Here is a 72089-nt window from a genome sequence, read left to right as displayed (position 1 = left end):
TTGGTGTAATAAGCTCGGTATCCAATAATCACTCAATCCTGTTGTTGATACCAAACCTCCGTCTTTGCCCGAAATTCTCTTACACACATTCTTGTACTCAAATATTAAGTCATTGACCACATAATGGATGCTTAAAATAACGAATGCAGATAATTGTCCGTTTTACATTTTAACTTAGGGTTTATAGTCAATTTTTCGTAATTTTAAAGCATGATGGTTTTCTTTTTAACCAGTTAGTGTAACATTTTGCTACTTGTGAGCTGTAGATTCACTGTATATGTGAGTGACTGACATATAATACCCATGTACATAGTATATACCTTTTGACTAAAGTTTACATGCTCGAACATTTATGTGTGTCCTTGGCGTGTCTATGTCATGTTTCAGGTAAAGGGATTTGTCACTAAAATGGAGGAATGTATGGGCGCTTGTGATTGTATTATCACTAAGGTTTGTCACTTGCTTTCTAGCTGTTTACTTCAATAAACCAAATAGAAAAGGGAGGATAAGATAACCCCTTCGCCTCAAAGTGAAAAAAGAAAAAAAGAATACTATAATTATTCTGGTTTTCTGCAGGCTGGGCCGGGGACTATTGCAGAAGCCGTGATTCGAGGACTGCCTATAATTCTTAATGATTACATTGCTGGACAGGTATATCGAGCATTCAGTATATTATTTGGTTCTTTCTTTAGGAGTTCCTTTTTCCTTTGTCTTCCGCGCATTCTGAATACCTTTTCTATGAGGTTCATCCGATTACTTGTGTCTTGCCAAGAGAGAAAACTGCTGATCTTTGTTTTCTTTATTAGATAATATTCCTTTCTTAAAACTTTCCAACAACAACAACCACCCAGTATAATCCCACTAGTGGGGTCTGGGGAGGGTAGTGTGTACGCAGATCTTACCTCTACCCTGGGGTAGAGAGGTTGTTTCCAAATAGACCCACGGCATCCTTCCCTCCAAGAACTCCCCAACCTTGCTCTTGGGGTGACTCGAACTCACAACCTCTTGGTTGGAAGTGGAGGTTTCTTAAAACTTTCCATTTCAAATATTAATTCTCATTGCTCCTAGCTACCTCTTTAAAAGCTGTACAAATACGGAGGCACTTTACATCATGATGTTTGCTAATTTCTCTTAGTATTCCACATCGCAGTTACCTTTTTTTTAAATCTTGGAAACATTACCCTACTACACGTCTGATTGTTGTTTGTCTTGAGTTATCCTCTTAATCGTAACCCTCAAACTAATGATTATAATTGGTTTGTTGGTTTTATTTGGCTGATGGCATCCTTCTTAACGTTGCATCTTCTTAATAATTTAGTTTGTAAATCTCTGTTAAACTTTTCACACACTGCTTTTGAATGCTTTGCATGGTGTTTATTAATGTTTTACTACAACCGCACACTAGCATAATTTGACTAAACGAACATCACCTCTTTTATCTCGGTTCATTTGTTTTGTCAATGCAGATGTTTCCTATTATGCTCAAGTCCGGAGTCTTTTCAACCTATTCTAATTTCTTATCCTCCATACGTTTGTTTTATCTACTGCAGGAAGCTGGAAACGTTCCATATGTTATCGAGAACGGATGTGGGAAATTCTCAAAGTCACCTAAAAAGATAGCCAATATAGTAGCTCAGTGGTTTGGTCCAAGACAAGATGAACTCAGAATAATGTCTCAAAATGCTCTAAGATTAGCAAGGCCAGATGCTGTATTTAAGATAGTCCATGACATGCATGAATTGGTCAGGCAAAGAAATTTTGAACCTCAGTGTTGTCCTGCTTAAATTAATTACATCAGCTGGTGAGAGGTAACAGCTATCCTGCGGTAGTCGAGGTGGGCGCAAGCTGGCTCAGATGCCACAGTTATAAAAAAATAATTGCACCAACTCAATTTTGGCTCGAACTCTTAGTAGATTGTACTATTGCCTTGATTTTCCTCTCTTTTTTTACTTTCTTGTTCTCTGTTTATTTATGTTCATTTGCCTAATAGTGTATTAAATCCAAGATAAACAAAATCTTGTGGTCAAATTCATTTTTAGATAATATATTTTCCTCTGACTCATGGGGGTGTATCAAACTTTTTCTCTTTTCTTTTCCTATTTACTGCAAACCTGAATGTTGACAATGAAAAGAAACCTCCCTGGAGTTTAAAGCAAAACTTGAATTTGACTACATGGTGTGACAAGGTGGACTCTAATTAGTGTGAACTTTTAGAACATATTGTGATAAGCAGGATTTTTAAGTGCTTGGCATTTAAATTAATAAATGAAACAAAATTTGGCAAAGTCTGATATACTCCTTGACCAAGTAAATTTTATGTTGAAGAAATGGGTTATTTTGGGGAAATTGTATTGAGTTATAAAAACTAAAAATCACAAGGAATATGATACTATATTGCTGCTCTCAAAATAATAGTTGAAAAAATATGTATGTATATATATATATATATATATATACGCACACAAATTTCTGTATGTTATATACAAAAAATATACAAATTTTATTATGTTTTTTTGCCAGCCAGATGGACTAAAAGTGATCAAAATCACATCGGGTATGTTGTTGTTTATTTGGCATATCACTTACTATTGTTAAAATACATATCTCTTTGTGTACTAAACCCAGTAACTAACTATGTAATACACCACTAAACTAAATATAAAGTTTCTTTGTTAGTATTAATTACATGTTACCAAACAAGTTTCCCTGCCATTCAAATGTCCCCTTAAATTTGATGGTAAGTTTATCCTCGTCCCTGTTGTACTATCTTGAGCATATATGATCCTTTAAGTTTGCATTAAATACTTTATTGTCCAACTGATGGACGTGGAACAAATAAACGGGTTATTAAAACTGACGGAAATATCATATGTTGATTAGAGTAAAAACGACCCCAATAGAGATCTTGTTCTCCAAATCTAGTGCTGATGCGGTGGCGTCTCTCCTTCCGCCTCTGGGTCGTACCCCTGTGTCGACTCGTGGGTTTTCGGTCACCTATCATACTCGCGATAGGCCGTGGTCGATCAAATTCGGACTCATACAGTTAGTCCCTCCGCTCGTCGAGGTCGCAACGGGATGCGTCCTTGGTGAGCGGACTTGATGCCTCCTTTTAGGAGGAATTTGATTCGTCGAGACATTACAGCGTGATCAGTGAGAGGTGGTAGTAATGCTGCACAGTGTGCTGGTCCCGAACCGGGCCCACGGTCTTAACGGGCCTCACGGGCCTGGTGGGCCGGTCCTGGTGGTCTCTTAAAGCCCGAGGCGGGCCGATCTTGTTTGGTAAACCCATGAGCCCGGGACCGGCTGGCGGGCCTGGTCCGGGCCCAGCGGGCCTAACGGCTATAATTTAAAAAAAAATTGTTTTTTTAAAAAACAGCCCAACTGCCATATTTAAAAAGTATCCGTTTGGGGCTTTTTTTGACCGTTTGGTAGTTTAGAAAATGGCCATTTGGCCCCCAAACTTTATTTTAACCCCAAACTTTATATAATTACACTTTTCCCCATTTCTCAACTATAAATACCCCCTCATTCTTTCATTTTTATTCACCAATTCATCAATATCTCTCAATCTCTCTACTACAATTACTTAATCTATTGTTGAAATTTCGTGAAAAATTGTGAAGTTGTTGAATTGAAGTTTTCAAGTGTTCAACGATTTTCAATTTTCAAGAAGTTGTTCGGCAATCCGGTAAACTCGTTTTAACTCTTACGTTTTAAGAATATATTTTTGTGTGGTTCAGATTGCATAATTATAATTAATATGGCATTTTCTTTGGAAAAAAATGTTTGGTAAAGGAAAAGATAAAATCGGTGAAAGTAGTGGTCAACCAACTACCCTTCCCCCGGCTCCCCGACCTAGAAAAGATAAGCAAGTTGAAAGTAGTCGCCAGCCTAGACGTCCTCCTCCTTCTTTAATTCTTGATAGTGATCACCCTTGTTTTCAATTTACCGATAGTGAATTTTACTATAATGTTGCACCAGGTGAAAGATTAGATGATGAAATTATGAATGCTCTTTATCCTAATGAAACCATCTTAGAAAATAATGAGGAAAATGAGGATGATGATGAAACCCAAGCATCGGATTTAGATGATACACCTACTAGTCCTCTTAATAACCCAACTGATGCACCGGTCGATCCACCTGTAGAAACTCCTACTTTTAATAGAGAACCTGCTAAACGCCTAGAAACATCATTAGTTTGGAATTTTTTTACTCAAGTAAGAGAACAAAATAAGGCTAAGTGTAAAACTTGTGGGAAATTAATGTCGCATAAATACACTGGAGACCGTAGCGGCACGGGTAGTTTGATTAGACACATAAAAACACACCCTAGAGATAAGGCTAGATTTTTTCAAATGAAAGCGCAACTAGAGGGGACAAGTGTAGATTATGCGGTTAACCCTAGTACATGTTCAAATCTAGTTCAACCAGGAATTAACATTGTCACCGGAGGTATTTTATATTACGATCCAAATAGAGATCGTGAAGAATTAGCAAAGATGATTACTGTTATGTGCTTACCTTATACTTTTGCATCTAATTCTAATTGGGTTCATTATATTAGAAGAGTTTTTAATCCTACTTATAAAGGTTGGTCTCGCGCAACAGTTAAGAGTGATATTTATAAATTCAAACATGAATATGAACAATATTTGCGGTATTTATTTACTCATATACCTAATCGGATTTCTATTACTACTGATATTGGTAGAAGTGGTAATGATTGTGATTATCTAACTGTTACAAGTCATTGGATAGATGAGGAATGGATAATGCAAAAATGCATAATTGCATATAGAATAATTAATTCACGTCACACAGGTAAGTTTATAGCTAACACTGTTGCAGATATTTGTAGATATTTTTGCTTTAGCGATAAAATAATGGCAATTTCTATGGATAATGCTTCTAGTAACACTAGTGCTATAGGCATGCTTACAACAACACTAAATCTTGCATTTACTAATATTTTCCATGTTAGATGTATTTGTCATATTTATCATTTAATTGTCGGTGATGGTATGCGAATTTTAAACATAGAAATTGAAAAGGTTAGAATGGCTCTTAATTGGCTTTTTTATTCAAACCGTAGAAGTAGACTTAGAGAGTATTTTAAAAAATGTGATGAATATGGCCTTAGAGAAAGAAAGGTTCCTAAACCTTGCCCGACTAGATGGAATTGTATGTACGAAAGTTTAGTAGTTGCATATGAATATAGAAACCCAATTAATGCAACGTTTAATTCTCGGGTAGGTGGTGAGGATGATGATGAAATGCTTACTACTAAAGATTGGACGAATATTAAAATTCTTTTAGATTTTTTAGAACATTTTCAAATTGCTACAAATGCATTTTCTGGGCAATATTATCCTACTATTTCAAACTGTTTAGTTTATATTGCAGCACTATCTGATTTGTTTGTTGAATTTGGTGAGGGTGGGGACATTTATGAACTTGCTATAAATGAAATGAAACAAAAGTTTAAAAAATATTTTTTTCCTATCCCTCCTATTTATGGTCTTGCTGCAATGCTAAATCCTACAATGAAATTGGGAGGTCCTCATTTTTGGTATTATATATACTACAAGAAAATATATAAGAGAATATATATACATAAGATACAATATATATACTACAAGACAATATATTATGCGAATATATATACATAAGATACAATATATATACTACAAGACAATATATTATGCGAATATATATACATAAGATACAATATATATACTACAAGAAAATATATAAGAGAATATATATACATAAGATACAATATATATACTACAAGAAAATATATTATGCGAATATATATACATAAGATACAATATATATACTACAAGAAAATATATTATGCGAATATATATACATAAGATACAATATATATACTACAAGACAATATATTATGCGAATATATATACATAAGATACAATATATATACTACAAGACAATATATTATGCGAATATATATACATAAGATACAATATATATACTACAAGAAAATATATAAGAGAATATATATACATAAGATACAATATATATACTACAAGACAATATATTATGCGAATATATATACATAAGATACAATATATATACTACAAGACAATATATTATGCGAATATATATACATAAGATACAATATATATACTACAAGAAAATATATTATGCGAATATATATACATAAGATACAATATATATACTACAAGACAATATATTATGCGAATATATATACATAAGATACAATATATATACTACAAGAAAATATATAAGAGAATATATATACATAAGATACAATATATATACTACAAGACAATATATTATGCGAATATATATACATAAGATACAATATATATACTACAAGAAAATATATAAGAGAATATATATACATAAGATACAATATATATACTACAAGACAATATATTATGCGAATATATATACATAAGATACAATATATATACTACAAGAAAATATATAAGAGAATATATATACATAAGATACAATATATATACCTTAAAAAAAACCCGCTAGGCCCGCGAAGCCCACGAGCCCGGCCCGTTAAGCCCAGGACCATGTGGGCTTAGGCCCGTCATGGGCCGGTTCCACCCGTTGAGCCCACGAAGCCCGGGACCGCCAGAGCCCAGGCCCATGAAGCCCGGGACCGCCAGAGCCCAAGCCCACGAAGCCCGACCCGTTTGGCCCACGAAGGCCCGGGCCCGGCCCAGAATACAGCACTAGGTGGTAGTCGTGTTTGGCGGGATATCTAAGAGTACACGCCATCCTGGTGATGTCAGCCTTCGCATACGTCATCATTATGCGGATTTTCGAGGTAAAAGACTGACGGTTTGGCGCTTGGTTTTCTACGCTGATTTGAACCCTGCCGCCTCGATTCTGGTGCCACCCAACCCTATAAATAGGTGAAGGGTTCGATTCCTTTGAAAAACTTTGGCCATTCTTGATAATTTTCCGGTCTTCTTCTTCCGCTTTCATATTTCTTCGTTTCCATTCTTGGCCGGAAGTTCTCCTCTCTTTCATTCCATTTGTGTAGCTTACTTCCTTTAAACAAAATCATGTCGAGATCTCATCGCACTAATGGAGAGGTTCCTGAGGCCGCTCCGTTGAATGCAGCACCTCTTTCCGACAGCGGAGAGGTGGAGGTAGAAGAGGGTGACAACCCTCTTACAGTGGAGGCATTACTACCGAGGCATCCCCTATCTCGGAGTGATTTCCTCAACGACCCGCCCCCTACTCTGAACCCTGTGCTTTCTGAGATGAATCAGACTCACCTCGATGCCCTCCGCATAAAATATGGTATTCCTGCCCACGTAGAGATGACTTTGGCGGAGGGAGATTACGTTGATGTTCACAGGCATGGGTACTGTGCCTTCTACGAATACCCTTTTGTGATCGGCTACACCCTTCCTCTCTTTCCTCTAGCGGATGAGTTCTGCAGATTTTATCATGTTTGCCCGGTTCAGCTTACGCCGTACACACTCAAGGTGCTTCTGCTGCTGGCTAAGTACGCGGGATTGGTAGAGTGCGACGTCTCCATTCATCATCTCTTGCATTTATTTTCACCTGGTTTCCTTAGGGGAACCATGGTGCACCTGAGATTTCGTGGTACGAAAGGGCTGGTGGTCGGGACAGATGATCAGGCGAGCCATAAGTTTTGGCATCAGTACTTTTTCATCAAGACCGAGCACGTCGTCTCTAACCCTGCCGGATTTCCAGAGCGGTGGAATAAAGCTCGTAAGTATCGTAGTTCATTGAGTCCTCCCGTCTTCCGTAATTATTGTAACTTTTGGTCACTTGTGTTGCAGCTATGGGTCGTCCGCCCCAGCCCATTACTGGTTTCAGGAACTGGGTCGCTGACCTGCTGCCCCATGCGGAGGAGACTCGAACTTGGTCTACCTTCGTACAACGTTATGGCTCTAAAGTTTCCTCAGGTAAATTTCTGCCTTACTACCTTGCTGGTCGTACGACTCCGCTTAACCGTATGATTCTCTATGACGACAGGTCGAGGAGATTCCAGGTGGAGGGCACCAGTCCCAGCTTTCAGGCGATCCCCTGCTACCACGAACACTCGCTACATTTTGTGCGAGTCTGTCTGGGAAGGTCGTCCTTTACTTCTTCAATAGGGGGACACATCTAGAACTGCGACCATGAGAGAAACGGCCTCGTTGGCACCAGCCCCACATCCTGTCAACAAATCTTGTAATGATGACGAGCTGTTAGAGAGAAACAGGAGAAGGTTGGAGCTGGAAAATGGCGTGGCCACTGAGGCTGATGGAAGTGGAGCATCTCAGACGGCTCTGGTGCCCGTGTTTATGGCTGATGCCATTTTGTTGGGGAGGTCGCCCCGAGTGGAGAGAGTTGGCCCAGGAGCCAGTTCAGTACGTTCCGCTAAAGGGGGCACGTTGTCCAATGTTGGAGGACCTCGTGTGGAGGAGGACGGATCGGGTTCTGATATCGCCCTAGAGGACGTTGATGAGTTTTTGGGTCGCCATACCCATGTGGAAGTGAGGATGGATGGGTCCGACCGTCACGTGGTAATTCCGGGGAGTTATAACTTGCTGCTGAATAGTGAGTAGGTTGCGTCAGCCCTTGCCCCTTTATTGCCGCTCATGAAAGCGAGACGCTTAGGACGATGAGTGACGCGGAGTTGTCTCGGAAGGTCGCCGGTATAGCCTTGCAGGTAGGTTCCTTTTTCCTTTCTTTGTGTCGTGGGGTTGGTGTGGTAATGGCGTATTTTTTCTAACTCTGTTTTTCTTTTGTTAGACCTTCGTCCTGGAGGTGGGGAGAGATCGCCGTGACCGGAGAAGGACGGGCCTCTACAAGAAGATGTCGTCGAAATACCATCAGTATCGTGCTAAGCACTGGGCAATGTCTGACATCTATCAACAGGATCCTGAGTTCCAGGTGTTCCGCGAGGGACTTAAGCAGCGGGAGGACCAATTGAAGCGTAGGATAGAGGAGCTGAAGGAGAGGGACGAGGAGCTTGTGAGGGCTATCGCCCGTAACAGTGAATTGGATGCCCTTCTTAAGGCGAGGGAAGATGAGCTTGAGCTGAGTCAGGGGGTAACACGGAGAATGCCGACCTACAGCTGAAGGTAGCCGGCTTGAACGCTGAGCTGAGTGCTAAGGTAGTGGAGGTCGACGGACTTAAGGGCGAGTTAAATGCCAATGCCGACAAGTTGACCGTTGCCATTTCTAAGACGGTTTCTTTGGAGGATGCCCTCCGCATATCCAGGTCGGAACTTGCGTGGGAAAGGGAAGCATCCGGTCGTCGAATCGCGGGGTTTGAAAGGCGTGTTAGGGAGTTAGAGGCGGAGTTGGCCGCATTGCAAGGGCAAATGGCTTTGCTGAGGGCAGAGGAAGCAAATTGTCGTTCTCGGCCCTCCACATCTCGTCCTTCGGCCGGCCAGAGCTCGCCTCGTTGCTTATACGAGTTGTGGGTCTATGCGGAGGCCCGGCTCGGCTTGATGTATATAGAGCTTTTCATGCCTAGGGCTGGGCGATGGAGGCGGAAGTTCAGGCAGTGCATGCTGAAACACGTGCAACTCGTGAGTCATGTGGGTACGACCCTAACACTCCTGATGGGGAGGGTGTCACTTCTGATGACGTAAATCGCCTTTACTCAGATTCGTGGTATGAAGATGCCTACCTTGCTAGGGACGACGTGTAGTTTTAGATTGTACATTCATTTTTTGCTTGGGAATTTTTGGACGTGGGTCGTACTAGGGCCTGTTCGTAGGGACAAAATGTAAATAATATTTTTGTTGTAATAAACTTTACTTTTGTCAATTTGTCTGTTCGTCATTTTTCCCTTTTTGTTTATTGCATGACACTTGGTCTCTGTTGGCATGTTGTTTCGATTATTATTGAAATGATATCTCATCGTGATTCGAACGAGGTCGAACCAATGTCGATGGCCTTGGCCATTAGGATGTCGCTTTGACTGTCGTCGAAGTAGTATCCGTCGTGGTTTGAAAGAGGTCGAACTGATGTCGGCCTTGGCCATTAGGATGTTGCTTCGACTGTCATCGAAGTAGTATCCTATCATGTTTCGAATGAGGTCGAACTAATGTTGATGGACTTGGCCATTAGGATGTTGCTTCGACTGTCGTCGAAGTAGTATCCCGTTGTAGTTCGAACGAGGTCGAACTAATGTTGATGGCCTTGGCCATTAGGATGTTGCTTTGACTGTCGTCGAAGTATCCCGTCGTAGTTCGAACGAGGTCAAACTAATATCGATGGCCTTGGCCATTAGGATGTTGCTTCGACTGTCATCGAAGTATCTCGTTGTGGTTTGAACGAGGTCGAACTAATATCGATGGCCTTGGCTATTAGGATGTTGCTTCGACTATCGTCGAAGTAGTATCACATCGTAGTTCGAACGAGGTCGAACTAATGTCGATGGCCTTGGCCATTAGGATGTTGCTTCGACTGTCGTAGAAGTAGTATCTCGTAGTAGTTCGAATGAGGTCGAACTAATATTGATGGCCTTGGCCATTAGGATGTTGTTTCGACTGTCGTTGAAGTATTCCGTCGTGGTTCGAACGAGGTCGAACTAATGTCGATGTCCTTGGCCATTAGGAAATTTGCATTTCATACAATGGGGATTAGATTCCGTGCGTACAATGGAGATTGAATTTTGTTCATACAATGGAGATTGAATTCCGTTCATACAATGGAGATTGAATTATGTTCATACAATGGAGATTGGATTCTGTGTAGTTTCTTCATTACTTCGACCCAGAGATCGTATCGGCGGGCTGAAGTGGTGAGCAACGTTCCGATCCATAGGGTATCCCCTTCGCCGCCTCGTTAAAAATCTCCCCAAGAAAACCCGATTGGGACAAAACTTGGGTGATGGAAAAAGAGTACGACTTAGGTGACGTCTTTTAGAAGTGGAAGTGCTTGAGATGGGCGACGTTCCACTTGTTTTGGAGTAGTTTTCCCTCCATTATTTCCAGTTGGAATGCTCCTTTGTTTGCTATTGCTATGATTTTATACGGTCCGTCCCAGTTTGTTCCTAACTTTCCCTCATTTGGGTCTTTTGATGCCAGTGTTTTGGCCTTGAGGACGTAGTCGCCAACTTTGAGTGATATTACCTTGGGTTTTTTGTTGTAGTATCTTTCTACTTACTGCTTCTGGGCTATCATTCTCCTGCGGGCCATGTCTCTCTGTTATTCAACTTCATCTAGGTCTTGTAACCTACTTTCGTCGTTATCTGCCCCGCTTATATTGGAGTATCTCAGGATGGGTTCCCCGACCTCGACTGGTATGACTACGTCGGTCCCGTAGACCAGTGAGTATGGCGTTTCTCCCGTGCTGGACTTTGGCGTAGTGCGGTATGCCCATACTACTTCAGGTAGTAGTTCAGGACATAGCCCTTTAGCTTCCTCGAGCTTCTTTTTCAATATGTTCAGTATCGCTTTGTTGGAGGACTCGGCTTGGCCGTTGGCGGCAGGATGATATGGCGTGGAGAGTATCCGCTTGATGTGCCATTTTTCGAAGAACTCAGTCGTTTTCTTTCCGATGAACTGGGGTTCGTTGTCGCAGCTGATTTCTTTGGGGATGCCGAAATGGCATATAATATTTTTCCATATAAAGGCGATGACCACCTGTTCGCGTACCTGAGCATACGCACCCGCTTCCCCCCATTTAGAGAAATAGTCAGTTAAAACCAAAAGAAAACGTACCTTTCCTTGTCCTGCTGGCAGAGGGCCGACTATGTCCATCCCCCACTTTATGAAAGGCCATGGCGAGGTGAAGGAATGGAGGAATTCTCCTGCTTGATGTATCATAAGGGTGTACTTTTGGCACTTCTCACATCTCTGGACATAGTCCGCTGCTTCTTTTTTCATAGTAGGGTAGTAATAGCTGGCGCGAATGAGGCATCGAACGAGGGCGCGATTCCCTGTAGGGGTGCCGCATGAACCTCGTGTACTTCCTCTAGTACTTGTCTTGTTTGGTGCGGTCCAAGATATTTGGCTAGGGGGCCGCCATATTCCTCTTGTAGAGGTCGTGATTTGCTAGGCTGTATCGAGCTGCCTGCACCCGGAGTTTCTTGGATTCTTTTTTGTCTTGTGGGAGTGTTCCATCCTATAAATAGGACACAAGGCAGTTACCCCAGTCCCAATTGAGGTTCATAGAAAGTACCTCGACGTGGTTTATGGCTGAGTGAAGGAGGGTGACCACGTTTTCCTTGTTAATATTATTGGTGGCCGCAACTAATTTGGCGAGGCTATCTGCTTTAATGTTTTGTGCCCTAGGGATCTGATCGAGGCGGCATTCGTCGAACTCCGACAATAGTTTGTGGATTTCCGACTGATACCTCTGTAGTCTCTGCTATTTGATTTGGAAAGTCTTGGTGACTTGATTTATAACGAGTTGAGAGTCGCAGTGGAGGATGAGTCATCGGGCGCTGTATTTGAGGGCTAACTTCAAACCTGCAATCACAGCCTCATACTCGACCTCGTTGTTAGTCATCTCGGGGCATCGTATAGACTGGAGAATTACTTCGCCCGTAGGGACTTCGAGGACGAGTCCCAGTCCCGATCCCGAGGCATTTAAAGCGCCGTCGGTGTAGAGGGTCCAAAGGTCGGTACATGCGAAAGTGCGAAGCGCTTCTTGTTCCGCCTCGGGCAATATTTCTGTGCTGAAGTCGGCGACGAAATCGGCAAGCACCTACGACTTAATGTCAGTTCGCGGTTGGTAAGTTATGTCATGCTCGCTTAGTTCTATTGCCCATTTGGCGAGTCTACCTGAGAGCTCGGGTTTACGGAGGATAAGGTTGTTATCACTTTTATGGGGTGACATTAAAAATATGGTCTAAGATTACGTGAAGCTACGACTAGTGCCAGAGCTAGATTTTCAAGGTGAGGGTACCTTGTCTCGGCATCTATTAAGGTTTTGCTGATATAGTAAATAAGAGACTGTGTACCTTTATTTTCGCGAACCAAGACTGCACTAACAGCAACCTCGGACACTGCCAAATATACGAGCAGACACTCACCTGGGTCTACTTTGACGAGTAGTGGCGGTGAGGATAGGTACGCTTTTAGTTTCCTCAGGACATCAATGTATTCTTCATTCCATTGTAGTCCGAGGTCTTTTCTCAGCACGTTGAAGAATTTGTGACATCTGTCTGAGGACCGTGAAATGAACCTCGACAAGGCAGCTATTTGCCCTGTTAGCTTCTGATGTTTTTTTGCTGGTCAGTACCTCAGGTATTGTGTCGATGGCTTTGATTTGATCCGGTTTGACTTCGATACCTCGATGTGATACGAGGAAACCTAGGAATTTTCCCGAGGCCACGCTGAAGGTGCATTTCTCTGGATTCAACTTCATCCCGTACTGCCTTAATATCTCGAAGGCTTTTTTCAAATGGTTAATGTGGTCTTCCTTTTTTGCCGACTTTACCGGCATATCATCGATATAGACCTCCATGGTCTTGCCGAGCTGTTCCTTGAACATTCTGGTGACTAACCTCTGGTAAGTGGCCCCTGTAATATTGAGTCCGAACGACATCACTTTATAGCAGTAAGTTCCTTGGTGAGTGATGAAAGTCGTCTTTTCCTGATCCTCTTCGGCCTTTAGAATTTGGTTGTAACTGGAGTAGGCATCCAAAAAACTTAGTTGTTCGTGCCCTGCTGTTGCATTAATCAGTTGGTCGATATGTGGTAACAGGAAGGAGTCTTTTGGGCATGCTTTGTTTAGATCAGTGCAGTCCACACACATTCGCCATTTCCCGTTCTTCTTTTTGACCATGACCACATTGGCGACCTATTGGGGGTATTTCGATTCTCTGATGGAACCGTTGGCGAGTAATTTATCCACTTCTTTGTTAACCACTTAATTGATTGCGGTATTGAATTTCCTCCTCGCCTGCCGTACCGGCGGATAGAGTGGGTCGACATTCAGTCTATGAGTGGTGATGTCCTTTGGGAACCCTGGAATATCTGAGTGGGAAAAGGCAAATAACTCGGCGTTGTTAGTTAAAAATTCACGATACTTACCTGGCTTTGAGAGGTTGTGCCTGATGTAAGCTTTTTTATGTTATCGGCATCGTCCAATTGGACTGGGTCGAGGTCCTCTATAGTTGCCTTGCAGGATTCTATGATGTCTGGGTCTCTGATGGCCTCTGTTGGTGGGTCGAGTTTAGTTCCCGGCATGACTGATTGTTATGCCTCCACACTCGCACGTTTTAGTTGTTTGGTGTGCGTGCAGTCTTGGACGGTCCGATAGCATTCCTGGGCGGTGCGTGGCTCGCCTTGGATGCTGAATATTCCTCACGGGGTGGGAAATTTGATCACTTAATAGAAACTTGAGGGGATGGCTCGTATGGCATGTATCCACGGGCGTCCTATGATGGCGTTATAGGCAGTTTCCTGGTTTATGACGTGGAATGTGGTTTCCAGCGTGACTCCCTCTGCTAGGACTGGCAGCGCTATTCCCCGGATGTCCTCTCTACTGCATTGTTAAAACCCGTTAGTGTTATGCAACGCGGTATTATTTTATCTTCGAGCCTCATTTGCACGAGAACTCTCGGGTGAATAATACATGCGTCACTTCCATCGTCTACCATGATTATTTTTACATCTGTATTAGCGATGCATAAAGTTATAACCAAAGCATCATAATGAGGGAAAAACAAACCGTCGGCATCTGACTTTTCGAAGATGATACTGTCTTTGAAGTCATACCGTTCGTGGGTGACCATCCGTTTGAGTTTGTACGTGGTGGTGAACTTCACATGGTTGATTACCGAATTGTCGCCACCGCCAATGATCATCTATATGGTACGTGCCGGCGATGGTGGCTTTGGAGGTCCTTGAGATGGGTTACGTCCTCTGGCGAAGTTGGACCTTTCCTTATCGCTGAGTAATTCTTTCAGGTACCCATGGTTCAACATCCTGACCACCTCTTGTCGTAGACCTATGCAATCTTCGGTCTTGTGTCCTCTTTCCTGATGGAATTCGCAGAGGAAGTTTGACCTTCTCGCGCTCGGATCCGATTTCATTTTCTGTGGCCATTGCACCTTCGTGCCCAACTTCTTAAGTGCGTACACTATCTCTGAAGGGGGATCACAAAAGTTATGAGCAGATAATAGTGGAGGCATACCTCTTTCGTTTTGAAGGGGTGCGGTTTGTCGTAGCACGACATTCGTATGCCTTGGAGGAGGCGGGTTAGATGTTCTGACATATGGCTTATGACTTTCTTGATTAAAATGCGAGGGCTGATCCCTTCGCCCATCGTTACGTCGATATCTCCTTGCCTCAGTCTGAATTGATGTTAGTCGTTGAGTTGGGCCGTTCAGATCGTCTTCGTCTGCCATTACCTTGGCGCAGTAGGCATTGTGAATTTCTTCCCATGTGGTGGGAGGGTACTTCATGAGTCTGTTGAGCAGCTTTTTGGTTGCCTTTGATCCGTTCTTGTTTAACCCATTTTGGAAGGCTACTACCGCCATTCCTTCCGACACATTTGGCAGGCCCATCCTTACTCTGTTGAATCATGTCAGGAAGTCTCGAAGTCCCTCGCCCGCCATTTTCCTAATGGTGAAGATGTCATTGACCGTAGCTTCAGCTTTCTTTTCCCCTGCATGAGCTGTGGCGAATGTATCCGCCATCTCCTCAAATGTTGATCTTGATTGTGCTGGTAGCTGGGAGTACCATGTTAATGTTCCTCCTATCAAAGTCTCACCAAACGTTTTTAGCAGCACAGATGGCACTTGTTCTTTTGACAGGTCATTGCCCTTTACCGCAGTGACGTAATGGATTAGATGATCCTCTGGATCCGTGGTCCTGTCGTATATTCTCAAGTATGGTGGCATTTTGACGGTTTTCGGGATGGGGTGAGTGTCACACCTCCTTTTTTTCCTACACCTCCGGAAGAAGGTATAGTATATAGGGGAGTTTTTCCAATTAAAGGACAATCGAAACAGGATTTATTAAAAGATTCATACTCGCCACTTAGGATAATTTATGGTGTCCCAAGTCACCGGTTCAAATCCCGAATTGAGGAAAAAATTGACTCTGTAATACAGTCGGCGAACCAGAAATCCGAGTAAGGAATTTTGTTAACCCGGGAGAAGGTGTTAGGTATTCCCGAGTTCCGTGGTTCTAGCACGGTTGCTCAACTATTATATTCGGCTTAATTATCTGATTTTAAAACACTTATGAACCTATGTGCAGATTTTAGCCTTTAACCGCTTTTATTCAATTTTTAAAGAAGATTGAACGTCGTTTAAAACACGTCTTTGGATCGCGCCACATGAAATGCACCCGCCATCCTAAACATATTTTATTCAACGTTTTAAGATTTGTTTTGGGTCACATGAAATGCACACCCGACTTTAGGAAGGTAATATTATTAAAATGCGCGCCTAAAGCAACTAACGCATTTGCGGCTTTGCGAGGGCCATGGAAAATTCGCTAAATGGCACGCCTCGAATTATAAGGATTAAAATATTAACTAAGTGAGGGCCATAAGTTATACATTTTGGCTAATCGGGCGTGCCTCAACCCATTTTTAAAGGGTCTAGTTAGTTAATAAAAGGTATAAGGTGATTTGAATTCCATCAAACAAGTGTATTAACCTTTAAGGATCAACAAAGTGCAACAACATTTCGCTAATATAAAACCCAATCAACAGCATGCCCAAATCACAAATGAAACAGAGGTCTTGAATGAAATCTGTAGCGTATCAAAAGACACTGGGCCAACGCTAAAGACCCAGCTGCAAATTTCAATGCCAAATCATACACAAGAACTCAGAATTGTACACATTTTATTGAATACCAATCATAAAACTATGTTAAGCACGTGACTAAACTAACATCTTTGCTTCTTTGATTATTTAAACATAAAGCAACTAAAATTATAATTTCGATCTTGTCTGCACCTCGGACCTACGTTTGCCTTGGACTCACAAGACCACATCACAAGGAAAATGAACTTTGGGCCCAAACGAGCCCAAGCTAGATTTCAAGGTCAACTGCTGGAGGCTTTAAGACTCGATATCGAGTCTCCTCAGAAGCAAATAACATATGTATAACCTTCCTTCCTAACAATAAACAGGCCTCAACCTGCAAGATTTGAAATGTATAGCTAAACTAGAGAAAAACTAAACAGCATGCCTTCAATCCAACAACACTGACCTCAACAGGCCAAAACAGACCTGAAACATACTTGACATTACTAAAATTCCTTTGCAATAGTTCTCTACTGCTTATACATATGATCAGGGACCTTCAAACATTTAAGCTAAGCAAGTGAAAGGGAAACATTTATACAACACCATAAAAGAATCTAAAAAGATAATGACAAGAAACTAAATAACTTATATGAGCCTATGAGGAACATGAAGACAAAATATAATAGACTTCAAAACTGTTAAGGTAACAGAGAAGGGGCAACAATCAGTTTCTTCGACTCGAATTACATGATTCCAACACAAATAGCCATAACAAGCTTCATTTTCATTCAGGGTTTGAAGAAAATACCTGGAAATAAGATAGAAACCAAAACATTGAAGAATCAGTAGCTAGCAGCAAGCAACACAGAACAGATTTGAGTAACAATCAGTAAAACCCAAACTCAACACAGGTTGACACACTGCAAACCCAAGGACCCAACCTTGAACTAGTTTCCAAACCCAAATCAATTCACACTCAACCTCAGATGAACCAAAAATGCTTCAAAACTTTCAGAAACCCAAACAAAAGTTCAATGGAACAATGAAAACTTCAAACAAAACTAAACCCCAAAGCTTTTCCAGCACAAGATCAAGCCATTTACACTCAAAAGGTTTCAGAAATTGTTTTGTAATCTAAGAACAACTTAAAATTTAGGGCAGAATTCCAATGGAATAGTATTTTCTTCCCTAAATTTAGTCGTCTGGTGTCTTTCTGATTTTTCAGCTCTAAATATCTGACTTGAGCTCTAAGTAACAATGCCTTTATAGGCAAGCTACTAGGGCAGCCTCAAAAAGTTCAAAATTGCACTTAAAACCTTCTGAAATTTTCATTTTAGCTTAGAAATCCCTAGTATAAACCTCATAATTTCAAAATAGCCCCCACCCCAGCTTCTAGGAAGGTTCCTAGTTCAGTTATATGAGATTCCCCTACCTATATTCCCCAATTTACCCCTTAAGCCTAGGTTATTTACCCTTTCAAATCATGGGTCAATTTAAAACATAACCCCATCTAAACTATGGGCCTGAATACTATAGTCCAAGTTCACAAACTTCAGGCCATTAATCACCAAGCACTAAGGCTCAAATGAACAAGGCTGTTTTGGGCCCAAAAGAAATAAAGGAAAAAGAAACAAGGAAGGAAAAGGATTGAGTCCAAAGAACTCAAATGATTCAAGCAAAACAGAAACAAACTTAATTAACCTAGCAACAATTTATGAACCAAACGAATGAGCTAAACAAGACAAACAAACAAACGACTTAGCAGTATTGGCCCCAATTATTCCTAATGACCTAATCCAAATGAGTTCTGAAAAGAAAGAAAAACGACACAGAAGAAGAAAAATACATACTGACTAATCGGAGGCAGGTATCTCTCGAATAGAATTGCTGGTTTTGGGTCTTGCATGAGGCCGATGGGCTTCGAAATGAATCGAAGTCCATGCCAGTCATTCATTCTCGAGGAGAAAAGTCGATATGGCATAAACTTCGAGCCATTATCGGCCCAGAGGCTTGAACCTGCCAAAGTGAGCGAGATTAAAGTTCTGGGACTGAGTCTTGGATCCGAGATTCGACGAACTAGGCTACGATTCGAGGGAAACCAATCAGGGATTTGGAACGAGGGGGCTTAGCGGTAATGGGGTGTTATTTTGGTGGTGAACGGAGGTGGCATCGCCGGCGGGTGTGGTGGAAAAGGGGGCGGCAGGTTAGGGTTTCAGAACGGTCTCTGAGAGGGAGTTGAAAGAGGCGAGATGAGGGGGGTAAGGTAGTGTCTGGACATATATATATTAAGACCTCCCCACTTCTGGACCGTTAGATCAACTAACCTCGACGGTCGAGATCAAAAGATAACAAAACGATGTCGTTTCGGATGAAGGAGTGACCAGACCAGGTTAGGGTGTGGGTTTGGACTAGATTCGAGCGGGTTTTGGGAGAGGGAATTCAATTGGGCCATTACAATTTGGCCCAAAACAGCCTTTACTTCTTTTCTTTTCCTTTTCCTTTTCCAAATTCAATTTTTCTTTTTTTTTCTTTTTTTAATTAATTTAAATCCTAAATCAACTCTTGATCTAAATTAAATTACCAAATTAAGCTAATTACTCAACACATTATTTTTAATAATTAACTAGATCCTAAATTACCAAAAAACTAAAAATTTCAAAATTAAAAGTTAAAAATGCAAAATGAGTTATCTTTGTGATTTTTCTATTTTGTAACACAACTAAACTACTAATTAATTTAAAAATGCAAAATTAAATCCTAAATGCAAATGCTATGTATTTTTTATATTTCATGAATTAAATAAAATAAACGTGCACAGACAAATGCAAGCAATTAATCAAAAAAAAATGCTACAAAAATCCATGAAATTGCAAACAATGGGAAAAATTTATTTTATTTGAATTTATGGGAATAATTCATATAGGGAAAAAAATCACGTGCTCACAGTGAGGAGCAGCTCCATCGCTGTATGGTTGTTCGACGAATCGGCCTACATCGCATTTTGGTAGTAGTTTAGGGGCGCAGGGTATTTTGTCAACCCTTTTCTGGTGCTCCTTCATTTGATCACGGAGTGCTTTGTTCTCGCTTTCCATCTCTTCCATTTTCTTTAGGATGGTCATGAGTGCATTGTCACTTGCGTCGATGATAGTGCGGGTGTTGCTCGTTCGCATGACGCCTGGCTCGCCAATGGTAGCTGCAATTTCTGTTGTTGGTAAGTCTTCGACATTTCCTTGAGGGGTTTTTTTCGAGCATGTTGCTCAGATCACTTGTCAACCACTCTTCTAACAGCTTTTTGATTACTGGTGGTGTTTCTATCGTCGTGGATGTGGAAGCTCCCCTTTCGCGCAAGACCGTCAGATCCTCGTGTGGAGAGGGTGTGATCTCCCCTCCAGTGTATCTCTTGGTGTTGTATTCTCGGTGTCTTCTCTACCGGCTTCGTTGAGGGAGCTTAAGAGGTTGTTTGAGACATCTGCTATCATCTTCAACCTCGCTTCTTTTTCCGCCATTGTTAGTTTTTATGGGATTTGAAGAACAATAATCTCACTTTCAAGAACCTAGATGAGAACTATGATTTCGACTATGGAAATCCCCACATACGACGCCAAATTGTTTGGCTCAAAATATTTTAAACTCTTTTTAAGAAAATCAATCAAAGATGAAGAGGTAAATCGTAGCCGAAGATAATAAACTCTAGGATGATAATAGTAGGGAGGAGACAATAATATAGAGATGATAAGATTAGAGAGAGATGATGATAGTAGAGAGAGATAATAATAGTTCTGTGTCTCCAAAAAATTGTCTATTACAAGACTTAAATCCCTCTTATATACCAAGGGGTTTCCCTTCATAGTGGGGACGACGAATTAAGAGATATCTATCATGCCAAATCTAGTGCTGATGCGGTGGCGTCTCTCCTTCCACCTCTAGGTGGTACCCCTGTGTCGACTCATGGGTTTTCGGTAACCTGTCATACTCGCGATAGGCCATGGTCGATCAAATTCAGACCCATACACATTGCTATTTAAATATTATCCAAAATCCACCTTTAACTTAATAAAAATATTCTGACTAAAATATCCTTAAGTTGAGCGAAAGAACTAGGGAGGAAGAAAAAATTGTGAACAGCGGCATGCAAAATTGCAAACCATGACATACCAATATGACTTTATGCTATAATCAACCTAGTTTCCTTGTTGTATTAGTCACAAATCATATCGAATCGTCACGCGTTCTCACTTGACTCGGGCCGTGGGTTGTTCCAGAAACTCGCAATATGCCGGCTTCGCTTGCAAGGGCACATATTTCAATATTGCCCATAAACCCAAACATGCCTATTTTTGCAATATATGCAAAATTGAGGGGAAAAAATTAAATACCAATTTCTCAGAAAGATACACTAAACATTTTTTGGATATAATATCTTACCTCCTTAAAACCTAATAAGTGAGAAATGGACAGACACATTCATTACAACAACTAAGTTTCCAAAAGTGTAACTAGTTAACTTATACCTATATACATTGGATCCTAGTGTTAGAACTACAACTAGGCCAAAAAAATAAAACTGGGAGGACTCCTTCCTTTTACATGGATGAAAATACATTAAGAAAGTTCACAATTGGAGCTAAATAGACTTAACCCAAACTTAAGGGGTCTTGTTTTCTTTTCTAACAACCTAAGGGATCATTCTCAGTTTAAAAACACACAGAAAAATAGTTTTTCCTGTTATAAAATAAAGACATTAAAGTAAAGAAATCAAAGACAAGTAGAGAGAGAGAGAGAGATTTATTATTCAACTTCAAATTCATGTATATAATGAATTGAAATCTATTCTATTTATAGAAAAAAGGAAGATGTTGTGTAAGTTGCTATTGCAAGCTGTTGTGTAAGCTGCTACTGCAAGCTGCTGTGTAAGTTACTATTGCAAGCTGCTGTGTAAGCTGCTTGTAAGTTGCTTGTAAGCTGCTGTTGCAAGCTGCTGTGTAAGCTGCTTGTAAGTTGCTTGTAAGCTGCTACTGCAAGTTGCTGTGTAAGCTTCTTGTAAGCTGCTACTGTACCAGATATAGATAATTTTCTGCCGGGGATAATATTTATCCATAACGGAGTACCGAAATGATAAGCTTCTTCAGGAGGCTTATTTCCAATAGAGTACTAAATAGATAATCATATTTACGGCGGAGTCCCATATGGATAAACTTCTTCAGGAAGCTTATTTACAATGGAGTACTAAATGAACATACATAATACAATATATATTTATAACACTCCCCCTCGGATGTTCATTAAAAGATAATGTGCCTCATTAAAACCTTACTAGGAAAACCCCGTGAGAAAAAATCCTAGTGAAGGAAAAAGATTACACATATTTAGTAATACGCATTGCTAGGTGCCTCATTAAAAACCTTATAAGAAAAACCCTGTGGGAAAAAAACCTTAGTAAGGAAAAAAGAGCGCATCGCATATTTTACTCCCCCGATGAAAACCTTGTTTCAAATATTCGAGTCTCCGCATTCCAATCTTGTATACCATCTTCTCAAAAGTTGAATTTGTAGAGAATATTATCCACCACTATTTCAGATCGATTTAAATTAATCTCATCAAAACCAAGAAGCTGCTACAAGTCATTTCATTGAGTTGTTTGCAACCTACCTGCATCAGCTGCATGCTTGTAGAAAACTTCAATGGAGTACTAAATGGAGAAGATTATCTACATCGGAGTAATAAATGGATATCCACAAAAATATTTTCAAAATACTCCTCCTTGGATGTTCATTATTATGTGCCTCGTTAAAACTTTACTAGGAAAAACCCCGTGGGAAAAAATTCTAGTCAAGAAAAAAGAGTACACTAATAATATACATTGCAAGATGCCTCATTAAAAACCTTATGAGGAAAAAACCAGTGGGAAAAATCCGAGCAAGGGAAAAAGAGTACAGTGCAGAGACTTGGGTATATCTGGACCAAGGAGTTCATCATTCTCTTCTGGAGGTAAGAACAGATCCTTGATCCGTGTAGGAGAAGAACTATATCTTGCTAGTAAATTAACAGAAAATGCTATGTCAGGCACTGTAGCATTAGCACGATACATTAGTGCACCAAGTGCACTGAGATAGGGTACTTTGGGACTAAGGAGTTCCTCATCCTCTTCTGGAGGTCGAAATAAATTCTTATCCACTTCAAGTGATCGAACAATCATTGGTGTACTCAATGGGTGTGCTTTGTCCATGTAAAAGTGTTTTAAGACCCTTGTTGTATAGGCAAATTGATGGATAAATATCCCGTATGCTAAATTTTCAATTTGCAGACCAAGACAAAGTTTTGTCTTTCCAAGATCTTTCATCACAAATTCTTTCTTAAGATATTCAATTGTCTTTTGGAGCTCTTCTGGAGTTCCAACAAGATTTATGCCATCAACACAAACAACAAGTATATTAAATTCTAAATACATGGACAAATAACATTATATATGTAACTTTCTTTCAGTAAATATTCACTGAGGCGATTATACCACATACGCCCAAATTGCTTTAAACCATACAAAAATCTTTATAATTTGATCGAGTACATTTTTTAAGACTTTGAATTATATGCTTCAAGCATTTTAAATCCTTCAGGGATCTTTATAGAGATTTAATCAAACGAGTCATATAAGTTATGACTTGCATTTAAATGGCATGACATCTTCAGGTGTCTGGACTACATGTCCGATCCTCACAATCTTTTATAATATTGTGCACTATATTGTATCAAATATATCGTCGATGATTACTTTGTATCGGTTCACAAGCAACATAACTTGTTGAGATCTCATCAATTTCTTTATTTTCAGATACTTGAACTTCTTCTGGAGTTTCATGGAATGTTATGTCGTGGGCTCTTCTAGAGCTCATTTTCTCCTCATTTTGATCATTAACTCTTTATCATTTTTTAAGTATTGTTACCTTTGGAACCGATTGGTCTACCACACTTCATGCGTACATTAAACTCTATCCTTTAGGGACTTTAAATTTTAATAGGAGCATTTGCAGCTGAAATATAATATTTATTTTTGGATCAGCAAATGCTTCTAGAATTTTACTTGAATTATCTTCTAAGTGAGGATCATATTAATGATAATTCGATTCATATAGCATATTTTTCAGCTGTTTATTCCATTCCTAAATGTTAGAAAAACTAACATATATTCCCAATTTTCTTTGGAAAATATATCTTTGTGCATTGTGGTAGAGAAATTAATCATATACCACACATCAAAAGATAGTAAAAATATTTGGTTTCTGATCCTAAACCAATTGTGCGGGGTGGACTTATCATATATTGTTGATCTGATGCATACAAGTGCTACTATATGCAATTTAGAAAATCTTAGACCAACACATGAAGCTTTGTTCTCATAAGCAATAGTTTAACCATTAATAGGAGGTATTCAATGTTAAACTAGCTTGGATATAAACCAGCATCATCAAGATGAACTATCTTGATTTAATAATCTGAAAATTATTCTCATAACTGAGAAAAATAATTTCACATGCCAAAGTGCAGGTTGACAATAATCGCACATGTAACCATCTCATATATGCATCTATAAGTGGTTCACATGATAGGTGAATGAGCCTATACTCACCTTTTGTATATTTTAGAATTAGGGACATTAATCCCAACTTTAGCTGGTATAATCAATTTATTATGAGAACAAGCAACACAAGAGAATTCTTGAAGAATCTTCTAGTTCTTCAGTATATGCTTATCTGATTTCTCAAATAGCTCAAAAATGGAAAATGAAAACTTCAAGTTTATCATGGCATGTGCTATCTCTTAGTAAACGTCTACTTTACTGTGGCATAAACTTTTGCATTAGTAAACTTCTGATTTACTATGATACATGATGTAGTACAAATTGAAGATATAAGTCGGGTAACTTCTCATATACATATTATTTTACCCCCTATGATTGTGGAAACATGAAGATTTTCAATCTTCCAATCATTTGTAGTCTCAATATGATAGCCAGTTGTATTAGTAAACTTCGAGTTTACTACAACATATATTTTGACTACAATTATATAATATGAATGACAAATTTGAATATAAACTCTTCGGGAGCCTTAAATTTATTTTCCACAATCAAATATTTATCAGTCACTACTGGTGTCATGTGTCTTCTAGACAAACAGTTAGCTCTTCAGGAGTTGTTGATATATTTTGTACTATCAAATATTGCTCAGACGCTTCTGGTATCATGAGAGAAAATCATAATAAAATGAACATTATAAAGACAATTCTAAATTTATAAATGTAAGAAATTAAGAATTTCAGTATTTTTACCACCAACTTTGTGAAAAAAATATCTCCTTCAGGGAGAAACGCCATTAACATCTGAATATTTTATATCAAAGTGGCAACCACATAATCATTACATCCTTCAGGGAAAGATATATGAGTTGTTATTTCCTATGGGGAACTCGATAACTAACCATAACATATTAATGTGGTTGTAGTACAAAGCATTCTACAAGAATGCTTTTTGCCTTAGAATGATATTTAATAAAATTATTCAAAATATTTTACATACAACGGGTACGTGCGGCAATGATCTTTATGCCACAAAAGCAAGATTTATATCATTTGTTATTCTACCTCTTCAGGAGGTGAGTTGTAGTATTTCTTCAGTCACTTCAGAGAATGAAAATGTGCTTCAAAAATAACTTTGGATAGCTTATTATTTTGTTTAAGCACAGAAAGACACAGTTTCATAATATTTTCCCGCTTCAGGAGAAAATTTCAATTGTGTTACTTCTTCAGGAGTAAATTTAAAATACGAAAAAATGAGTATATATTCCATCAATCATATTACCTCTTCTGGAGGCGAATTGTAATATATTCACATCAAAAACATGTTCATATTTGCGAGCTTTATTAATATTATCACATTCACTTCAGGAATGGATTAATATTTATCAAAAGTTCTCATCCTTCAGGGAATGAAACATAATTATTTGAGCGTGCATTAATTACACCAAATTGTGTGACGACTTAGAACCTCTTTTAAGATATTGCTACTTTAGGAGCAAATCGAGGCATGAAAGTAATATAGAGAATTTTTTTCTCTCTAGCTTATCTTCAATTACAACCATAGAAAGCCTAAATTATCACTTCTGGTGGCCATAGGCATATACCACTTCTGGTGGTTAACAAAAATTTAGTTACAATGAGATATACGAAACATAATCACTTCTGGTGGTTGTATACTTCTTGCAAATTCTGCTGGAGTATAAGTGGATCTAACAATGTTATCCACTTTATAATCATTTATTATGATAATTAGGATGAAGGAAATAAATACCAAAATAGGTAATGTATACGTAGCATATAACCAAGCAAGCGATGATAAAGATATTAAACCAAATATAAGCAAAAGGCTCAAATTACTTCACACAAATTTGGCCACTCCAGACGTAAGTGATATCCACATCTCTACCGCCAAGAAGAAAAGCTCACCACATCAAAGATATAATCTGCCTCATGATGCTCGAAATGAACAAGATCTACCACAGATGTAAGAGCGTCACCATACATCGAAGATGAACACTGAAATAGAAATTAAATTTGAAGTAAGCGCTCAAAATGGCAGAGTCTCGTGCTGATAGCGTGTTATAAAATAAAGACTTTAAAGTAAAGAAATCAAAGACAAGTAGAGAGAGAGATTTATTATTCAACTTCAAATTTATGTACATAATGAATTGAAATCTCCTCTATTTATAGAAGAAAGGAAAATGCTGTGTAAGCTGTTACTGCAAGCTGCTGTGTAAGCTGCTTGTAAGTTGCTTGTAAACTACTACTGCAAGTTGTTGTGTAAGCATCTTGTAAGTTGCTACTGTACTAAATATAGATAATCTTCTGTCGGGGGTAATATTTATCCATAACGGAGTACTGAAATGATAAGCTTCTTCAGGAAACTTATTTCCAATAGAGTACTAAATAGATAACCATATTTATGATGGAGTACCATATGGATAAACTTGTTGAGGAAGTTTATTTACAACGGAGTACTAAATGAACATAGATAATCTAAATATATATTTATAACACTTCCGCAATACTTCTACGGACTAATTTGACAATTCCCTCCATTTCCCTCTTCACTCCTTCCCCCTTCCCTTTTCTCCTGAAAATTCAAAAAAGCCTCCCCTTTCTGCAATTTCCAAGTAAAGAGCTAGAAATTCTGAAGGAGAAGAAAAATGAGTCACCGTAATCTAAGTCATTATCAACATTTAGAGAATTCACAACATCAATCAGTAGATGGGATTTTAACCCTTTTCACTAAAGCCAACCATGACTTGACAACAGTCCAAAACAAGCTCGAAAAGGAATTTCAACAAGTCTACCCTGATAATGTCTGTAATTTAACTCTTTTCAGATTCTCTTATTTTTGCTATTTTTTTCAATTTTTTGAATTTAAATTCTATGCACTTAAAAATAGTTACACATCAGGTTACTCATTAGGTAATTTACAGGTAATATCTTGATGATTATTAATTAGTGTATATGACTTAATTGCTTTTGCTCTTTTCAGTTTTTTTGGGTTTTGATTTTTCTTCTTCTTGTGTTTGCTATTTTTTTTGAGTTTAAATTCGATGCAGCGACAGTGTAAAAATAGTTACACATTAGGTCATTTATTAGATATTAATTTACAGGTAAATGTCTTGAGAAACATTAATTGGTAATCTGGTAAAAATGATAACTAATTTGTTATGACATGTTAAAATTTAGCATAATTTACATTGTCAATTGTATATAACTTAAATACTTTTGTTTGGTTCCAGGCGAACCCCATGAAGCTAGTTTCGAGGATTAAGAAAGTTCAAGATGAAATGTCCACCTTGAAGGAGCAGTGCCGTGAGTTACTTGCAGCTAAACAGGTATTGATTGATTATAACTACTACGCCTCAACCATTGGCGAAACCGGGAATTTCGCTAAAAATGTTCAAATTTAATATATATATCTATAAAATTAAATTTTTCCTATATATATAGTACTCCCTCTGTTCCAATTTATGTGAACCTGTTTGACTGGTCACAGAGTTTATGAAAAAATGAAGACTTTTAGAATTTGTAGTCCTAAACAAATAAAAAAGGGGCCAGGGTATTTGTGTGGTTATAAAAGCTTTTCATTAAGGTAGAATTATAAGTTTAAGCTAAATTGCTTCCAAATTTAGAAAGGAGTCATTCTTTTTGGAACGGACCAAAAAGGAAATAGGTTCACATAAATTGGAACGAAGGGAGTATAATTTTCTATATGTGCTTTATAATTTTTTGATGAAAGGTGTTTAATTGATCACCCTTAAGTCTACGTGGCACTGCTCAACCCCAAACTAGTTGGGGTCAATTATATGAATTATCTATATCCATTTTGCTGTATTTTGGTCCATCTTATTTCAGTATTTATTAATTTGTGTTTTGAGACAGGCTAACATATGTATGTATACTAATTTGCAAGTGTATTGTTCTTTTCTGCTTTGGGACTTTAATATTAGTTCAAATTCTTGTATTCAGATAGTACAAGTACGGAAATGTGTGTTCGGCGCACGTCACGAGTTCGAACCCTGCTACAGACAAAAGTCTGGTATTTAAGTGGAGAAGGGTAGAGGGGAAGGCTCATTAACCACCGAGTTTGACTCAAGATTTTTCGGTTATCAAAAAATAATGAAATGTAAGAAGAAATAAGCCAGGTTGTTTGAAACATCAAATGAAGGATATGTTAGTTGATTACAGTCAAGTGAAAGAACTATATTTCGGTGTTGAAATAATTTGTGATAAATAACTCGAGAATGCGATATATTAGTGATTAAACAAACTCTAGTGTAAAATTTCAAAAACATGCTCACTGAGAAAAAAAAGAAAAATAGAATGTTTCAAGACTGATTATGTTGAAACTACCGCACATAGATCCTTTGTTTGTGTTGATGTATCGTGTCGTAGGGTGTGACATGAGTAAAGATACATCGTGCATGGTCTTTGCTGCACTAAAAATTAGCAAAAGAACAACACGTAACTGTACCGGATACTTCTCATGTATATATCCATGAACAAGCCCATCTAACATAGAAATGTAGAATTGAGATTGCTAGTTGTCTTTCTTTTTCGATATAAAAAATTAGAATAACATAGGTTAGCAATGAGATGGAAATAAGGAGAACCTAGTTGTTTTGAATCAAATAACAAAGGCCGCATCTCCTATTTTGTTGCTGTAGTCCTCTTCTTTTCTTGTCCACCATTAGACTGGATTTCTTTCTCTTTCTCCCCTGTTTTTCAAAATACCCAAGGCTTTCTCATGGTTCTTTACTCGAGCAAAGTTTACAAGTGACTTTCTAGCCTGCTGAAATCAACTACACTGGACAAAATTTTCTGAGTTCTTGAGTTCCTTATGGAAACTGAAATCTGCTTACCTATATGGTAAATATAAAAGATGATTGCTGCCCATTTCTCCATCCAAGTGGTTCTATTGCCTGCCAAAATTTAAAACTTGTTTGCGTTATTGCTTGGGCTTCGTGGATATGGTGTTTGGAAGCTATATAATCAGGTAGTTAGTAATAACTACTTTGAATCCATACATCAACTAGTCCTGGTCAGTAATACTCCAAGTTTCACTTCCATATTGTTGTAGAATCCGTTGAAATTTGATTGTTGTTGATAACAATGGAGGACATTATATGAGGTTTCACTAAGCCAATAGGTATCGTTGGCTCTTGACTTAAAGTTGATTTTGAACTTAGTAAGTTGTTTTATGATGTTTGTCTGCTCTTGCCTTCTGCAAAAGCGAAAGAAAAAAGAAGCGGAAGATGTGTGGCATGTTGTTGGTACCAGAATGTGTAAGCTAGGCTGCTTTGTTACTGCTCAATATTCAATGCATGTATTAATTGTTGTCTTTGTGGAAATGCCACTACTCTGATGATGACGTTCTGTAATTACTATGTTTTCGGAAGTAATGGACCATGTTGATGTCAAGCTCAGTGATATCTGTTAAGTGTGTGACAATGAGAAAGCGTAAAGGATATTCAGGGAGAAACAAATGCGCAAACTTATTTGGGCAAACTTGAGTGAAGATTTCATATGATGCTAAAGTTTCGTCCTTCAAAAAAATGAAGTCTATGTTGATATGAAGTAGAAATTTTACAGCTGAATCTGTAGCATTGAGTATCTGAAACTTAAGTTTCATATGTCAAAGTTGATATTTATGGAGCTTAATTTTGTCATTGCAAAACTTTGAATACTTGTACTGACTGCTGAAGATTGACACTTAGCATGTCTTGGCCCGCAGCAGCTGAGTGCCTTATGATAGAATCCATGAAAAAAGCTGTTAAAATTTCTTCTTTTTTTTTAAAAAAAAAAAATTAGTAAGTGTAAGTTTTGTTTTCAGCGTATGAATTTAGTTATCCTCTACCTTTCAAGAATCTGTATATAGTGTTTGGATATAGCTTTTCTGTACTTTAGAAGTTGCTATAGTTGGGACCAAGACTTTGTGGTTATTAGTAGCAAATAGGCGTCCAGTCACCTCTTTCTTTATCATAAATGTTTCTTTTACTGTGCTGTGCTGGGATTTAAGAACTTTTATGCTGGTCACACTATAAACAGGATTTGATTGATAAAGCTCGGGGAACCTTAGTTGGGAACAGGTCGTTGCTGCAAAGGTTGCAATTATCTACCGGTGTTCCTATCATCAGTGATTCTGATGATCCATCATATGCTAGCTTCAACCAGGTAACTTGATTTTGCAGCATCATTCTATAAGGGTTATTGTTGTGGGGCAGCCCAGTGCACAAGGCATCCCGTGTTCATGCAGAGTCCGGGGAAGGGCTGCACCCCAAAGGGTGTGATGTAGACAGTCTATCCTAATGCAAACATTAGTGGCTGCTTTCAGGGCTCGAACCCGTGACCTATAGGTCACACAGAGACAAATTTATTGTTCCTCCAAGGCTCTCCTTCTCCATAAGGGTTATTATAGTTCCTAAATATATGGAGTGTTTAAAGATTCCTTCTCCCACCCAACCGCAACCATTATATCTTGAAATATAGAATGCTTGAGTTGGAGTCAGTGTATAATATATGATAAATTTTTCCAAGAGACGGCTTTCTAAGGCTCTCAGATGAAAAATGATTTTCATCTCACATCATTCTTTATTTATCATATTCCTAGGTTTTACTCCACTTTGTGATAGGGGGAAAAGTATTGCAATTTTATTGACTTCATCTTGATTGTGGCAAGGTTGCAAAAATCCAAATAGTGTCTAGAGAATCTGCACCAGTTGCTAGCAGGCAACCAAAGATTAATCTGAAGGGCAAGATTCCTGATTTAGTTGCCACTTGCCATGGCATTTAAGTGCTTGCTGTGGTGGCTATAGTTGCCCTGCTGCTGTTTTCCCCTCCCCTACCTCCTTTCTTGGTGTTTCGGATCACACACACTCTCTCTCTCTCCAAATTTTTCTTTATTCTTGATGTGCAGGTCATCGACGAATGGACAACTCAAGTCAGATCAAGAACAGGTGCAGTATCATAATGGCAATTTCATAACTTATATGTTCCAACATTTTAACACTTGACTGGCGTAGAACTTATGTTTCCTGCGTAAAGAAAACATGTAAATGAAAGAGGTACATATTTGGGGTAAATATGTGTCTTCTGGAATTAATGGTACTTATGTTTCACGACTAGCCCATTGATGAACCTCCGTAATTAATGGTTTGTTAAATATTCTTTCTAATAGGCTTTTAACCCTGCACTACATATCTAAAGTGGATTGCTGAAATTAATAAATGTGGGGGGTTGTGTGTGTGTTGGGGGGGGGGGGAGGTTGGAGGTGACAACTTACTATGAGTGCAGACTTATTGAAGAATTGTTCAAAATGGAAGCAAAGATCCATATATGCAACACAAACTAGTGAAATTAAAACTTAGTTGTTGCTAGACTTACATTAGGTCCTGCTAGGGATAAGTGTGAGATCTAAAGAATCTTTAGTTTTAGAGAAACCCTAATTTGTCTTGAAAGACCATTATTCATTTAGCGAACCTTAATTAGTTTGGATTAAGGCATAGCGTGCTGGTTTTTCTTTATTTCCTTGAGTGCTTTCCCTCCCCTAGAAGGGAAGTAGGTTGGCTTTGCAGATAGTAAAAACGCGCATGGTTTAAATTAATTTCTCATTTGAATTTTCTTTTCACGGGATTTTACTCGATGATCAACAACAGAAGACTGGAATTCATGTAGACAATACCAATGATCTTTATCATTCGTTTAAATAGGCGTTTACTTGATGGGATAATGTATTTTCTCCTGAGTAACTTCTCCATTATGCAGAGGATGAGAGCCTCGAGTCAGGGGAAGATATCAATCAAATGCTGTTTTCAGCAATTGTCCATGGCAACTAAGAAGTCATTCAACCTCTGCATTAGAAAGATGCTTGATGTAAGAGGCCTAGTATATGAGCTTGTGGTACCTAGCAGTTTTCTGACATATCTTATGTCTTGTTCCAAAAAAAATTGGAGATTTTGCAATGGTTTCTTGGAGTATTCTTGTATCTTTTATTTCTTTAAGTTTACATAGTTGCCCTTTCTTGCTATTTCAGAAAGGAATTAGTAACATCAGATAACTTTCCTTTTGTCACAAGAATGTAAAAATATTATACTCTCCAATACATGTTAGAGAATGGTTATGAAGTATGAGCTTGAGCAGGGTAACACTCCTTTCTGAATGGATACCTCATTTTGTATTTGGCGTAGTTGGTGGTTTTATTGAGAAATTAGGAAAAGTTGATAAAGTGCTGACCAACTATAGGTTGTTCGAATTTTCAGTTTAATCTCTATGTTTGTAAGTAGATTATTTGTCTAAATTACATGCACCTGCACCTAAGTTAGCAAATTATTTAGAGTGTTACTGCCTTGATCTTTTTTAGCTAAGTTTCTGCACGTGAATGGATCCTCTCAAGCGCATCTCATCTACATCCTCTACTACGTCATTTCCCTCATTTTAGCATTACATAGGATAAAAGTTCAGTTTGGGTAGGTATACTGCTAGCTTAGGTACCAAGTTAGCCGGATAGTACACTTCTTGTATGATCAATCTAGTAAGAGTTGCCTCTGTTCTGCATTGGTTCTGGAAAAATGCTGTTATTTCTCTCCTGCCATGAGTGATAAACTGCAGCTGCTAGACATATTCTGTAGATTCTTGCTCCACTACTTTTCCCTTTGCCAAACTGCATAGCCCACTTCTTCTCCTCCTCCCAGTTCATGTTTGCTCTTTGTATACCTTGTCAGTGCAATAGATTCTGCCATATTTTCCCTGCTACAATACAGTCAAAGAATAGATGTTGCTTTGTTTCATTTGCTGCATTGCATAGAGAGCATAATGGACTGATATCAAATGTCCTATCTTTCAATTCTATCCCTAGTTGAAAGCCTGCCATGTAGAGCCAATCTAAAAATGAATGTCCATTTTGGTGAGCTATTGGTACATAAAATTCTCCTCCAAGGTACTTTCTGATGTTCTCCCTACATGCTTGCAGCAAGGTCTTGCCATTACATGATTCTCCTCGCCAGAATTTTGCATATTCATTCTGTCATGTGATTTTAGGATCTCTGTGATTAGTGTGGGGTCCATCCCATAAATCAAGGAAGATAATTTTCTTCCTTTGATTGGCAGCCACCATCTTTTCTTTTGCACTATCAAATATGGTAGGTTGCGGAGGAAAAAATATCAAGATTGGTAGGCATAGCAAATCTGCATGAGAGAAAAATTGAAAATGTAAAATGTAGTAGGCGTGAGGGAGTGAGGTTCTGCCTATAAAAGGAGAGCTTCGGCTCTCATTTCTTACACACCAAAAACCTCAGACAATACACCTGAGTGAGAGAGAGAGCAAGGTATTCCATAAACTATAAGAAAATAGTCTACGAAGAAAAATAGAGTGTGAGAGATATTATAGTGAGGTGAAAAAAGTAAAAGAGTGTTTTTTCTTTTGAAGGTGTAGTGGTCTTAGGAGTATTTATACTCGTTACTACACAGTGTAAAATTCTTTGCTATAGTGATATAAGTCACTCTTCTTGGCCGTGGTTTTTCCCTTATTTAGAAGGGTTTCCACGTAAAATTTTGGTGTCATTTTTGCTGCATTTTTATTCTTGCTGATTTAACCATAACTTAGTGGTCCGCGTTTATCATTAATACCGTGAATATTATTTTTACGGGGTTTATTCCCAACAAGTGGTATCAGAGCCAAGGTTCTGTCTGAGTATGCTCTGTGGTTGCAGCACAGTCTGAACTTCCACATCAGAAAAGAATTACTTTGGTCTCATAATAAATAGTATTTGTATTTGTGATAAACGATGGAAACCAACACTAGTAGAATGGTTACTTTGAGCTGTCACACCTCCTTTTTCCGCCCCCGCGGAGGTACAAGGAATTTTTTTCAATTAAAGGACAATCGAAACGGGATTTATTTAATTATTTCAGAGTCGCCACTTGGGAGATTCAGGGTGTCCCAAGTCACCTATTTTAATCCCGAATCGAGGAAAAGAATGACTCTGTATTACAGTCCGCGAACCAGAAATCCGGATAAGGAATTCTGTTAACCCGGGAGAAGGTGTTAGGCATTCCCGAGTTCCGTGGTTCTAGCACGGTCGCTCAACTGTCATATTCGGCTTGTTTATCTGATTTTATACAAATACTTATGTGCAAATTTTATCTTTTTACAGCTTTCATAATTGTTATTATTATTTTTACAAGAATGTGAACATTGTTTAAAACATGTCTTTGGATTACGTCACATGAAATGCACCCGCAATCCGGAACACATTTTATTCAATGTTTTGGGATTTGGATTTGGGTCGCATGAATGCGCATCCGTGTTTAAGAATGTATTATTTATTAAAATCGTGCCTAAATCGATTAGCGTATTATTATTTATGGGTAAGACCGTGGAATTCACTAAACAGTCCATCCCGAATTCTAAATACTCAATTAAACACTATTGAGGGCCCCGCAATTGGTGCATTTTATTGGGCAAAGCTCATCTCGTTTTATTTTTTTTAAAAAAAGGACAGTCCTAAAATGCCTACATTTTTCTATTGAAATTTGTCTCTACAAAATAAAAGAGAAAATATCTTAATTTATTTACATGTTATTACCTAGTTACATTATACTAGGCATGTTCTCAGTTTGTCAAATTAAAAAAAAACATAGCAATCTAATTTTAATCCTAGACCAATTACATGCTGAAATTAACCAATATTATTTAACTAAACAATATTTCTGCCAAGTTCCTACTAGATAGCCTATTCGTTTGATTTTTGACTCGACGGAGTTACTACACCATTTATTTATTTTTAGGCATAGTTCATCTGTTAAGCTATCGTCGGATGTTCCACTATATGTATTAAATAGCTGCATGATTCTGATTTTTGCAAGCTAAATAATTTGTACATACAAATAAAATTCAGAATATAATTAAATATAATTCAGAATTTCAACTCTTCATTTTTTTGTATTCATGCTTCATATTCGGATTACAATAACCAGCGTGTCAGTTGTGTACCTGATATTGGAAGCAAAAGAAAATGAAGATGAGAATCAGCAGTAGTAATAACAGTACAGCACAGCAACAATAGCCCAACAATAGTAACAACCCAGGAAAAGAGTTTGCAAACCGGTGGAATAGTAATCCCAAAACAAAAGCTTCAAGCTTTGATGAAACAACAACAATTAATGCTGATTTCAAACAATGAAAGAAAGCAGAAGATTTTTTTTTTAGTTTTTTTTTTATTTTGAAAGTTTTTCTCTTTTTCGGAATTTTCCTTTCTCTCTTAAATATTCAGTTCCTTTTTTTCTCTCTCTCTATCTGTCCGTTCTTTTTTCTTATTCTTGTTCTTCCTTTTTATTCTCTGTCTTCTCCCCTTAAAATCTGATTCAAGACCTCTACTTATTATCCCATCCCAGAAATCTTTTAATCAATTAAAATCAACCCATTTTCTCCTACCAAACCCATTATCTTTCCACTCATCCCCCACTACATTAAACTAACATATCAACCAACCCATTACATTTTGTCCCCCATGCCTACCATAAACAATTGCCATATTCCCCTCCACTATATTTTGTCTTGTCCCCCCATTAAATTAAACAATTATATCAAAACCCAACCCATTACATTTTGTCCCCCATGCTTAATTACTTTAATATTATCTTAATTTTAATGGAAAGAACATTCAAAGTAAATAATTATTCAGAAATTAAATTCCAAAAATGCCCCTCTGCCCTTACTGAAATTACCAAACTACCCCTGAACGTACTGCAAATTACCAAACTACCCCCATCAGCTATAACAAATCAATTAATCACACTCAACCAAAATATAGCCAATATGACCAATTTCTACACAAATTAAAACAACAAATCATATGAACACGGATGAACAACATAACAACAATATCATATGAACACAAATTGAACAACAAAGAACAACTAAAATTTTGATTGAACAATATTTTTAGCAACAAACAAACCTATTCTCGGATTCAACAACAACAACAACAAACAAGTATATTCAGATTTCTAAATTCAATAATATTGAACTTAAAATCAACTCTAACAACATTACAACCAACAATTCCTATATTAAACTTAAACAAGATTATGAGACAAATTCAAGAAATAATCATAAATGATAAACAAGAAATCAAACTATACAAATTTCGGATTCAAGATCAACCAAACAAAGTATGAACATGAATGAAAATATTCAATAACAATAACAAACAAACTTTGTTCAAACTTCGAATTAAACTTAAACAAAACAAATAAACATATTCAAATCACTAATCTTCAATTAATCAATAAGATCAAATCCAACAAAATTATAACAAAGATACATGATCCAAAAATTAAAACCAAAACATAACTTCACATTAAATTACTAAATTAAAGCGAACTTCAATCAAAGATGAACATGAATTAAATCTATTTTTAAACAACAAAACATGACGGATTCACATGATTTAAACAATGTTAACAATTTCTGAAAATACATAAAACACATGAAACAAATTGAAGAAATAATTAATTTAAACTTCAATTTGAATTTAACAAATATTAAACTAACTATTCCTTTTTTACAAAAATGAATAAAATTAACATGAAAAACAACTAATTAATTTCCCATTTGAATCTGAAAATTAAATTAACAAAACACATGAACAAACTAAAAATTAATTCAAACGATAGACATGAACAAAACAAGGATCGAACATTTATCGATTTTTACTTCGAGAAATATAAAAACGAAATATGGACAAAAATAAAACTCAAAACCAACTAACCGGAGATGAATCAACGACGAACTCGATTGTAAACAAATCTGTCCGGGCCTAGACTCAATGAAAGACCTTCGAACTTTGACGAAACGAAGAAGATGAAGCAACAGTAGAAGCCGCAGGGAGCAGTTGGAGAAGAAAGCAGCAACAACAGGCTGGGCTTTCATAGTGGAGCTTCGACGATGGACTATTTTAAGCAGTCTTTTGAAGCAGACGCAGCTGGTCGACGCAGCTAGCCATGGCGAAAAAGCAGCAGCTCGGAGGAGTTGGTTTTGGATGCGTCGAACGTGGAAGAAGCAGCTGGAACGGAGCAGCAGTAGCGCGATGGAGTTGGGCTTCGATGAAGAAGAAACAACGGCGTCCATGGCGACGTGAAGCTGGTTGACGAAGCAGTGGCGATGTAGCAATAGCAGACGCAACTGAAGCGAGCTTGATGTTGGGTTGTTCATGGTGCGAGGATGGTGGAGCATGGAGGTTGTTCATGGCTGGTGGTTCTTCGGACTGAAGGAGTAGTGTTGGCGACGAAGACGAAGAAGAAGATGAAGCAGCAGCTACAACGCTACGTTGTGCACGACGATGAGGATGAAGAAGACGATGGGTTCTTGGAAGATCTGAACACAAAGTTAGCATCTTTAACAAGAAGGTGAAGTGGGTGGTCGTTGGAGCAGGAGGAGGACGATGGTGGTGGACTGCTGGTCGTAAGGTGGTGTGTGCGCTTGTGTCGAAGGATACAAAGCTGCTGGAGCTTAGCCATGGCAGCCATGGATGTGTGTTTTAGTGTTTGGAGAAGAAAGAAGAAAAGGTGGGGGGGGGGGCGGATAGTTTTTGTTTTTAGGGTTTTCTTGTTTTTTTTTTATTTTTTGTTTTGCTTTGTTTTATGAAAAATGAAAGAAAAGGGGGTTTGGGTCTCTTTGGGTTATAGATTGGGTCGACCCAGTTCGAAATGGACTGGGTCGTTTGGGAAGATTGAGTATTTTTTGGGCTTGTAGCTTGAATTTGAAGAAGAGGCCCAATTCCGATTTTTTTTGTATTTTTGTTTTCTTTTTTCTTCTTTTATTTTTCTAAAACTAAAATTATAAAAATACTTAAATTATTATTAAGAACTAAATTAAGTTATAAAAGCGCAAATTAACTCCCAATAACAATTAACGCACAATTAAGTAATAATTAAGCATAAAATTGTATATTCGGACATTAAATGCTAAAAATGCAAACGATGCCTATTTTTGTAATTTTTTTTTGTAAAGCAAACTTAATTACTAACAATTGTAGGATTAAATCCTACATGCAAAATGCGATATTTTTTTGTATTTTATTAATTTAACAAATAAACATGCACAGACAAATACGAATAATTATTCAAAAATATCACAAAATATCACAAAATTGCACACCAAGGAAAATTATTTTATTTTTGAATTTTTTGGGAGTAATTCTCATATAGGGCAAAAATCACGTGCTTACAGCTGCCCCTCTTTGCCCGAAGACACGAAGGGTTTTCGTGCAAAGATAAAGCGAGCGATTTTTGCCCATCCGAGTACTCCGTGTGAAGCATTTTTTTTGAAAAAGATTTGACCGAACCTTTGCTTCAAAGGTTTCCTACATATCCTGGGCTAAATAGGAATCAGGTCAATGTAGTTCGGGAAGTTTTGGTAGCTGGGACTACCGTGAGACTGCAATGTTACTGTTGTTGCATGCTATTACCACTGCTTACCGATCTCCTTGTTACACCGTGCTTAAAAGAAAACAAGAAGCTAGGCTAGACTGCAATTTGTTCTTGTTGCCTTGCTTTCTTGTCTGCTTGCATTTCTTCCGGTGCTTTTCTTCTTTTTGACACATGCACTTGAGTTTGTGCTGGGACCTCTTGTTGCAACCTTCTGCTTCCCGGTGCTGGGGATTTTTATTGTTTCCTGCTGGGGATTCCTATTGTAACCCTCTGTTTTATTGTCCTCTGACTTGATCTTGAAATGTATTCCTCTGTTGTATGGGCGGGCTCCCAACTTCAATACTTGAAAATTAATGTTGAATGTATTCCTCTGTTATATGGGCGGGCTCCCAACTTCAATACTTGAAAATTAATGCTGAATGTATTCCTCTGTTATATGGGCGGGCTCCCAACTTCAACACTTGAAATGAAAAGACTGAAATGTATGCCTCTGTTCTATGGGCGGGCTCCCAACTTCAACGCTTGAAATGAAAAGACTGAAATGTATGCCTCTGTTCTATGGGCGGGCTCCCAACTTCAACACTTGAAAATTAATACTGAAATGTATGCCTCTGTTCTATGGGCGGGCTCCCAACTTCAACTCTTGAAATGTAAAGACTGAAATGTATGCCTCTATTCTATGGGCGGGCTCCCAACTTCAACACTTGAAATGTAAAGACTGAAATGTATGCCTCTGTTCTATGGGCGGGATCCCAACTTCAACTCTTGAAATGAAAAGACTGAAATGTATGCCTCTGTTCTATGGGCGGGCTCCCAACTTCAACACTTGAAATAAAAAGACTGAAATGTATGCATCTGTTCTATGGGCGGGCTCCCAACTTCAACTCTTGAAATGTAAAGACTGAAATGTATGCCTCTGTTCTATGGGCGGGCTCCCAACTTCAACACTTGAAATGAAAAGACTGAAATGTATGCCTCTGTTCTATGGGCGGGCTCCCAACTTCAACTCTTGAAATGTAAAGACTGAAATGTATGCCTCTGTTCTATGGGCGGGCTCCCAACTTCAACACTTGAAATGAAAAGACTGAAATGTATGCCTCTGTTCTATGGGCGGGCTCCCAACTTCAACTCTTGAAATGTAAAGACTGAAATGTATGCCTCTGTTCTATGGGCGGGCTCCCAACTTCAACACTTGAAATGAAAAGACTGAAATGTATGCCTCTGTTCTATGGGCGGGCTCCCAACTTCAACACTTGAAATGAAAAGACTGAAATGTATGCCTCTGTTCTATGGGCGGGCTCCCAACTTCAACAACAATTTTAAAATAAACGCCATTCCTTTGGGTAAAACAAACTTAGGAGGAAATGCCTCTCCTATGGGTAAAACTAAACTTAGGAGGAAATGTCTCTCCTATGGGTAAAAATAAACTTAGGAGGAAATGCATCTCCTATGGGTAAAATAAACTTAGGAAGTGCGTCTCCTAGGGGTAAAACTAAACTTTAGGAGGAAAAATCATCTCCTATGGGTAAAAAAAATAAACTTAGGAGGAAATACCTCTCCTATGGGGTAAAACTAAACTTTAGGAGAAAATGCATCTCATATGGGTAAAAAAAAATAAACTTAGGAGGAAATGCCTCTCCTATGGGTAAAACTAAACTTTAGAAGGAAATGCATCTCCTATGGGTAAAAAAAATAAACTTAGGAGGAAATACCTCTCCTATGAGGTAAAACTAAACTTTAGGAGGAAATGCATCTCCTATGGGTAAAAAAAATAAACTTAGGAGGAAATGCCTCTCCTATGGGGTAAAACTAAACTTTAGGAGGAAATGCATCTCCTATGGGTAAAAAAAATAAACTTAGGAGGAAATGCCTCTCCTATGGGTAAAAAAAACAAACTTAGGAGGAAATGCCTCTCCTATGGGTAAAACTAAACTTAGGAGGAAATGCATCTCCTATGGGTAAAAAAATAAACTTAGGAGGAAATGCCTCTCCTATGGGTAAAAAAAATAAACTTAGGAGGAAATGCCTCTCCTATGGGTAAAAAAAACAAACTTAGGAGGAAATGCCTCTCCTATGGGTAAAACTAAACTTAGGAGGAAATGCATCTCCTATGGGTAAAAAAATAAACTTAGGAGGAAATGCCTCTCCTATGGGTAAAACTAAACTTAGGAGGAAATGCCTCTCCTATGCGTGAAAAGTAAACTTAGGAGGAAATGCCTCTCATATGGGTAAAACTAAACTTAGGAAGAAATGCCTCTCCTATGGGTAAAAAAAATAAACTTAGGAGGAAATGCCTCTCCTATGGGTAAAAAAAACAAACATAGGAGGAAATGCCTCTCCTATGGGTAAAACTAAACTTAGGAGGAAATGCATCTCCTATGGGTAAAAAAATAAACTTAGGAGGAAATGCCTCTCCTATGGGTAAAACTAAACTTAGGAGGAAATGCATCTCCTATGGGTAAAAAAATAAACTTAGGAGGAAATGCCTCTCCTATGGGTAAAACTAAACTTTAGGAGGAAATGCATCTCCTATGGGTGAAAAAAAAACAAACTTAGGAGGAAATGCCTCTCCTATGGGTAAAAAAAACAAACTTAGGAGGAAATGCGTCTCCTATGGGTAAAACTAAACTTAGGAGGAAATGCATCTCCTATGGGTAAAAAAACAAACTTAGGAGGAAATGCCTCTCCTATGGGTAAAACTAAACTTAGGAGGAAATGCCTCTCCTATGGGTAAAAAACAAACTTAGGAGGAAATGCATCTCCTATGGGTGAAACTAAACTTAGGAGGAAATGCCTCTCCTATGGGTAAAACTAAACTTAGGAGGAAATGCGTCTCCTATGGGTAAAAGTAAACTTAGGAGGAAATGCATCTCCTATGGGTGAAACTAAACTTAGGAGGAAATGCCTCTCCTATGCGTGAAAACTAAACTTAGGAGGAAATGCCTCTCCTATGGGTAAAAACTAAACTTAGGAGGAAATGCCTCTCCTATGGGTGAAACTAAACTTAGGAGGAAATGCCTCTCCTATGCGTGAAAACTAAACTTAGGAGGAAATGCCTCTCCTATGGGTAAAAACTAAACTTAGGAGGAAATGCCTCTCCTATGGTGAAACTAAACTTAGGAGGAAATGCCTCTCCTATGGGTAAAACTAAACTTAGGAGGAAATGCATCTCCTATGGGTAATAACAAACTTAGGAGGAAATGCATCTCCTATGGGTAAAAAAACAAACTTAGGAGGAAATGCCTCTCCTATGGGTAAAACTAAACTTTAGGAGGAAATGCCTCTCCTATGGGTGAAAAAAAAACTAAACTTAGGAGGAAATGCCTCTCCTATGGGTAAAATAAACTTAGGAGGAAATGCGTCTCCTATGGGTAAAACTAAACTTAGGAGGAAATGCATCTTCTATGGGTAAAAAAACAAACTTAGGAGGAAATGCATCTCCTATGGGTAAAACTAAACTTAGGAGGAAATGCCTCTCCTATGCGTGAAAAGTAAACTTAGGAGGAAATGCATCTCCTATGGGTGAAACTCAACTTAGGAGGAAATGTCTCTCCTATGGGTAAAACTAAACTTAGGAGGAAATGCGTCTCCTATGGGTAAAAGTAAACTTAGGAGGAAATGCATCTTCTATGGTTGAAACTAAACTTAGGAGGAAATGCCTCTCCTATGCGTGAAAACTAAACTTAGGAGGAAATGCCTCTCCTATGGGTAAAAACTAAACTTAGGAGGAAATGCCTCTCCTATGGGTGAAACTAAACTTAGGAGGAAATGCCTCTCCTATGGGTAAAAACTAAACTTAGGAGTAAATGCCTCTCCTATGGGTGAAACTAAACTTAGGAGGAAATGCCTCTCCTATGGGTAAAAACAAACTTAGGAGGAAATGCATCTCCTATGGGTGAAACTAAAATAAACTTAAGAGGAAATGCCTCTCCTATGGGTGAAAACAAACTTAGGAGAAATGCATCTCCTATGGGTGAAACTTTAATGATTTCAAACTAGGAAGCACGTCTCTTATTAATGAAATCTTCACTTAGGAAGTGCGTCTCCTATGCGTGAACCATTTCCGTCTTCCTGAATTATTTACTTACCTGTGTTGTCTTCCCTCGAAATTGCTGGGGATTATTTTGATGGGGATGACTTTTCCTTTTGCTTCCTTACCCACTCTGGGTTGCCCGAAACTCTGTCGAGGATGCTTCTACATCTCGATGATCCGCTGGGGATAACACTGCTGAGGATAACTCTGCTGAGTAAATATGTTATCTTACTCCTTCCAAAATTACTTCCTTTTAAGTAGGATGTTTCATTCCTCTGCAAACTGCTTTTTTTTTTCTTTTTTCTTTTTTTTTATTCTTTTTTATTCTTTTTTTTTGTTTTTGTTTTTTGCATAGCTTCTTCCTTCGAAGACTACCTCCCTTGAGACTCGTTTTGCCTTTACCCGAAAGGAACCGTTGAGGATACCGATTTTCACCAAACTTGTGTTGGACTCCTCGAAACTGCTAGGGATAACACTATTGGGGAATTATTTACTTACCTGTTGGGGGATAAAATGTTATCAGCTGGGGATAACGCTGTAGAGGATAACACTGCTGGGGGATTCTTTATTTCTTCAGAACTAGTGCTTCACTTTTCGGAAGGCTGTTGGGAATGATACTGGCCTTTTACTTTTTATGAGCACGAGTTTCATCCCTTTGTTCTGTCTGCTGGGGAACAACTTCCTCCATTGAAACTTATTATGTTGGGGGCAACACTAGTTCAAAGACCACTTACCTTGAGACTTGTGTTTTCTTTATTCTTCCTCGAATAGGTACCTGACTTCCAGAAAATTTTCTAAATGGAAGGAAAATTTTCTGTCCCAGTTTGATAATATCCCTTGTGGCATGCATTTTTGTCATCAATGCCATTTCCTTTACCTGTTTCAAATCAAACAAAATTTGTTAGTTTAAAATGCGGTGGTTGGTTGTGATACTCCTGCTGGGATGGTTTTCCCTTTCTCCTTCCTTGCTCTGTGTTCCACAACTTGTTGGGGATGATATTATTTGCTGGGGTTAATCCCTTTCTGCTGGGGATATCCCTCTTCTTTTGTGGCATATCTCGGAAACTGGCATTTCCCCGACCTTTTAGTCTCGTATGAATTTCCCCAAATCATGCTCACTGCTTTCCTTGCTTTGTTCATGGGCCTTGGCCTTGAGGTTTATAACCTTGGTTTTGGCAAGGATATCCCTCTTGACACTCGTCAATCCTTTTGTCAATTCCCTTTTGCTGGGGATATCTTTCTTGACACTGGCCTCGCGCTTGTTCCTTGCTGACTATACCATTTGGATGTACTAGTCAGATCTCATTTTGTATAATTGGAAAGCTGATGGCATATTTTGAAGTCAATTCTCACTTGTTCTGACCAAACAAACTCTATTGGGGAATTTTTCTATGAAAGGAAAAAGATAAAAAGGAACAGAATAAAAAGACAAAGGAAAAAGATGACTCTTTAACAAAAGGAACTATAAAAAAAAATATATCAAACGCAGATACCGACTCTAATGGTCATGACATGCACATGTGGCCTATCCTCCGCCGTCAATCGTCTTTCAAGACCTTCAATTGGCAATTCCCCATCCGATTCTCAATCTTATTCGACTTGTAGTGCCCGAAGGGTTTTCACTATCAAGTCTCTCTCATTTTGGTTTTTCTCTCAGCTTTCATTGTCTTATTGTCTTACGGTGTCCGTAAAGATTTTCACCGATAAGACTCTCTCATTTGTATCACTTTCCATCTGGGGATTTGGCGTGTTGCCGGCATGACTCTTTCTGCTGGGGCTTAGAGTCCTTTCTGCTGTGGAACAGAGTGTTATGTTCACCGGTAAGACTCTCATTTGTCTGACTTGGCATTTTTTGAAGACTGATCAGAAGGTTTTTCTTTGGACCGTAATGTGGGTTTTGGATAGGCTAGAAAGAAAGGGTATTAAAGGCTCAAAAATGCATCGATTTTGGGTTATTAATTACAACCTTCGGAACTAGATTTATTTACAACAAACGCAACCTTTGCCCCAGTTTCTTGTTTGGGGATATCTTAATTGATTATTTTTTCCATTTTTCAAAACTATGACCGAGCCGTGAAGCGCCTACGTATCCTCTTTGAGGAATCAGGTCAAACGTAGTTCCCAAATCCTCTGTTTTCTTCTGACTTTCTTTTGTTTTTTTTTGTTATCATTTTTCTTTCCTTTTTTTTTTCATTTTTCTTTTGTCGTTTTGTTGATTTTTTTCTTTTCTTTTTGTATTTTTTTCTTTTCTTATCTTTTCATGTTTGTGTTTCTACTCTTTGCTACTGATTCCGAATGAGGGGTATGAAAGAAAATAAATAAGGCTCAAAAGGGGTAACGAAGGATAAAGTGTTTAGGTAGCAGAACAAAACGCCTTCGTCATTCCAGTCTTCAAAACATGCCAAGTGAAAACAACACAATTGAACATAGATTTATAGTCTCTTCTGATGGTGCTGGACTTGACAATTATATTCAACATTTGCTTTTCATTTGTCATTTCTGAAGCACCGTTGGCGACACTCTCACTTCTCATTATCATGAAGACCCTTATGTCAATTTGGCGAATCTTGCTTTTAACGGTTTTCTTTATGTTTTACTTGCCCCAGTTCCACATGACTTGGGCTCCAAATAATCTCAAACCGTTCTTATTTCCTTTAAACGTTTCGATCACCTCCCAATGGTTTAATGATCAGCTTTTAAGATTGGGCCAAAATTGTGTGCGCATGTCATATCACTAGAATCGGTGTTTGAACAAAAATGACGAAAGGACTAAACAAAAAGCTGACTGGAAACAATAAAAGACCGGATTTTGCATTAGACTACCGGTGAAATGGTTTGAATAACAAAACAATCAAAAATAAACCAGAATAAAATCCAAAACAACCTGGACAAAATTTAAACAAACCGCTATGACAAAATGGAAAGATAAGCGGAAAGATATTGACACAAAGCAATATCCGAATTATAACCCTAATAATCCGAACAACAGAAATGACAACAAAATAAGACACCACAAGCTTCTCTCTTGCTAACCAAGGAACGGAGCGTCGTCCTACTTTAGCAAAACTTGCATCTTAGCCACTGAGCTTCGCATCAGTATTGCCTAGACCATTATCAATTTCAATATCCTCAACCTTAGTCAACAAGTCCCCAATAGGATTTGAGTGCTTCTGCTATCAGGACTGATTCCAGCAAAGTGTGCATCATGATGTGCGGGTAAAGGATTCTGCGCGATGTTCTGGGTGTCATTGTCCGGCTTACCACAAACCAACCACCTTATCTTTCTTTGTGATTCAAAATAGAACAGGTTAGAATGGACTCAGTCGGTCCTCACTATTAACAATATATATTTTTTTTCGTTTTTATTTTCATTTTTTTTTTCATATTTTTTTTCATCATTTTTTCATTTTTTTTTCATTTTTTTTTCATTTTTTTTTGTTGTGGTCGAATCTTATGGAGATTGCCTACGTATCATGACCCCTCATGAATCAGACCTTGCGTAGTTCGGACCAATAAAAGATAAACAATAAACATTTTTTTATCAATTTTCATATTAAAACAAACTGTGTTTCAATGGTTTGAAGATGACCTACAAACTCGAAAATTAAACAACCCACATATTTTAATCAAAAGATTTACAAAAATCCAAAAACAAATGGCCAGCTTCCTTTCTCCGTTTGACAAATGCAACCGAACGGTTATTTTTGCAAACGTGGCCCCCTCCAAATTTCATATAAATTTTGAGGCCGGGGAGGATTATTTTATGACACTTTACAAACTTGCCCATTCTTTTACGAAAATAGCCTTTCGACAACTGAAAGATACTCTGAGGCTATTTCGGCAAGAACGGTTTAAGGCGCGGTCGAAGCTAGTTTGGCTTATTTTTGACAAAAAAATCCAAACGGTATTCACCTGACCGCTGACTCTTTTTTTTTTCAAATTATAATAAAACCTGGTGTTGCAAACACGACCCTTCAGCGTCTCGGGGATGAAGATTTTTTAAGGCTGTGTGGGTCAACTGGGCCAAAATCCTAAACATTACCCAAAAGGTGGCTATTTATGCGAAATCAGCCTTCCGGCGTCCCTTTCGGGAACATTCGGCTATGTCTTGACAAAACAGCGTCACCCGACTTCTTTATGACAAAATTAAAATTTTGACACGTTTTTTATTTATTTATTGGTTTTTGGCTATTTTAGCAAAAATGGGGGTTGGACCCGATGAGGGTTGCCTACGTATCTCACATCCGGTGAGAATCAAACCCGCGTAGTTCGGGCAAATTAACCGAACCATTTTAAAACAAGTCTCTTTTTGATTTTCATTTTTCATTGACAAACCATTTTCCTTTTCTATTTTTTGAAAACAAGACAAAATAACGACTTTTTTTTTTTTCATATTCAACAAAAATAAAACAACCTATTTTTCCAAACTAAAATAAAGACTCTTTTTCATTTTCTTTTTCAACAAACGACTTTCCAAAAATAAAAAACTTTTTTTTTCCTATTTTTTTTTTTCATTTTCTAAAATAATCAATTAACGTCTTAACTGTTATTTCTCTTTTTGTTTTCTCTTTTCTCTTTTTTTTCAACATTCCCGAGATTCAGAAACCGGTCAACATGCAGGTTCGAAAAAAATATATGTACATAGCAAGTAGGATGCATCAGGATGGTCTTTTCATATCAGGTTGCTAGTCCTAGACGGACCCAACCCCTGTGTTGAGTCCCCTAAGTCAAATGCAACGTGATGCAAATAAGCGTTCCTACTAGGGATCCGGCATGAAGTCACGTTATTCTATGTTCAAAACCTGGGTCGGTGTTCTAGACAGTGTACCCGAGCGGACAACTCGAGTCGAGGAGGGAGCAACTTTCCGGGAACCAAAAGGCCATCCGGCTTAGTAACTTATCCGAGCCTCTTTCTTATTTCAAGGTATGACACTAACAGAATAGGGAGTCTCAACCAGTAAGCACATCCCGGAGGTGAAGAGAGAAGGGTTCGGCACAGTTTATATATACAATCAAATAATATCAAAGCGGTAAAAGCAACATTTAGCACATTAGGCTCAAACATGTAAAAATCAGATAAAGCCAAATATAACAATTTATCTAAGCTCGAATTTCTAACCCTGAACCAGTGGTTCTGGGTTTAAATCCCCAGCAGAGTCGCCAGAGCTGTCACACCTCCTTTTTCCGCCCCCGCGAGGGTGCAGGAGTTTTTTCAATTAAAGGACAATCGAAACGGAATTTATTTAATTATTTCAGAGTCGCCACTTGGGAGATTCAGGGTGTCCCAAGTCACCTATTTTAATCCCGAATCGAGAAAAAGAATAACTCTGTATTACAGTCCGCGAACCAGAAATCCGGATAAGGAATTCTGTTAACCCGGGAGAAGGTGTTAGGCATTGCCGAGTTCCGTGGTTCTAGCACGGTCGCTCAACTGTCATATTCGGCTTGTTTATCTGATTTTATACAAATACTTATGTGCAAATTTTATCTTTTTACAGCTTTCATAATTGTTATTATTATTTTTACAAGAATGTGAACATTGTTTAAAACATGTCTTTGGATTACGTCACATGAAATGCACCCGCAATCCGGAACACATTTTATTCAATGTTTTGGGATTTGGATTTGGGTCGCATGAATGCGCACCCGTGTTTAAGAATGTATTATTTATTAAAATCGTGCCTAAAGCGATTAGCGTATTATTATTTATGGGTAAGACCGTGGAATTCACTAAACAGTCCATCCCGAATTCTAAATACTCAATTAAACACTATTGAGGGCCCCGCAATTGGTGCATTTTATTGGGCAAAGCTCATCTCGTTTTATTTTTTTTAAAAAAAGGACAGTCCTAAAATGCCTACATTTTTCTATTGAAATTTGTCTCTACAAAATAAAAGAGAAAATATCTTAATTTATTTACATGTTATTACCTAGTTACATTATACTAGGCATGTTCTCAGTTTGTCAAATTAAAAAAAAACATAGCAATCTAATTTTAATCCTAGACCAATTACATGCTGAAATTAACCAATATTATTTAACTAAACAATATTTCTGCCAAGTTCCTACTAGATAGCCTATTCGTTTGATTTTTGACTCGACGGAGTTACTACACCATTTATTTATTTTTAGGCATAGTTCATCTGTTAAGCTATCGTCGGATGTTCCACTATATGTATTAAATAGCTACATGATTTTGATTTTTGCAAGCTAAATAATTTGTACATACAAATAAAATTCAGAATATAATTAAATATAATTCAGAATTTCAACTCTTCATTTTTTCGTATTCATGCTTCATATTCGGATTACAATAACCAGCGTGTCAGTTGTGTACCTGATATTGGAAGCAAAAAAAATGAAGATGAGAATCAGCAGTAGTAATAACAGTACAGCACAGCAACAATAGCCCAACAATAGTAACAACCCAGGAAAAGAGTTTGCAAACCGGTGGAATAGTAATCCCAAAACAAAAGCTTCAAGCTTTGATGAAACAACAACAATTAATGCTGATTTCAAACAATGAAAGAAAGCAGAAGATTTTTTTTTAGTTTTTTTTTTATTTGAAAGTTTACATATTTTTCGGAATTTTTCTTCTCTCTTAAATATTCAGCTCTTTTTTTTTCTCTCTCTCTTATTCTCTCTATTCTTCTCTATCCGTTCTTTTTCTTCTTCTTCCCCTCTCTCTCTCTGATTCAAAACCTCTTATTTATATCCCCAACCCTTTAATCTTTTAATCAATTAAAATCAACCAATTTTCTCCTACCAAACCCATTATCTTTCCACTCATCCCCCACTACATTAAACTAACATATCAAACCAACCCATTACATTTTGTCCCCCATGCCTACCATAAACAATTGCCATATTCCCCTCCACTATATTTTGTCTTGTCCCCCATTAAATTAAACAATTATATCAAAACCCACCCCATTACATTTTGTCCCCCATGCTTAATTACTTTAATATTATCTTAATTTTAATGGAAAGAACATTCAAAATAAATAATTATTCAGAAATTAAATTCCAAAAATGCCCCTCTGCCCTTACTAAAATTACCAAACTACCCCTGAACGTACTGCAAATTACCAAACTACCCCCATCAGCTATAACAAATCAATTAATCACACTCAACCAAAATATAGCCAATATGACCAATTTCTACACAAATTCAAACAACAAATCATATGAACACGGATGAACAACATAACAACAATATCATATGAACACAAATTGAACAACAAAGAACAACTAAAATTTTGATTGAACAATATTTTTAGCAACAAACAAACCTATTCTCGGATTCAACAACAACAACAACAAACAAGTATATTCAGATTTCTAAATTCAATAATATTGAACTTAAAATCAACTCTAACAACATTACAACCAACAATTCCTATATTAAACTTAAACAAGATTATGAGACAAATTCAAGAAATAATCATAAATGATAAACAAGAAATCAAACTATACAAATTTCGGATTCAAGATCAACCAAACAAAGTATGAACATGAATAAAAATATTCAATAACAATAACAAACAAACTTTGTTCAAACTTCGAATTAAACTTAAACAAAACAAATAAACATATTCAAATCACTAATCTTCAATTAATCAATAAGATCAAATCCAACAAAATTATAACAAAGATACATGATCCAAAAATTAAAACCAAAACATAACTTCACATTAAATTACTAAATTAAAAGCGAACTTCAATCAAAGATGAACATGAATTAAATCTATTTTTAAACAACAAAACATGACGGATTCACATGATTTAAACAATGTTAACAATTTCTGAAAATACATAAAACATATGAAACAAATTGAAGAAATAATTAATTTAAACTTCAATTTGAATTTAACAAACATTAAACTAACAATTCCTTTTTTACAAAAATGAATAAAATTAACATGAAATAAACATGAAAAACAACTAATTAATTTCCCATTTGAATCTGAAAATTAAATTAACAAAACACATGAACAAACTAAAAATTAATTCAAACGATAGACATGAACAAAACAAGGATCGAACATTTATCGATTTTTACTTCGAGTAATATAAAAACGAATTATGGACAAAAATAAAACTCAAAACCAACTAACCGTAGATGAATCAACGACGAACTCGATTGTAAACAAATCTGTCCGGGCCTCGACTCAACGAAAGACCTTCGAACTTTGACGAAACGAAGAAGATGAAGCAACAGTAGAAGCCGCGGGGAGCAGTTGGAGAAGAAAGCAGCAACAACAGGCTGGGCTTTCATGGTGGAGCTTCGACGATGGACTGTTTTAAGCAGTCTTTTGAAGCAGACGTAGCTGGTCGACGCAGCTAGCCATGGCGAAGAAGCAGCAGCTCGGAGGAGTTGGTTTTGGATGCGTCGAACGTGGAAGAAACAGCTGGAACGGAGCAGCAGTAGCGCGATGGAGTTGGGCTTCGATGAAGAAGAAACAACAGCGTCCATGACGACGTGAAGCTGGTTGACAAAGCAGTGGCGATGCAGCAATAGTAGACGCAGCTGAAGCGAGCTTGATGTTGGGTTGTTCATGGTGCGAGGATGGTGGAGCATGGAGGTTGTTTATGGCTGGTGGTTCTTCGGACTGAAGGAGTAGTGTTGGCGACGAAGACGAAGATGAAGCAGCAGCTATAACGCTTCGTTGTGCACGACGACGAGGATGAAGAAGACGATGGGTTCTTAAAAGATCTGAACACAAAGTTAGCATCTTTAACAAGAAGGTGAAGTGGGTGGTCGTTGGAGAAGGAGGAGGACGATGGTGGTGGACTGCTGGTCGTAAGGTGGTGTGTGCGCTTGTGTCGAAGGAGACGAAGCTGCTGGAGCTTAGCCATGGCAGCCATGGATGTGTGTTTTAGAGTTTGGAGAAGAAAGAAGAAAAGGTGGGGGGGGGGGCGGATAGTTTTTGTTTTTAGGGTTTTCTTGGTTTTTTTTTGTTTTGCTTTGTTTTATGAAAAATGAAAGAAAAGGGGGTTTGGGTCTCTTTGGGTTATAGACTGGGTCGACCCAGTTCGAAATGGACTGGGTCGTTTGGGAAGATTGGGTATTTTTTGGGCTTGTAGCTTGAATTTGAAGAAGAGGCCCAATTCGGATTTCTCTTTGTATTTTTGTTCTCTTTTCTTCTTTTATTTTTCTAAAACTAAAATTATAAAAATACTTAAATTATTATTAAGAACTAAATTAAGTTATAAAAGCGCAAATTAACTCCCAATAACAATTAACGCACAATTAAGTAATAATTAAGCATAAAATTGTATATTCAGACATTAAATGCTAAAAATGCAAACGATGCCTATTTTTGTAATTTTTATTTTTTTTGTAAAACAAACTTAATTACTAACAATTGTAGGATTAAATCCTACATGCAAAATGCGACATTGTTTGTATTTTTATTAATTTAACAAATAAACATGCACAGACAAATACGAATAATTATTCAAAAATATCACAAAATATCACAAAATTGCACACCAAGGAAAATTATTTTATTTTTGAATTTTTTGGGAGTAATTCTCATATAGGGCAAAAATCACGTGCTTACATGAATTACACAAATTATGCCATTTGGAAGGACAAAATGGAAGATTTGCTCTATGTCAAGAATTTTCATCAACCTGTCTTTGCCACTATAAAGCCTGACAATAAATCAGATGAAGAGTGGAATTTGTTACAAAGGCAGGTTTGCGACTTTATTAGACAGTGGGTTGATGATAATGTTTTGAACCATATTTCTGGGGAGACACATGCTCAGACCCTATGTGAGCACCTTGAAAGTCTGTATGCTCGGAAAACTGGAAACAACAAGATGTTTCTAATAAAGCAAATGTTGGGTTTAAAATACCATGATGGTTCCGTGATGACAGATCATCTGAATAATTTTCAGGAGATTATGAACCAGTTATCTGCTATGGGCATTAAATTTGATAAAGAAATTCAAGGTCTGTTTCTACTTAGTTCCCTACTAGATTCTTGGGAATTTCTTAGAACTTCATTATCAAATTCTGCTCCAGATGGTGTGATCTCTATAGATTTTGCCAAGAGCAGCCTTTTAAATGAAGAGATGAGAAGAAAATCTCAGGGTTCCTCCTCATCAGATGTCTTGGTGACGTGACTCTAGGGGGAGAAGCAAGAATCGGGGTTCTCAAAATAGAGAACATAATAGAAGCAAATCCAGAAGCAGACTTAAAGATATTGAGTGCTATCATTGCGGGAAGAAAGGACACACAAAGAAGTTCTGCCGGATTTTGAAAGAGGAGAATAGAGACAAGGAAGAACAGAAAGAAGATGGCAATCGTGTGGCCACCGTCACTACAGAAGATCTTGTTACTGTCCTTGATGCGGATATGATAAATATTGCTTGTGATGAGTCAAACTGGGGTGTGGATAGTGGTGCCGCATCTCATGTGACATCAAGGAAGGAATTTTTCTCATCCTATACTCAGGGTGACTTTGGAACTTTGAGTATGGGTAATGAGACTGTATCTAGGGTGACTGATGTTGGAACGATTTGTTTGGAAACTAGTATTGGAACTAAACTAGTTTTAAACAAATGTAAAACATGCACCTGATGTTCGTTTGCACTTGATCTCTGTTGGTGTTTTGGATGATGAGGGATATGTTAGTACCAATGGTACTGGAAAGTGGAAACTCACTAAGGGTTCCATGATTGTGGCTTGTGGGGAAAAACGTCGTGGTCTATACTGGACTACGACCTCTACCTGTGTTGATATGGTGAATGTCGCTGAGAACAATAGCTCTTCAAAGTTATGGCATAAGTGGCTTAGCCACATTAGCGAGAAATGACTAAATGTTCTGGCCAAGAAGAAATTGTTGTCAAATTTTGAAAGTGCAAAATTAGAAAAATGTGATCACTGCTTGGCTGGAAAACAAAAAAGAGTTTCGTTCCAGTCTCATCCTCCTTCAAGAAAGACAGAGTTGCTTGAGTTGGTGCATTCAAATTTATGTGGTCCAATGAAGACAAAGACTTTGGGTGATGCACTTTATTTTGCTACCTTTATTGATGATTGCTCAAGGAAACTTTGGGTCTACATCTTGAAGACTAAAGACCAAGTGTTGGGTGTCTTTAAGCAGTTTCAGGCTTCAGTTGAAAGATAAATTGGAAAGAAACTGAAGTGTATTCATACTGATAACGGTGGGGAATATTGTGGACCGTTTGACGAATATTATAAGCAATAGGTTATCAGACACCAGAAGACTCCTCAACTTAATGGTTTAATAGAAAGGATGAATACGACCTTGATGGAAAGAGTCAGATGTTTGCTTTCTGAAGCAAAGTTGTCGAATTCCACTCGGGGTGAGGCTTTGTTGACCGCCGCACATGTTATTAATCTATCCCCTGCGGTTGCTTTGCAAAGTGATGTTCCAAACAACATATTGATGGTGATGGTGATAACAATGCTAATGCTGATGAGGTAAATGCTCCTACTCACGAAGCTGTGGACGAGTTAGATATTCCAGTCAGGACATCCTCTAGACCTCGTACCCCTTCCTCCCATTATTCGCCCAATGAGTATGTATTACTCACTGATGGGGGAGAACCTGAATGTTATACAAAGGCCATAGAAGATGAGCACAAGGATCAATAGATTGAATCCATGCAAGAAGAGATCAAATCTTTGCATGAGAACCATACTTATGAGTTGGTGAAATTTCCTAAGGGCATGAGAGCTTTGAAGAATAAGTGGGTGTTCAAAGTTAAAGCTGAAGAACATAGTTTGAAGCCCAGATACAAAGCTAGATTGGTTGTCAAGGGATTTGGTCAAAGAAAAGGTGTTGACTTTGAGGAAATATTTTCTCTGCCGTGAAAATTTTCTCCATTCGGACAGTTCTTGGTTTGACTGCCAGTCTTGATTTGGAGATTGAGCAGATGGATGTGAAGACTGCTTTTCTTCACGATAACTTAGAAGAGGAGATTTATATGGAACAACCTGAGGGCTTCAAGGCAAAAGGTAAAGAAAATCTTGTATGCAAACTTAAGAAGAGTCTATATGGATTGAAGCAAGCTCCCAAACAGTGGCACAAGAAGTTTGAGTATGTTATGGGGGAGCAAGGCTATAAGAAGACTTCTTCAGATCACTGTGTGTTTGTACAAAGATTTTCTGATGATGCCTTTATCATCCTCTTGCTATATGTGGATGATATGTTGATTGTGGGCAAGAATGCTTCCAAGATTGATGAGTTGAAGAAACAGTTGAATAAGTCTTTTGCAATGAAAGACTTAGGTCATGCTAAGCAGATTTTGGGCATGAGAATTACTCGTTCGAGAAAAGAAAGAAAGCTTTACTTGTCACAGGAGAAGTACATAGAACATATACTGGAGCGCTTCAATATGAAAAGTGCTAAGTTTGTTCGCACACCCCTTCCCGGTCATCTGAAGTTGAGCAAGAAGATGTGTCCTACAACAACAGAGGAAAAAGAGAGAATGCCCAAGATTCCTTATTCCTCTACTGTCGAAAGTTTGATGTATGCAATGGTATGTACTCGACCAGATATTGCTCATGCAGTCGGTGTTGTTAGCAGATTTCTCGAAAACCCAGGAAAAGAGCATTGGGAAGCTGTAAAGTGGATACTCAGGTATCTAAGAGGAAGCTCACATGAATAGTTATGTTTTGGAGGATCAAATCCAATTCTGAAGGGCTATACAGATTCTGATATGGCAGGTGACCTTGATAACAGAAAATCACTACTGGATGTTTGTTTACTTTTTTAGGGGGAGCTATATCATGGCAGTCGAAGTTGCATAAGTGTGTCGCACTATCTACAACTGAAGCGGAGTATATTGCGGCTACTGAAGTTGGCAAGGAGATGATATGGCTCAAGAGATTTCTTCAAGAACTTGGATTGCGACAGATGGATTATGTTGTCTATTGCGACAATCATAGTGCAATAGACCTGAGCAAAAACTCCATGTACCATACGAGAACAAAACACATCGACATCAGATATCATTGGATTCGTGAGCAAGTGGAGAACGAATCACTTTAGGTCAAAAAGATTCACACAAGTGAAAATCCTGCTGAGATGTTAACCAAGGTGGTACCAAGAGACAAGTTCGAGCTTTGAAAAGAACTTGTTGGCATGCGCTCAAACTAGAATCTTCGGTGTTACCTCCTTCAGGTGAATGAGACTGGAGGGAAAGATTTGTGGGGTCCATTCATAAATCAAGGAAGATAATTTTCTTCCTTTGATTGGCAACCACCATCTTTTCTTTTGCACTATCAAATATGGTAGGTTGCAGAAGAAAAAATGTCAAGATTGGTAGGCATAGCGAATCTGTATGAGAGAAAAATGTAAAATGTAAAATGTAGTAGGCGTGAGGCAGTGAAGTTCTGCCTATAAAAGGAGAGCTTCGGCTCTCATTTCTTTCACACCAAAAACCTCAGACAATACATCTGAGTGAGAGAGAGAGCAAGGTATTCCATAGACTATAAGAAAATAGTATGTGAAGAAAAATAGAGTGCGAGCGATATTATCGTGAGGTGGAAAAAACAAAAGAGTATTTTTTCTTTTGAGGGTGTAGTGGTCTTAGGAGTATTTGTACTCGTTACTACATAGTGTAAAATTCCTTGCTATAGTGATATCAGTCGCACTTCTTGGCCGTGGTTTTTTCCTTATTCAGAAGGGTTTCCACGTTAAATCTTGGTGTCATTTTTGCTGCATTTATATTTTTGCTGATTTAACCATAACTTAGTGGTCCGCGTTTATCACTAATACCGTGAATATTATTTTTTCGGGGTTTATTCCCAACAATTACATACCCACCTTTATGTTATCTTTTAAGTTACTCCGATACAGCAGTTTATGTCTCTCTATCTCATCTTCTTTTTGTGCATTGTGATATTATGTAGAGTGCCATCTTATATTCCAACAACTTTTCCATAATCAGAGTTGTTTCTTTTGCTATTGTAGTGTTGTTACTGCTTGCTGGTATTGCTTCTTTTTCATCTTTCCTTGAGCCGAGGATCTATCGAAAATAACTTTTCTATTCTTTTAAGGTAGGGAAGATTTGCGTACACTCTATCCTCCTCAGACCCCACTTTGCATTGGTTTGTTGTCGTTGTTGTTGTTGTTGTTGTTGTTGTTGTTGTTGTTATGAGTTTAGCACTCATTGACCGAGATTACACTCACCTAATACAAGTTAGGATATATATATTATGAAAGGAGTTAACTGTTGTGTTAGATTCATTGGGTAGTGCATATAGAAATTTGCCCTTTTCTGCGAATTATTGCCTTTTTTTATCCTCATCGATCATTATTTCCTCCTAAAATTCTAATATTTGCATTTTGTTGAAATGCATTTTGAAACTTTGAAGTTGTAGTAATACATTTTGAAATGTATTACTGTAATTTCCACCCATGGCTATTACAATAAAATAAGACCAGAAACAAGATATTATGGGTTCAAGCTCGAAATTCTGCTAGAATTTATTTAATTTAATGAGTTTGTAATCTATTATTTATACTTGTTTAGTCGAATTCTTAACATATATACAAAATATGAGTCAAAAATTATTTGGTTAAGTGACCTTCTACATCTGCCCTTGACGTTCAAAGTTTACTCTGTTGGGGGGGTATAATTAGCATTTTATTATTGCCACAATTTTCTTGTTGGTCTTGTCTACCTCCATCAATCGTAATCATGGGAATTCAATATCAACTTCTCCAATTTCTGCCAAAAAATAGAAAGCAGAAATAAAAAACAATATGGCTTCGCCCGGACTCGAACCGGAGACCTTCAGTGTGTTAGACTGACGTGATAACCAACTACACCACGAAACCTGTTTGCTACAAATAGTCCTTATTTATATTTATTCGCGCGCCTATAACATTAAAATATTACATTTATGTGTTGCTTAATAATTAGTGCTTATTCTGTTCCAATTTAAGAAAGAAATAAAACCATTTGAAATTGTAATTTTAAATATACCATAGGGTATGTTTAGCTACAATTTTTTTGAAACTTGTACCCTTAAACATTATAACATTTTACATTAATGTGGCAATAAAAGCTTTTTGTAAAGGGTAAAATCAATTATTTCCAAATATAAAAGTGTATCATTCTTTTTAGAGTAGATTAATTTAGAAATTAGTGTCATATAACTGAAACAAGCTATAGCAAAAAAAAAAAAAAAAAGGAATGAAGAAAGAATTTAAAAGGTAAAAGGGGGTCTTCTCTATATTAGGACTATAAATTGCAGGAAGCAGTCAAGAACATTTGAATGCAACTTTTTAGCTGCCACAACTACTACATTTATGTTTGTCTATTTGACAAGCCACAATTTTATTTTATTTTATTTTTTGGATTGTAATTAGAAGTCAAATGGACATGGGGGTCTACAATTGGAAACAAGAAATTGGGTATATATCTGAAACATTCTGATTTATATAGACGTGACATGACACTTCTCCTAAGCTACAATTCTTATCTATCCAGAACATGTTATTAGATTTTTGCCCTTTTTCTCTTCATCCCTTTCGTGAGTCCGGAATCAAAATGTTGCATTTTAGGACTCAAGACACGAAAATAGATGAAAAAAAACTGTTGGAAACAATATTATGTATAACGCATGTAAAACATGCGCTATACCTTAACGGCCAGTTATCCCGTTAAGGTATATTGCATATAATATATGCGCTATACTCAGTATTTGCCTACAGTTTAATCTCTTTCAGTTTTTGCATAAAGTTTTAGTTGTGTATTTCAACAATAACAAAAAAAATAAAATCCAGTGTAATCCTACAAATAGGGTATATGGAAGGTAGAGTATACACAGACCTTACTCCTATCTTGTGAGGGTAGAGAGGCTGTTTCTGATAGATCCTTTGTGTATTAAGTACTAATTTTGAAACTATTTGATGTACATTGACTTATACAAATTTATGGATTCAACAGTAAAAAAAACATGCAGTTAAATGAGAGACTACATCCTTTATAGTTGAATCAAAACCAGGCACAAAGTGATTCACATCAGTTCAGTAAACATATTTCTAATACAAAGGAAAATGCAGGTTCAGGACATTAAATATTTGGACTTAGATACATATATGTTAGCATGTTAAGCAATTTTGAAACTCAAACTGCAAACTTGAACTTGAATCATCTTAATATATGTGCAAAAAACCACGGCTAAACTCATCCGAATCTCCTCTTACAGGCATTCCATGTCTGTCCAATCGACCAGAACCCGGATGCACGCCTTTGCTAGTGAAGTTGGTATAATGGTTAGAACCTTTTTGCAAGCTAGATCTTGAGTACCTCTTTGTTGAGTTTGACATATCATACTGAGGTCTTAGTTTTGGTGCACTTATCGACCGCGTCTTTGCCTTAGCTGCCTCGGTGTAAGACATGTAGTTTGGATGATTACTCGAGAATTCACTCGAGCAGCTTCTTGTACCATCGCTACTCTTAGTTGGGGTAAATGGTCCTCGCCTCGAACGAGCACATTTCGATGATGCTGAGTGAAGTTGTGGGCTATTATCAGCAGAGGAGAAACAGGTTTCATCCAAGCTATAACTTAATTGCTCTGAATTCAAGCTAAGATCAGAGGAATAGAAGAGATTCCTATATTGTGTGGAAGTAATATATGGTTTTCCACTATCTATTTCAAGGATTTTGCCAATATCATCAATTGAGCCAGTTCTTGCAAAAGATCCTTGTTTTTTGTCTATTCTGCAGCTCATATGGTTTGAAGAGTTCCTCTGCATTAATACCATTTTATGTTAGGCATAAGTTTATGCAAATAGATAATGGGAAAACCGTCCAAATTTACCTCTCTAGCATATAAAATACAATAACAACAACAATATACCCAGTATATTCCCATAGTGTGGGATCTAAAAAATGTATACACATGCTATTTTCGATAGACCCTTAGCTCATGAGAAGCAATTCACATCAGTTCTCTAGCATATGAAGTATTTTAATTTTATGTGCCATTATATTTTTGGGTCATTCATATCCTTGTCATTAGCAAGTCGTCTCGTACTTCCCCTACACCGTAACATGGCTCTATCATGGATTGGTTGGATTCCACGTATCAAAATACATCAGGAAAAAGGTCCGGACTTATCTCTCTAGTTGTCACTCTAGTCTAAAGTTATCTTCCATTATACTTTAGGTTGGAACTCCGTTAGGATCAAGGGCAGCTACAAGGCAATTTGCTAACAACAACAGTATGAACGGCATCAAAGCATAACGGAGAGTAAAGAGAGATATTTTCAATAGTTTTCCCTAGATAATGAGTCTCCTGAAGCATAAAATATCCAACCAATACCTTGAGCATAAACATTTGATCAATCTTCATGCTCCTTGCACGGATAATATGCTCGAACTTATCAGGAGTTGCAGGACCCTATACACCAAGATTCAGAAATACAATTATTAAACCAGGACAAAATCTTTGTAAAACTAAAAATTTACCTCAATCAGTTGACAATTACGACAACTTGTTACTAATTAACATATTTCCAGCTTCTTTTCAAATTTGAAAATGGAGGGGAAGGAGATAATTTACTTACATGATGAAAAAATTGAATAGACTTGGCGCTAAAATGAGGCGATTCAGAAACCTGAGATCGTCCAGCACGAGCTCTCGACTGAGCTCTTATCAAGGCCTGCATACGCCGTAGCATATCAGCAGTTTGCTTCCTCACAATATGACCTCTTACTAATGCCTGAAGCTTCACAAGTCCCTTCAATGCCCTTAATGCTCTCCTTGACTTCAAATTTATGCACAAAATAGAAAATCAGTAAACTAGCTAGTCGTATAATCAAGTTGCACCGGCGAATACAGGATCTCGAGCTGGTGAGTTTAGAATGAGTGATTTTATTATTTGGATGCACTTTAATGTTTTTTTACCAATGTGTACGTAGTTTGAGCAAAAAAGCGAAAGCAATGAGTTTAGTTTAAATATACAGAAACACGTTCTGGGTCCGCCTCTGCACGTGTGGCTTAGTATAATTATTGAGTTTCTTTTTAATATAGAAAAATATTAAAAAGAGGGTGAATGAGAAATGGAGAGAAATGAAAATTTTGAGTAAAATTTTAAGTTTCCCTCTCTTTTTAATGAGACATTGTCCCTCATTGGTAGAGAAAAAGGAGTTTGGTAGGTTTATATACAAATGCACTTCATGTAGCTCTTAAAGAGTTAGGAAGAAGGCAAGCCTCGCGCCGTCGTCGCTCGCTCGGCTTCGGCTTCGGCTTCGGCTTCGGTCAAATGATCGATTGATTTTTTGGACCCAATATATTTATTAATAGTGAATATTAATGAGCAAGTGCTCATTCCACCATGTTGAGTGCTTCCTCCATTAACTAAAAGCCTTAGTGCTCCAGCCACCATGAGAAAATGCTTCACCAAATGAGTGTGTTTACTAGCTGATTACACTATAAAAGAAAGGTGCCAGCAGTTTTTTGAAAAACAGAAAAAACAAACAGAAAATAGAAAGCAACAAGCAATCTGATTTCCTCTTCTGTTATCGCTCAACATTGGCTATAAATTGCATTCCTTCCTCTCAGAATTTCCATTCGACTTCTGAGTTCTCCTCCTTTCTTGTGCATTGCTTTAAACTACAAACAAAACCGTAAGTGTGATTTGCTGTCGAACTTTGTGTTAGCTGAAACACTGGGGTTTGAAGTAGCGCTACACCAGTGTGTAATTCGTTCTATCCTGGGAGGAAATAATCCATAACCTTGGGTACTAGAAGGGGATTAAATTCCTTAAGGAAACACTGTGAATTCAGTGGGCTCGAATTAATTACTGTTTCATTTATATTTACGTTTATAGGTTAACGTTCTTTTCTCCAAAATTATTATTTACAAATACAGGTCAAATAAAAATTAACAAGCTTATAAAAATATTAACAAACTTAAGGAATTTAACAATTTTAATTTTTGTATTTGTATTATTCTTATTATTCTGGAAACTAAAACCTTTGTGGTTTTGGGTACTCCCGTTTGGAGAGTAAAGCCTTCGTGGCGGTTTGTTGGAAATTAAAATCTACGTAATTTTTTTTCTCCAAGTTTAAACGTTTGTTTGTGTCATTCTTTTACAGAAATGGAAAATGACAACGAAAATCGAGCTATTTCGATGATGACAGCCAACGCATCAACAAGCCGAACATCGACGTTGGCACCGGCAGAGAAACTCGGAAAATTTTTCGGGATAGATTTCAAGCGCTGGCAGCAGAAGATGTTCTTCTACTTGACTACGTTATGTCTACAGAAGTTCATCAAGGAAGATGTTCCTGATCTGCCTGATGAAACTCCAGAGAATGAAAGCTTTCTCGTGATTGAGGCGTGGAAGCATTCTGATTTTTTGTGCAAGAATTATACTCTTAGCGAACTGGATGATAATCTGTATAATGTATACAGTGGCGTGGAGACATCAAAAGAATTGTGGAATGCGCTTGAAAAGAAATACAAAACTGAAGATATCGGGATGAAGAAATTCGTCGCTGCAAAATTTTTGGACTACAAAATGGTAGATAGCAAGTCTGTTATTACTCAAGTCCAGGAATTGCAAGTAATTATTCATGATCTACTTGCTGAAGGTATATTTCAAAAGAATACTGATGTTGAAAGTAAAATGTTTAGTAATTTTACCAACGGAATTTTCATTGAAGGTCTTGTCATCAATGAAGCATTCCAAGTAGCAGCAATAATTGAGAAGTTGCCTCCATTGTGGAAGGACTTCAAAAATTATTTGAAACACAAACGAAAGGAGATGTCCCTTGAAGATCTCATTGTTCGATTGAGAATCGAAGAGGACAATAAAGCTGCTGAAAAGAGAGGCCGTGGAAATTCAACAATAATGAGAGCAAATATTGTTGAAGATAACAAAAAGAGAAAGAAGGCTTCTGGTCCGAAATACAACCCAAGCAAGAAGCGGTTTAGTGGAAACTGCTACAACTGTGAAAAAATTGGACACAAATCTACGGAGTGTCATGCTCGGAAGAAAGACAAGAAAAGGGGTCAAGCAAACATGGTAGAAAAGCATGATGATGTTGATGACTTGTGTGCCATGCTTTCTGAATGCAACCTGGTAGGAAATCCTAAGGAGTGGTGGATTGATTCTGGAGCCACTCGCCATGTTTGTGCTATGAGGGAAGCATTTTCTACCTATGCTTCTGCTAGACCCGAAGAGACGCTTTCTATGGGAAATGCTACTACAACAAAAATTGAAGGATATGGGAAGATATTTCTCAAGATGACTTCTGGCAAGGTCATGACTTTGAACAACCTCCTTCATGTTCCCGAAATTAGGAAGAATTTAGTCTCTACTGGACTTCTTGTAAAACACGGTTTCAAGTGCGTTTTTGTATCCGACAAGGTTGTAATAAGTAAGAATGAAATATTTGTAGGAAAAGGTTACCTCACGAGGCCCTTTTCAAGCTCAATGTAATAGTTGTTGACAATAATAATAAGACTTCAGTTTCTTCTTACTTACTTGAGTCTAATGATTTATGGCATGTACGTTTGGGTCATGTCAATTATAAAACCTTACGGAAAATGATTAACTTGGAAATATTGCCTAAGTTTGAATGCGAAAAATCAGAATATCAAATATGTGTGGAATCTAAGTATGTTAAACATCCTTATAAGTCGGTTGAAAGGAATTCAAATCCTTTAGATTTAATTTACACAGATATTTGTGACATGAAGTCAATACCATCTCACGGTGGAAAGAAGTATTTCATAACTTTTATTGACGACAGTACTCGATATCGCTATGTAAAGATGAAGCAATAGACACATTCAGGCAATATAAAAATGAAGTTGAAACACAACTTAACAAGAAAGTCAAAATGATAAGAAGTGATAGGGGTGGTGAATATGAATCTCCTTTTGAAGAAATATGTCTAGAATATGGAATTATTCATCAAACAACAGCCCCTTACACGCCCCAATCCAATGGAATTGCGGAAAGAAAGAACTGTTCATTAAAGAAGATGATGAACGCATTGTTGGTAAGTTCTGGTTTGCCACGGAACTTGTGGGGGGGAGTCGTTCTTACGGCTAGCCGAATACTAAATCGAGTACCCCATAGCAAAACAAAATCCATTCCATATGAAAAATGGAAAGGAAGGAAGCCCAACTTGAATTATTTTAAAGTGTGGGGGTGTTTGGCAAAAATGCAAGTTCCTAAACCTAAAAGGGTAAAAATAGGACCGAAAATAATTGATTGTGTTTTCATAGGATATGCGACCAATAGTAAAGCATATCGATTTCTGGTTCATAAATCAGAAAATCCTGACATTCATAATAATACGGTTATAGAATCAGATAATGCTGAGTTCTTTGAAAATATATATCCGTATAAAAAGGAATGTGAGTTGTTTGGTGAAGGATCTAAACGACCTCGGGAAGAAACAAAAGAAAGTACATTTTATCAGGAGGATCCAAGACGTAGTAAACGTCAAAGAACGTCTACTTCGTTTGGACCAGATTTTGTGACTTTCTTATTGGAAAATGAGCCTCGAACATTTAAAGAAGCTATGTCTTCTTCGGAATCATTGTTCTGGAAAGAGGCAGTCAATAGTGAAATAGAATCCATATTGAACAACCATACATGGGAATTGGTTGATCTTCCTCCTAGAAATAAACCTTTGGGGTGTAAATGGATTTTTAAAAGAAAAATGAAAGATGATGGCACTATGATAGTTTTAAAGCAAGACTTGTTGTCAAAGGGTATAGACAACGAGAAGGTCTTGACTACTTTGATACATATTCTCCAGTGACGAGAATTACGTCCATACGAATGCTAGTAGCTTTAGCTGCAGTTTATGGTCTTGAAATTCATCAAATGGACGTAAAGACAGCCTTCTTAAATGGAGATTTGGGGGAAGAAATTTACATGGAACAACTTGAAGGGTTTGTGGTTCCAGGTAAAGAAAAGAAGGTGTGTAGACTTGTTAAGTCCTTTTACGGACTAAAACAAGCACCCAAACAATGGCATGCGAAATTTGACCAAACAATATTGTCAAATGGTTTTAAGATAAATGAATGTGATAAATGTGTGTACATTAAAATTGTTCCAAATCACATAGTCATTGTTTGCCTATATGTGGATGATATGCTGATAATGAGTAATGACATTGCCAACATAAATGCTACTATGTGTATGCTCACTAGCAAGTTTGATATGAAAAACTTGGGAGTTGCTGATTTAATTCTGGGAATTAAGATCCATAAGACTCCTCAAGATCTGGCATTATAAAAATCTCATTATATTAAGATAGTACTTGAAAAATTCAAGCACTTGGGCTTTAAAGTTGCAAAGACTCCAATTGACGTGAATCTTGTACTAGCAAAAAATAAAGGCCAAAGCATATCACAATTGGATTATGCTCGTGTGTTGGGATGCTTAATGTATATCATGAATTGTATACGACCAGATATAGCTGTGCTATAAGTAAACTGAGCCGATATACGAGCAATCCAGGCTAATCTCATTGGATGGCAATGAAACGAGTTTTGGGATATTTAGAACATACCCAAACTTTGATTTGCACTACAGTAAATTCCCTGCGGTGATTGAGGGATACTGTGATACAAATTGGATCACCGGTTCAACTGATTCTATGTTCACGAGTGGATATGTATTTACTATTGGTGGAAGAGCGGTATCTTGGAAGTCGTCCAAACAAACATGTATTGCCCGCTCTACAATGGAGGCTGAGTTCATAGCCTAAGATAAAGCTGGTGAAGAAGCTGAATAGCTCCAGAATTTCTTAGAAGACATTCCATTTTGGCCCAAACCGTTGGCACCAATATGCATACATTGCGATAGCTAAGCGGCAATTGGAAGGGCTGAAAGCGTTATGTATAACGGTAAATCTCGTCATATACGATGAAGACATAAAACCGTTAGACAACTTCTCTCTAGAGGAATTATCACGATTGACTATATAAAGTCAAGTGATAATGTGTCAGATCCACTTACAAAAGGCCTAACTAGAGAGGTAGTTAAGAAATCATCGAGAGGAATGGGACTATGGCCGAGAACAAGTCATTGTGGCGGTAACTCTACCTAGAAGACTAGAGATCCCAAGATCTAGGTTCAAGGAGATCAAGTAAAGTCATTAATGAAGGTTCAAAATTGTCAACAAAAATCTTGGTCCATTCTCGTGATGAGACAATGTTCAGTACCAAGGATAAAGCATTAAGGCTTTTTAATGATTTCTAAATTTGATACGGGATATATCAAATAGTGTATCTACGAGATAACACGTTTAGGAATCACCTATGTAAGTGTGAAGTGTTAGCCGCTTCAAGGAGAATTCTGCAAGGCCAATTCTCTACGCACTTATGAAACCAGGCGGTGTTCATGGCTGAAACGAACACAACAATGAGAACCAAAGATGGTTAAGAGTTGATTGTGTGACTTATGGTTGTCTAGGTATACACTAAAGTACGACGGTTCAAAGATATCAAATATACCGATTGACTGAGTATATCCGACATAAGTTCACTACGGAAAGTTCAAAGGGAAACATACTTATCCAGATGCAATTAATCCTTGCTTGCAAATCACATAAGTTTATCATGCATACTTCCGTGATATAGCCATTCCCCATTCATGTGGGGGATTGTTGAGTTTTTTTTTAATATAGAAAGGTATTAAAAAGAGGGTGAATGAGAAATGGAGGGAAATAAAAAAATTTGAGTAAAATTTTAAGTTTTCCTCTCTTTTTAATGAGACATTGTCCCTCATTGGTAGAGGAAAAGGAGTTTGGTGGGTTTATATACAAATGCACTTCATGTAGCTCTTAAAGAGTTAGGAAGAAGGCAAGCCTCGCGCCGTCATCGCTCGCTCGCTCGGCTCGGCTTCGGCTTCAACTTCGGATTTGATTGATTAATTTTTTGGACCAAATTTATTTGTTAATAGTGAATATTAACGTAATATTATCTGTGTTTGTAATGGATGTTTTCCAATCCGTGAATATTAATGAGCAAGTGCTCATTCCACCATGTTGAGTGCTTCCTCCATTAATTAAAAGCCTTAGTGCTCCAGCCACCATGAGAAAATGCTTCACCAAATGAGTATGTTTACCAACTGATTACACTATAAAAGAAAGGTGCCAACAGCTTGTTGAAAAACAGAAAAAACGGACAGAAAACAGAAAGCAATGAGCAATCTGATTTCCTCTTCTGTTATCGCTCAACATTGGTTATAAATTGCATTCCTTCCTCTCAGAATTTCCATTCGACTTCTGAGTTCTCCTCCTTTCTTGTGCATTGCTTTAAACTACAAACAAAGCAACCGTAAGTGTGATTTGCTGCCGAACTTTGTGTTCGTTGAAACACTGGGGTTTGAAGTACCGCTACACCAGTGTGTAATTCGTTCTATCCTGAGAGGAAATAATCCATAACCTTGGGTACTAGGAGGGGATTAAATTCCTTAAGGAAACACTGTGAATTCAGTGGGCTCGAATTAATTATTGTTTTATTTATATTTACGTTTATAGGCTATCGTTCTTTTCTCTAGAATTATTATTTACAAATACAAGTCAAATAAAAATTAGCAAGCTTATAAAAATATTAACAATAATGTCAAGTGACATTAAATTCATGAATCAGGTTGTGTCAAGAGAAAATACTAAATTCCAAAAAGAAATGGAGTTGTTTTATATGGATGATTTTCTATGGAACTTGGAACAAAAAGCATGAAATTTTTTCAAAAGTGATAGGCGCCCTAACCATTCATTTTCACACTTTCCTAAAGTCTAAGTTTGACCTTTTCAGAAATTTAGGACAGATGACCATTCACCAAAACCTTGACCAATGTCTTTGTATTATCAACTTGAGACATATTAATTCTTATATTCAAATTCAACAAAGTGGTCCATTAAAATTTTCTCCTTGTCAACATCATCTATATTTACATTAAATCAATGAATACATATCATTTATTTTTTAATATGTTTTTATTACTTATCATAATTAATTACTACATACTTATCTTAAACTATTGCTTAACTTTTCTTTTTCTTTGTGTGTCTAATTCTTTTCTATGATGATAAAAGGAGCACCACATAAGAGTGAAGCTAGTTTAAAAGCAACAAAAGAGTACCCATTGCCAAATTCGTGCAACATTAAATAGGTTCATCAAAAACAGTCCCATGTCAGCCTGTAGCAGTACTTGCCAGATTTCACAAATGTTTCATAGGTAAAACCTTATTTACATCAAATAAATAACATAATTATTTGATATAAACACCGGATGCTTCATGTATGACATACTACCAAAGAAAAATATGAAAGAGTTTATATAACTTTAATATATTCACGTACAAAAATTCTATCGGCTCATTTTTAGAATAACTACTGGTATTATTGATGGTAAATAAAACTAACAGCCAAAAAAAATAAGGTAGATAACTTGCATTATAGCAAGCTAAACCATAAAATTTATTTACACAATCAGTGTATGTGAGTTAACTCTATAACAAAAGGATAAGAACTCCCTCTTGTTATGACTACATATATTTCTCGAAGTACAACAAAGGATGTGGTGCAGTGGATGAGACTGCTTTTCCCTTAATCAGGGGTCTTGAGTTCGAGCCCTGAGTATGGAAAAATCCTTGGTAGAGAGCGTTTCTCTCCGAATGGGCCCTATGCGACGTAAATTCGAATATAATTAGGCTCCAATGCGAGTAACGGACACCGAGCGTAAAATCAAAAAAAATATTTCTCGAAGTACAAAGATTACTGAATGAAACTCGAAAACTCTGCACCGACCACAAAATTTTCTAGTTTTAGATATTTAGGTCCACACGGGTCCAAACTAGTCTACTTTCCTCTTCCCAGCATACATTTCACACCAGATCCCAACCCCCACCCCCACCCCCTGTGCCTACCCCAACTCCCAATAAGAATTTTAAGAAAACAAGATTATAACAAAATTTGCACGTGCCAAATTCTGCTCATCACGGCTTAAGTAAAGGGGAAAAAAGCATCTAATTTGTCTTTTTGTTTTCTTTTGTCGAAATGTAAACCTTAATCTTTCGTGATTTTAATTTTGCTTCCCCATTAACATTATGTGTCTGCTAAATTCATTAATTTTTACACAAAAATATTACTCATAAGAGTAAAATTTTCCAATGTAAATTCGAATTTAATCGGCCCCAATACGAATACCGTACGCCAAATAAGAAACTGAAAAAAGAAGAAGAGAGAATTTATCGTGTAATATGTGTCCCTTTTATGAAGTAAAAATAGCATTGTCTAGCCAGTTTTCGGACTGGTCATTCAAAAATAGCCAGCGTTTACCAAGTCAATGAAAAATAGCCACTATTTTGCTGCAATAGAGACCGGTCCAGCATAATATACTGGAGTTCAGTGCACCTGTGTATGAATTTTCAGCATATTATGCTGAACCGGTATACTTTACTGGCTCCAGTATAATATACTAGAACTCCAGTATATTATGCTGAAGTATTTTTTCGGATTTTGAACAGTGTTTTCGTTCAGATTTATCTTTACATAAAAAGTGGCCAAATTTCGATTACTTTTAAAACTAGGCTATTTTTGAACGACCACTTGTAAATCTGGCTATTTTTAAATTTCTCCCTTTTATGAAGACTAGTAAAATGTCCAATTTCTTTGCCCCGATTGTAACAAAACCTTCTACACCTTTTTCACCGTCCTTTACATATTACGAGTAAATTGTTCCTATCAAGAATTATTGGTGGAATGATCAAAATGGAAAAGGCAAAAAAGAATATACTCCGTCCATCTCAAATTATTTGTCGTAAATATTAAAAATATTTTTCATATTATTCGTCATTTTAGAAGTTCAAGATTAAAGTAATTTTTTTATTCTACCCTTAATATTAATTGTTCTTGAAAACTATAAATACCTTAATTATGAGTAAATATTAAATGAAGAGAGATTATATTTTAAGACATAAATAAGGGTAAAATAATAAAAAAAATTCATATTTAATATTTTCTTAAGGGGCGTGTAAAAGATAAATATGACAGATAATTTGAGAAGGGATAGTATTACCCTTCTCTTTCATTTTATGTGAAAATGTTCTAAACACGAGGTTCAAATAATCTAATTTCCAATGTGATTTGCATGAATCTATAAATAAAATTTATATATTTAAAAGAACGAGAAAAATATTTTGACAAACTTATGGAGTAGTAAAAAAATCATTATTTGACGTGAAATGAAACAAAGAGAGGACTCTATAACTAACCAGATAAGCTCGGAAATATGACTGTATCACGACGGCAGCCCATTCTTTACGACTAAAAACGACACCGTTCCACGTCGTCACCGCTGCTGTACCACCGCTACTAGCTGTCAGCTCCACCACCTCGTCTACCGTGACGGGGCTGTTGGTGGGGTCCACTGCACAAAGCATATGTAGCATATAGTATAATATAACTGAACTAGTGTTTACGTAGAGATATATGCTTTTTTCGTTCCAATTTATGCGGGTTTAAGATAAGTGGTTTTACAAGTATAAAAGCATTACATTAAAAGTAAAATGAAAAATCTAATGTTACATTATTTCCAAATATATATAGAAATATCACATTATTCTCGAAAAGAATTAATAAGGAAATACCATATAGTAGTATGTTAAAAAATCAATAAAAATTTATATCAAATATTAAATTCCGAACTCATAATTGTAAGAACGTACAAAGACTGATCAATTTACCAAATTTAGATCTTGAATCCGTCTCCGCTACTACTACGTCATTTCTATCGTGAACTGACGTGGAGACACCGTAGTGGTGTGATCTATCATGGTGGTGATCATGGTGGCGCTGTTGAAAATCCTTATCTCTGTAGGATTTAACGTCACTCCATTTATTTTGTAGTGATGAAGAAGAAGAAGAAGAGTCAAGTTTCTTGAAACTGAAGAGTGCTTTGAACCATTTGGATGCTTTGCCCATATTGTTTCAAGTTAAAGATGAAAATTTAAAGAGGTTTATCACATGATAAGGGGACTAAAGTAAGAAAGGGAGAGAAGAGAAGAAGAAGAAGAAGAAGGAGGAGGAGAGTGGTTGGGAATGAGAGAAGATTTGTGAAAATTTTGAGAAGTCAAATGTAATGTGCTATCCCGTAGGACATTGGGATAATATGTATGTATGACTTCTTCTTCTTTCACCAATACTTTATATATTTTGTCATTTAAAAACACACTGCTTATGTAGATGATATTTATATTTTTTTTGTTGTACGTATTTTAACGAGTTATATTTTTCAGGTTTCTAATAGTACTTCTTATGGACGATTGATTATATGTAGTTATAGATGACTTGATAGAGTACATTTTTATATTGTGATCATGGTATAGAAATTAAAAATCTAAGGGGTCGCGCGTTTGGTTCACAGACAAGTTATGCAGAGATTACTACACAAAAGTTAATAGTCACTGAATTATTTAATGTATATACATTTCTTGTTGCATGTTTAGTTTGTTGTCAGGATATTTAAAAATAGATATACAAGGATATATTACAAAATAAGTGACTTGCCACGTCAATATTAACTAGAGGAGACAAAAAGGTAGCGAAAGCTTTTAATCAGTTTCTTTGGAAGTTTCACCAACAAAGGCAATTTGGCGGAATAGGTTTTCTTTGTTATGAAATAAAAGCAATTTAGTAAAATATGAACAAGAAATAGAGATAGAGAGAATGAGAGATTTTCTTCTTTAATTGTATGTGTTTACCTATCTATTACAAGACCTTTATATAGGTATAAAAAGTGAAGAAAATATGTCATGGAATATGTCATTGAACATACAAATTATGTCATTGAATATGTCATTAAGAATTTTAGATGAAGATCATGAAAGAAGAGTAGACATCCACCATAATGTGATATTCATCATAACACTCCCTTGGATGTCCATAGATAATGTGCCTTGTTAAAAACTCTCTAAAAAAATATTGGGATGTACATAGTTATTTATGATATGCATTGCTTGCTGCCTCATTAAAAACCTTACCAGGAAAACCCAGTGGGACAAAACCTTGGTTAAGGAAAAGAGTGCAGCGTATAGTTACTCCCCCTGATGAAAAATCACTTAATGTCTCGAAGACGATGCATTCCAATCTTATATATCAGCTTTTCAAATATTGAGGTTGGTAATGCCTTAGTGAACAGATCAGCCAAATTATCACTTGAACGAACTTGTTGTACATCTATTTCACCATTCTTCTGAAGATCATGAGTGAAATTTTTTTTTGGTGAAATGTGTTTTGTTCTATCTCCTTTGATATATCCTCCTTTCAATTGAGCTATGCATGCATCATTGTCTTCATACAA

The 72089-nt window shown here is 37.3% G+C and overlaps 3 protein-coding genes and 2 non-coding genes across 5 annotated transcripts in view; 2 read left to right on the top strand and 3 right to left on the bottom strand.

Annotated features, from left to right (window-relative positions):
* Positions 1 to 2062, top strand: part of LOC107787940 (probable monogalactosyldiacylglycerol synthase, chloroplastic) — a 7669-nt gene extending 5607 nt beyond the window's left edge. Inside the window, 3 exon segments of the mRNA NM_001325448.1 lie at positions 388 to 450; positions 577 to 651; positions 1551 to 2062. Of these exon segments, the coding sequence (NP_001312377.1) occupies positions 388 to 450; positions 577 to 651; positions 1551 to 1784 (372 nt within the window). The 3' untranslated portion in view covers positions 1785 to 2062.
* A 1293-nt stretch (positions 2063 to 3355) lies between these two features.
* On the bottom strand, positions 3356 to 3449 carry LOC142181374 (small nucleolar RNA SNORA16B/SNORA16A family). Its single transcript, XR_012710042.1, has one exon. It is a non-coding gene; the product is annotated as a small nucleolar RNA SNORA16B/SNORA16A family (small nucleolar RNA).
* Positions 3450 to 26822: 23373 nt separating this feature from the next.
* Positions 26823 to 32414, top strand: LOC107787941 (uncharacterized). The gene is made up of 5 exons (XM_016609561.2): positions 26823 to 27098; positions 27528 to 27623; positions 30337 to 30462; positions 31205 to 31244; positions 32053 to 32414. Exons 1-5 carry the CDS (start codon positions 26943 to 26945, stop codon positions 32121 to 32123), a joined length of 489 nt encoding a protein of 162 aa, XP_016465047.1. The 5' UTR covers positions 26823 to 26942; the 3' UTR covers positions 32124 to 32414.
* A 25087-nt stretch (positions 32415 to 57501) lies between these two features.
* TRNAV-AAC (transfer RNA valine (anticodon AAC)) lies at positions 57502 to 57575 on the bottom strand. Its single transcript has one exon. It is a non-coding gene; the product is annotated as a tRNA-Val (tRNA).
* Positions 57576 to 58706: 1131 nt separating this feature from the next.
* Positions 58707 to 70901, bottom strand: LOC107787938 (protein IQ-DOMAIN 22-like). Its single transcript, XM_075253409.1, has 5 exons — positions 70474 to 70901; positions 70003 to 70157; positions 60315 to 60515; positions 60071 to 60148; positions 58707 to 59495 (listed from the first exon to the last, which is right to left on the bottom strand). Exons 1-5 carry the CDS (start codon positions 70709 to 70711, stop codon positions 58899 to 58901), a joined length of 1269 nt encoding a protein of 422 aa, XP_075109510.1. The 5' UTR covers positions 70712 to 70901; the 3' UTR covers positions 58707 to 58898.
* Between the last annotated feature and the right edge of the window lie 1188 nt (positions 70902 to 72089).

This window comes from Nicotiana tabacum, chromosome 5, assembly GCF_000715075.1.
Source record: "Nicotiana tabacum cultivar K326 chromosome 5, ASM71507v2, whole genome shotgun sequence".
Taxonomy (NCBI): Eukaryota; Viridiplantae; Streptophyta; class Magnoliopsida; order Solanales; family Solanaceae; genus Nicotiana; species Nicotiana tabacum.
The sequence above is the reverse complement of the archived record's forward strand: the minus strand, read 5'-3'. Positions and strand labels throughout refer to the sequence as shown.

What these genes read in the sequence shown, in the direction of transcription:
- LOC107787941 (XM_016609561.2), top strand. Translation starts at nt 26,943, where the DNA reads ATGAGTCACCGTAATCTAAGTCATTATCAACATTTAGAGAATTCACAA. An exon ending in AACAAGTCTACCCTGATAAT is followed by an intron (nt 27,099 to 27,527) that starts GTCTGTAATTTA and finishes GTTTGGTTCCAG; the next exon opens with GCGAACCCCATGAAGCTAGT. An exon ending in AGTTACTTGCAGCTAAACAG is followed by an intron (nt 27,624 to 30,336) that starts GTATTGATTGAT and finishes CACTATAAACAG; the next exon opens with GATTTGATTGATAAAGCTCG.
- LOC107787938 (XM_075253409.1), bottom strand. Translation starts at nt 70,711, where the DNA reads ATGGGCAAAGCATCCAAATGGTTCAAAGCACTCTTCAGTTTCAAGAAA. An exon ending in CTATTCAATTTTTTCATCAT is followed by an intron (nt 60,149 to 60,314) that starts GTAAGTAAATTA and finishes CTTGGTGTATAG; the next exon opens with GGTCCTGCAACTCCTGATAA. An exon ending in ATCAAATGTTTATGCTCAAG is followed by an intron (nt 59,496 to 60,070) that starts GTATTGGTTGGA and finishes GTATTAATGCAG; the next exon opens with AGGAACTCTTCAAACCATAT.